Consider the following 69,960-nt stretch of genomic DNA (forward strand, 5'->3'; position numbering starts at 1 on the left):
CAGTGACTTGACTCTGTATTATTCGTGGAAAGCAGCAGAAATGAGCACATGCTTCTTTTTTTTCCAGCTTACCACTGGACACACTCATCTGATACTTACTGTCACATCTAAACAAGTCTCAGTTCTGTAGTTGCTGTTGGCTCTGCCACACCTGAAAGAAGAAAACTGAAACTTTTTAAACTCATACCCCTGATGTCTCTGTTCTAGATAATCAACAACAAACCTATTCGTCAATTTAAATGCATTTTAGTGGAGATGCTTGTAAGGATGCTTTGATTTTCTTTTCAAAACTAATGTGAAAGATGGGCTGTTCGTATTTCTAATCCTGGTGGTTCCCATGCTGAAACATAGAGTGATCTTTACAGTATGTCATGGTATGCTGTTCTGTATGTTGGGCTCAAATCCACAAATGATTGCTGAAACCTTTCAGTGTAGAGTTTAACTGATCTCTTACCTCCACCTTGTGATGATGAAATAAAGGTAATACTGAAAAATGTATTAATACAAATCTATTTTCACTGATATATTGATTAAGGGTGACATTTTTTGTGGAAAAACTTGAGTGTTGAAAATAAGCAAATCTGAATCTGGCCAAAGGAGTGTGTTTAAAGGAAGGAGCCACACACACACACACACACAGGTACAAGTATACACACCTGTTGTAGTTGATCGAGCTTGAATTCCTCCAAAGGAACTTGCAGTATTTGTTGATGTCTCTGCTGAGCAGCATCGGTCCCAGAACTCTGTTGACTATTAAAGGTCATCATTTCATTATGTTTGTCTGTCTTTGTTGTGAGTATGAATGAGTTTGTGTGAGTTTTCGGTTTTTCACCTGACAGTAAAGAAGACACCATCTTGACAGCTTCTTCTACTGCTGCCTCCAGCCTTTCTTTCTCAGCCTCTGATAGGCTGTCACTCACTCTTGAAACCCAAGTCTGGATCCTGATTGGCTGTGGAGGGCCTGATTCCACCAGGACGCTCCTCTGTTTCACTGATCGTCCTGGATGACTTGTTTGACGCCCAGGGGTTATCGGGTGCCCCATCGGTGCTCTGAGTCTGGGCTCGTTGGGTGGGCTGTCTGGGTGAACGGGTGCAGCTCTGACCACTCTGACCTGAGCCTGAACCTCATCAAAGATGCACTTCGGCAGGGCCCCAGGAAGCTCCACCACCACCAGCATTACCGCCAGCAGCATCCCCACCCAGACTCTCTGGGATGGAGGTGAAGCCATAATTATGGCTAGAACCCATTTCAGGGTCACAGTGGAGGAGGAGGAAGAGCAGGAGGAGGCTGTTAGACATCTAGTTTGGGGAGGATGTGAAGTTTCTCATGGTTTTTGCAGATCCCATCTAACAAACCTTTATGAAACTGATGTCCAACAGGCTACAAAGGAGGGATTATTAAATAAATGAGAGGTCTCTGCAGACACACACATAACACTCAGTTATATCCACAACACACTGAAATGCAACAATTTCAAGTCAAATTTGTTGTTTGTCCTCCTTAATAGATTTATTGAATTTTGTAATGTAGCCTTTTTGGATAGACAGCAGCAAACGTTGAGGACACTGACGTCATGTCCTTGGTGCTATTTCTGTTTGTTAAACTTGGTACAGTACAGTACTGTACATAAAAAAGACACAGCTGGCTCAGTATTCTTACAAATTTGTCTACTTTCAGACCAAAAGGTAAATGATCCTCTGTTTACCACCAAAACTTATCCCTTCCTGCATTTGTGCCACAGAACAGTTAACTGAATGATCTAATGGCCTATCCTGTGAGCATTATGGGGTTTTTGACTCTGCCTGCAGCTGTGATTACAGTTTATCATGTAACTAATGCAATGTGTTCAACTACTGAACGCAAAGACACACAACATAACAGAAAATATGAAACGAAATGCAGATAATGTACTTTTGTTGCTCTGCATAAATTACAACTTTACATAAAAGCCCTCCTGCATCAGTCTGTTTAGCTTGTTTGAATTAGAGCTGGACATTTTAGTGAAATCGTGATTCAAAACAATGCAATTAGCAAAAGCTGCAACTCAGGATACACATTATGTAGAACATATTATGTTATTTAACTCAATTGCAGAATGATAGTAAGAGGGTGCTCCTTAGTAATGAATGATCAATTTGCTTCAGTGTCAGCGATTGTTTACCAAACGTATGTGGTGGTATGGTATGTTTGAATCACATCATGCTCATATACTGTATTTTCTTAGATTACATTACACAAACCATGTCAGATTAAAGTTGTTTGGGTTTTTTTTTTTTTGCAAAGAGTGAGTAATTAGGTGTTGCACTTTTGTCATCGAAGGTGGATGTAACATCCTGGACTACAACAACTTCAACCATTATTAAAATATGATATACTGGAAACTGCACTGACTCAAAGGTTATCTTAGTCAAAGTTTTGATTCCACACAATGGCATCATGGCTCCTTTAGGATGTAAGTATCTGGAACTCCTAACTAGTCAGTCAGAACTGATGAAGCCTCTTGGCTGAGAGGCGAAAAGGAACTCAAGCAAGTCCAGTTGCTACGATTAATCTACGAGTACTGATTCCACACACGTTTTAATTGGTAAAGGAGACAGATCAGGTGCCTAACTTCAGGTCTGACAATCACTCTTCTGCAGCTTTAACTTACCAGTTATAAATTACCTTGTAGGCGATCCTCAGTCCAGCCATGTCGCCTCAGCGGTGAAGCAAATATCTTCATTTTCTTCTGTCATTTGTCTTTTATTCTACACACCAGAGCAATGATTTCAGCTTCTGCCTTCCTTCCAGATCAACCAAGAAGAGCTCCCTCGTGAGTCTGCATGAATTCCTGCAGGACTTTTGAATACAAAGCACAAAGCGACAACTCTTTCATCTCCTTACTGAGGTGTCAGAAGCGTCACCCCCACAAAACACAACACACAGCCCCTAAAAGTGCAAATCGTTTAATCTCAGCCACATTTTTACTTATATACAGTGAAGTTGACCCTAATAAAATCATAAAATCACTTTCTCTCTTATTTATCTCATAACTTTGCAAATTTTGAACTCCTGGCTACTCCACATCGACCCTAATACATTCAACAAAGCAAAAAAAAAGGAACAACTGAAGAGAAAACAAACAAACAAAAAAAAGATATGCAACTTGCTGAAATAAAAACACAATAAAATGTACAATAATAATAATAATACAAATGGCACACCACAAGTCTGTTGTGTCAAAATGTGACAGAATGCGATTGAGTCCTGTCAGGAGTTGAGGTTATTTTGTGAATTTGGGGCCCCCCTTTTCATCACCAGGGCGCCTCATCTTTCTGTGCACACTACACACACTACCACACACTCACACACATCAGAAAATCAGGCACCAGAGAGATTGTCTTTTGACACGTTTGCTTTTGTAGATTACATTCATTCAGTTGGGAAGGGTACACGCGTGCATACCTAAACACGCAGTTGTGTTGCGATCGATGTGCACTAAAACAGGGGCCCCAAAACGTTATTGCCAGCTTGCAGTGTAGACATGCAATTCTTTATGGTACAATAAAGCCACTGATGTGTTGATGCGTGCTATGATGTGACAAAAATATGAGCCTCTGTGTGTTTCTGTGTGCAGTGTGTATCCAGGAATTATCTCAATCTCCTTGAGCCGTCTAGAGGAAACTCCTTAAAAAGGCACTTAAATAGGGGAAACGTTGGGGGGTTTTTTTCAGTAATTTTTCTGATGCAAGATGAGACTGGATGCAAGTGGCAGAAGTATGTGGAGACAATCCACATCTACAATCATACTCCACTGTCTATGTAAGACTAAAATGCAATTGCATTCACACAGTTGCAGTCATACAAACACAATAATTTCCATCATAAGAACTCTGAGCATTCAATCAGACAGTAGCCTGCCTCAGTATCTGGATAGGGAAGATTCTTCTGTGCAAAAGTTTACCTTCTATGTGCAGCCCAGCATTAATTAAGTGCACATCCAATACTTACCTACACTTCGTCTCCAACATACATCAGCCATGCCTTTCGTCTACATTTTCTTTAGGAGGTCTTTTTTTTAAAAAATGGTCAAAATACTTGATTCCATATGTCAACAAATCCAACTCAAAGCAATTTCAAAAGGCACCAGACTTGCACAGAGAGGATAAGTCTCACCGTGGGCCACTCCTGTGCTTTAGTTCAAACAAATGTGGAAAGACTGGGTTTCAGTTGTCGTCAGTGACTAAAGGAGAGAAAAGTAGTGGGGAAGGGAAACTGGGTGGGTGAGGAGGAAGTCATTCAGGTGAGCATGGGCACGTCGTCCTCTGAAGTGGTGTCTTCAGACAGGGGGATAAGCAGCACCTCGTCATCTGAGGAGGACGAGGAGGAGGAGAAGGAAGGAGAGGCAGAGAGGGGCATGGAGTTGGTGGAGGAAGAAGAGGGTGAGGCTCTAAAGAGGGAGATACTCAGGCCTAGCGTGTGGAAGATGGAGGCCAGAGAGGGGCTACTCGGTACAGCAACGGGAGGAGTGTGGGGAGCGGCCAGGGGTGGAGCTGGGGGAGCATACGGAGGGGGAGGTGGGGAGGCGACAAGTGATGGGGGTAGTGAAAGAGCCGATGCTTCCTCCTGCTGCTGTTGCTGTTGCTGCTGCTGCTGTTGCTGCTGCTGCTGCTCTGACTGAGCCAACAAACCGAGTTTCTGAGGCACCGGCTGGTTGACCGCCTCCACAGCCAACGAGGAGCTCGTGGGCGTGGAGTGAGCTGGTTCCTGACCAGGTGGAGCAGCGTCCGACTGTTGCTGGCTGGAGCTTGATGCCTGAGTTGGCCTGGAGGGGGGTCTGGGGATTAGACCCCACCTCCTCATGCGACGAACAGCCCGGCGAACGAATCGGGGCCTGCGTCTGCGGTGTGGGGAGTTGACAGCATCCTGACGGAGGAGCTGGAGAATTCCCCTCAGAGAAAGAGACGAGGTCTGACAAAAATTAAAATGAGACATGGAGAGGACACATTGATTAAAATAGTGTTGATAGCTCGATATCCAATAATGGTTATAAAAATGATAGAACCTGCTAAGTTTCGTGTTCACAAGACACTGATGAAAGCTTGAGAAACAAGCACGTAGCTTGACCAGATCACAGCAGATGGAGCAGGCTTTATTTTATACACTTAATCCCTTTGCCTCCAATACCTCAGCTGTCCTGATCTTATTACACTAAAACACCTTTGAGTGAACCTACATGGCAACACCACATGAGCTTTAATGTGAACACTCCTCCCCACTACAGTCCACAGGATTAATAAGGCTGTTCAAGTGGAGCACATGACTTAAAGACAGATGGTACTTCTATAGACTACAGTGTGAATGTAAACAAACAGGCCCAATACTCAGTTTATAGTGCCTGAGGGTTGTCATGCTTTTCTCCTCTAAGTTTCCAAGCGTTTAATTAATTTATTAAGGCCCTTTGAGGCTCAAGAGGAGGTGGAAGGAATTTGCACAACTTACAGAAGGGCTTACATTTCCAGAGTAGCATGCTTTATGTTGTACTTAAAAATAAAGTAAGAAAGCTTTTGTCAGCGTTGAAGCTTGCAAGATGCATGAGCACACTGACAATCAGCTTACATGTAGGTAGCACTATATGCCATGACATCAACATGAGGCAATAATTGGTTAGAAAGGTGAATATAAAGCCAAGCGTTTAGCTAAATGATGCCCAACATGCTGCATACTGTAGTGCTTGGCAGGTTTCACATCATTGTCATTTAAAATCATTATTGACCAAATGCTAGTAATAATTTCTGTGTCATGCACCCTTGCAGGCAGATAAAGTCTTTGTGTAGCTGCTCTCTCACCTCATTGGGGTTTTCTGTGGGGAAGTCCTCCACTGGGGGGATGATGCCGCGGGCAATCAGCTGACCGTAAGAAGGAGGAGCCTGCTGCTGGATCAGCTCTGCTTCCTGGCGGCTGATTGGAGCAAACATGCTGCCAGAAAGACAAGACACTTTTAGACACACAATCTGCAAAGTTACAAATGACTGCCAGAACCTTTAGTTTATTTGTTGTGAAGCCCTTGACAGTATACACAAATATCGAACTTCTAGAGCTGCTTTGTACATTACAACAGCTAATCTGTTACAGGGAATGTAGAAGGTCGATCAGAACCAGAACTGGTTAATAACTATTTAATCTTCATGTCATCAGCACCCGATCTGTTAACTACAACAAGAGATCCAAGACCTCAAGGGGAAGCACACTGCCAAGAGAACAACAGTAGGAGGAGATGAAGGTTAAAAAGAAAACTGATTTGAATGAGCACTAAGGAAGAGATACAATCCACCGAAAACCAAGAAAGTGTATGATGGTTATGCTGTAAATCCAAAATTATATATACAAGTAAGGATAAGATTTACAGAATACACGGTTCATTATGTATATACATTTAATCTAATGTACCTCTACTGGTAAGATGGGGAAGTGAAAGTACCACAGAAGCAGATGGCTGGGACAAATGCCAAGAATCAACAGAATGTCTGATTAACTAATTAGCAAGTTCATGCTCATCATGACCTGAACACTGGGTGCAACACCTAAGAAAGGACCAGGGTTGAGGGTCTTTTTGCCCCGACAGGTCAAAAACCAGGTCACAAGCACAGCATGGGCTCCATCGTGCCATCTGCAGGTCCACCCAGTCCAAAAAGTCACAGCAAATGATCGTTTGTAGGTTGTCTATATAGGGAGAGTAAGTAGAAGCCGAGGAGTATCGAGTACCTGGAAACACTGCGTCCCTTTTTGCTAAAGAACAAAAGGACAAGAAAAAGAAGACAGCACGGCCCAGAAAGCCCAATGCAGAAGCAGTGAGAGTCACAGAGAAGGCATTAAGGGCCCAGAAAGCAGACTGCTAGAGTAGTGCCTCACAGAGGGGAAACCAGGGACGTGGACAGAAAACGGCAAGTGTTGTGTGCCACAGAGAAGAAGCCAGGGGGCCTGACTGCACACTACAGGAACAGGGCATCACAGAGAAGAAGCCAGGGGTCCAGAGAGCACACTGTGAGAGTAGTACGTCACAAAGTAGACAACAGGGGCCGAGAAAAAACACAGTAAGTCTCCAGAGATCCTGCTGCAGGAGCAGTGTGTGTCACAGAGGAGACAGCAGGGCTTCACAGCTGCTGTGAAGGGGTTGTTGTCATGTCTGCCTCTTTTCCAGAGGGATGGCGCTAGTGCCACAACTCAGCGATTGGAATGAAATACAGCCAGAACTGCAAAAAAAACCCCCAAAAAACCTAACAATCCAGTTTCTAAATACCCAAAAGATCAAATAGTTTCTGATTCATCTAACCACCCAACAACAACACAAGAGGATCCAACATGCCACACGTCCCTATGAGAACAGAACATCAAAAGAAAAAGGTGAACCCTTCAGATTCACGTCCTGAATCAGAGGGAGACGACTGATACGCTGAGTCCAACTTCATTCTAACAGCACCAGAATATTAGACGAAGGAAAAACAGAGAAGCCTGATCAACAGCACAATGATGCAAACGACAAGCTCTCCTGCAACTCACTGTAGCTTCAGTCTTTATTTTACATGAGCAGAGTTGTTTTGCTACTCAGTCAGGGACACTAATCTTTCCCACTTAAATGTGAGAGCTGAGGGGGCCACTTATACTGAAGTGCCTTGGAAAGACAGCTGAAGAGTTTAGCTTTCATGAGAGTACACACAACATGATCCATTGGATAAAACACATTTCACATGTGAAGCTAAGAGTTTACAACCTGGTAGTTTCTGTTTTTAGAAGAGTGGACAGTGGAGTGTATCGGCAGCGTTGTGGGAGATGCATGAATATGAGAGCAGACCCTCTGAGAAGTCTGCCAGCAACTGAAGCTAGTAGTACGGAAAACAGTGTGCATCTCCTGACATCAGCATAAAACGGGGCTGACGCATCATTCTTCTTTTAAAAAGCCACCCGAAAGCCCCATTACGCTCAAAACAAATAACCAAAAATAATCACAAAAAAGCATTTCTGCCCTGTCTGGAAATAACAGTCACCTGTACTCCCTGGTCCTGAGAGAGTAGAGTTTACATGTGCAGCCCATGGCAATGACCAGTAGCAGTCCACAGACCAGGCTTCCCACCGTTGCCGCGGTGATGACCTTGCGGGGCAGGATGACGGTGCAGTTGAGCTCGTCTGTACCGTCTTTGCAGTCCACCTGACCGTCACAGCGCCAGCTCTCAAAGACACACCTGCAGAGGGAACAAAGGGCCATTTGTTACTAGAAAGTGCAGCAACAATGTGAGTGAGAGATTAAATGTCCCAACGAAAAAGCATGGGGAGCCTTCTGTGATACCACCAACAATAAAAACCACAAGATTCTGAACCATGACGAGATATTATAGCAGCGTAACTGATCGAGATAAAAGGCATTATGGATGAATAATGCAGCAGTAGCATGTCTGAGCACAAAATACATGCAAATCGTATTTACATTGGTAAACTTACACTGTCAAGCTTGCCATAGACCATAATTACATTGTTTAAGTGGTGGATAGATGGAGAATCTAAGTTTGAAAACTTTCTCACACTCTACTTGTTGTCTGTTGCAGTATCAATGATCACCCCATATGCTGACATCTGACTAAAATGCAACATGACCGTGAACCCACAAAAACACATGCTGATCACTAATTACTGCAAAAAAAATGCATTTAATCTCTTATACTGGCCACATTCCTGCACACACCCTCTTACTCACACTCTTGCATTATAAATAAGACACACCACTCCCTGGTATGTCACTAATCTGATTGTAATTATGAAAGAAACCATCTGACAAAACAATCTGTATAAAAACAGAAGCATAGTAACAACTACTAAATCAACCTTGAAGAGACTTCCTGTTTCCATGATTAAAAATAAACTCTGAGCACCAGCTTTAAGTCCAAGATGTGCTCAGATGAATCACTTTTATCACCAACAGGTCCATGGCAATGTGTTGTGATTAAAAACTCATTTTCAGCTCAAATCAAATTCAAGTGTACTGAAAACCTTCCTGGCTCAGTCCTCTCTTTCAGCCAGAAAGCCTTTCGTTAAACATGCACACTGACCTGTCACTGTCACAATGAAAGGTCCCCGGCTGACACACAGTGCAGTCCCTCTCGTCGCTGCCATCAGCACAGTTCAGCTGGTAGTTGCATCTCTCCGTCACTGGGTAACACACCGGTCTGCGGATGCTGGGTCCCATTCCTCTCTGTCCGCAGGGAAACTGGTTCGGACTGCAGCCGCCGCAACCCTCCTCGTCCCTTCCAGTTTCAGGACAGTCCCATTTCCCATCGCAGCGTTGCTCCTGGGTGAAGCAACCTCCAGCTGCTCCCCCACACCGACCTTCCCACGGAGGGCAGTAGCTCCCAACATGGAATGTGGCGTTAAAACCAATCCCCGTTGAGTCAGAAATTTTCTCATACCTCAACGACAGCAGGCCAGTATGAGATTCAACTTGGACTAATTTGTAATTCGAGGTGCTGGTGATCTGTCAAATTGCAAAAAAGAGAACATTGTGTTATGTTTTAATGACCTTTTTTGTTAATGAGTGAAAGCTTTGTGGGCTGCATTAATTGCTTTGATTCTCAGTTGAGTAAACTCACAATTTTAATAATGTCTCCTTTGCCTTGCTCTCTGTTGTAGACAGTGAGTTTATCCCCAGACCCCAGAACCAGCTGCCGCAGGTCCAGTCTCAGCGGCCTGGAGTCCTGAGGATCTAGAGTCCAGACACAGGAAAGGGAACTCGGAGATGTTGGAGGGGAGAAGGTCCCATAAAAGGTCTGAAGAAGCCCTCCACAAGGCCACTCAATGGGAGTGGGTGTCACTACAAGCTCCTTATGAGTCTGAAACTGTTCTCGGTCCAGCTGGGTATGCTCCTTCTCCAGCGACCAGAGATCCGAGTACTGCTCAGGCGATTCAACCTGACGTCTTTCTGGGTCCCCATCACGGTTCCTCTCTGTATATGCCTCCGTTTTAGCATCCTTTTCCTGCATGTTGTCATACTTTGGGGGTTTGTCGTTGTCTAATTCTGCATCACAGTCCTGTTCATCAGTGCCCAGGTCATTGCCTTCGCCAAGACACTCCACCTGCCCATTACAGCGCCAGGACAGTGGGAGGCACCGACCCCCGAGGCATTCAAAAGATGTCTCTGGGCATTCACCCGAGTCTGGATGTGTAAAAACAGGAGGGGAAAAAAAAAAAGAGGACCATTTAGATGATCTTTTAACAGGAAGAACTACATGTTGCAACTAAAATTCACACAAAAAATTAGATGTCACACCTCTGGCGTAGCTCAACCGAAATGATGACACCGGGTACAGATGAGGGAGGAAGTGGTGCATCACTGTAATATTTCCCCCTGGAAATTCCAAGGGCTGTGGCAACTTGGACCCACACAGGACAACTGGCTCGCCTCCAGCTGATGATTTTATAGACACCCATTCCTTCCTACACCGTGCCGAAAACTGAGAGAAGCTGAGAAGGGAATTGTGAGAAGAAAACAGGCATGTCAGTGAAAAGACAACTTCACTTCGAAAAAACAGAGACATTCGGTCACATCTTCAACCATAAACGTAATAAAGTTTGCATCTAGTATTTAATTTGCTGGATAAGCTGTAAACTGATAATGTATTCACAAACAGTTGTTGCTGGTGAAGTCTGCAAATTACCTTTTATTTTAAATCAGAAATTAGAATATAAGTAACATCAGGCACAACTATTTACAGGAATGCAAACTGTCTACCTTTGGAGGATATTCTAATCATAATCTAATTTAACATTATTAAGACTGACCAGAACTAAATTTCAAAACCATTCATCAAATGTTCATCAGCATTTACAGGATCTGTACAAACTCTAAACACACAACATAAATAATGAAAAAAACACTATTCAGGGCTCCAGATCAACTCTTTCACTGGTAGCACCAGAACGACCCACTTTCTCATTTTGTTGCACCTCCCACCTGATCAAAGGCAAAACATATGACTTGCTGAACATGTTCTTATCGACAGACACGACGATTTATTGATGCTCCCTGAACGCCCCACATAGCAGGCTGTGGTAGCTGCTGTTGGTGGATGTGGTGTGCTCTGACAGGTGTGTGACCAAAAATGACTTTAAAAATAATAAACTAGGACATTCTGATGTAAAATATGTCTGAGGTTAAACCGAGTTCCATCACGACAGTTGCTGTCATCTAGTAGCAGAGGAGGGGAAAGGCCGTGTGACGGCATCAGAAAGCACAGTCATAAGAACGTCGAAGGACAATTTTGATGTCCAACCACAGCAAACAAAAGCAAATAAAGACTAAATTAATTGGCTTACAGCAAAAGTGGATGGGTCCGGGACGCACCGAGCTGCGCCCCGTGAGAAAATCTGAAGCTGCCAATCAGAGCCCGAGCCAAGGTCACGTGATCACGAAAAATTTCTCGAGCTACATACACACTCCTGTGGCTGGCGTCCCGCATCCAGGACGTGTAGAATTAGTAAACACGCAGTGAAGACTAATATTAAATCTGTTAATAGTACAAATATTTTTAATTTGGCAAAAGAATATGAACATTATTATTATTAATTGTATTATTATTTTGTTATAATTAATTCAAATTTAATATTGTGTTTGAGAACTACTTTTTATCTGGTCATTAGTAGTGGGGCGGCGGTCCTGCGCCCCGTATTGACCAGCCGCCACTGCTCAGAACCCAAATATTACATTAAATACCATGACTGAAGATGCTATCAATATCGCCCACTTTTGGGCAATTTGTTCTACAAATTGTCTACAAATATTCACCCGGTATTCAGTTCAGTTGAATCTGTGATTATCCCCAGTTATCTGATTTGCAAATAGCTGGAGGTAAATTACTTAATTCCTTGAAAGAAATGTCTTGTTTATCTGGCATTTTCAATGTTGTCAGCACATGTACCTGAGGATGATGGGCTCCCCTTCCAAACCCTTGATGATCCAGCAGTCATTGGTTGGGCCAAAGTGGTAGGACCAGCTGTGGTAAGCTGAACTCCTGATCTCTCCCACTTTATTGTCTAAGACCTGAAGGGAATGCCCACAGCGGGCTGAGAAACAAAAAGACAAAGGAGAAACTATGAAAAAATAAAAATGCTTCCTATATTTGAAGCTTTCAAGTGTTAATAGTCAAATAGAAATAAAATGTTAGCAGCCAAACAAATGTAGTTTAAATCTAACTTTCACTACAGCACAGATTTGTGTTGCTCCGCCGCGTTTGAAAAAGAGCAGCGATGTGGCGTAAAAATGTGATTCATGAGAAAAACGTCATGCAACATTTATTGTCATTATCACTGATGATAGACTGCCAGTTTGAGAAATGTGTGCAACAAAAATATGATTACGTCCTGAAAAATCCTTCCACCACAGACATAACATGAGATAATGCTGACTAGTTTGTCTCCTTACCAGAGCAGAGGGCAGGAGCAAAACGGCTGCATGCTGCAGATGAAATAAGCAAAAACCAAACCAGTCAAACAGGTGTTTTATAATCGCCACTGACAGAGGCTGTAAATGTTGTATGACGTGAAAACTGCAAATATGACCTTTGGTTGATAAACAGGCACCTTAGATGGACACATAACAGCCAAGTGGTCTCATTCACTCACCTATTACGGAGACAACTAGGAGGGCACAGAGGCTGCAACTGACTGTCATTGTGGTAATGCTGCTCCAATAAAATATCTTAAATTATATATTAAAAAAAAAAAAAAAAAACTTAAGACTTAGAAGGGGAGGGGAAAAAAGTAAGAAATGTCAGAGCGCCATGTTCGGAGGTTGTGATCAGGAAGACTTTGCCTGCAGAATGAAAAAAGAGAAGGAAGATTGAGTGTTAGGTTTGGCTTTTGGTTCAACCCCAATCAGCCCTCATAACACCCAATAACATTCATATGAAAACTCGACTGACCAACACATTTTAAAAAAGCGCAACATGTGCATCAAAACATTTGTCTCACACTCACCACTTTTTTCTATTTAATTGTGCATATGACAGCTGAAAGTATTTTATTTGTGCTCTTCTAATTGATGATTATATTTATGTTTTTATGGATTGATTTTATCTGCCTCTTTGCTTTCAATGTAATTAATTAACGATTGTGTTTATGATTTGTGGGTTGACTTTATCTGTCTTATAGTTTTGAGTGAAGCACTTTGAATTGCCTCGGGTACGAACTGTGATATACAAATAAACCTGCCTTCCATAATGTTTTTTATACATAAATCACATTATGATAGTTGTTTCTAAGGCTGGCGACCTGTCCAGGGTGTCCCCTGCCTTCACCCTGAGTCAGCTGGGATAGACTCCAGCCCCCCATGACCCAAGTGAGGATTAAGCAGTTTATAGATGATGGATGGATGGATGATTATTTCTACAAACAAAATCCCAGTGACTATGCCTCTACTAGATCTGACATAGTTAGCTGTGTGACTGACTAGTCAACTTACAGGCAATTACATTTCTAATTACGTGTTTATTTTTGTATTTTTTAAAGCAGAAATCAAAAAGCAATTCGCTGGTTGCACCTCCCTGAACGTCAGTATTTGCTAATGATGCTAAATTCTAAATATTTTGGGTTTTTTTACCAGTCAGTTGGAAAAAATGCAATTTCAAAAGCTCAGCGCCAACTGTATAAACCTGTGCTGGGCATCTTTCACTTTAATTCTGTTTCATTTAATGAGAAAATGATTGGAAAATAATCTGCTAAATAATCAACAACTAAAAAACTATTAGTTTAACGTTGCTAATCTCAATTAAAATAGCTGTCTTGGAAGCATGATGCCATTTTTCAGCCATCTGGAGCTGCAACAGTTAATTAATCAATTAGTTGTCAGCTATTAAATTGATCGTCAGCTAAGTTGATAATGGATCGATCAGCTTGAGTAGTTTTATAAGAAATAAAGTCAAAGTTTTAGGTTGTAGATCAGACAAAATATTCAAGGACATCATCTTGAGGTTTGGGAAACACTGATCAGCATTTATTCTTAATTTCTGACATTTTAGAGACCAAAGAACTAATCAATTAATCAATAAAATAATATTTCTATCAGTATTTATTGCCCTATTCTATCTTAATTCAAATAGATTACATCCTGAAGCCTCCTAGCCGATTTTGTAAACTCTCAATTTATAGTGCAGTTGGTTTTAATCAGTTTGTAGAATGTAAAGGTGATTTTAGAAATGTTTTAAGACATAGAGAACAACCAGGAACAAGTTTTCAGCATCCCATAAAGTAAAGCAGATCATCTGTATTTTCGCTCATTATTGTGATCTGTTAGGGAAGGAAAACAATACCTAGGAGTACTTAGCCAGGCTCTTTGAATGTAGAGGTTATTTTGATCGTTGTTTACACATATCCACGGAGATTTCCTTCCTGTAATCTTCTCAACAATGACGACAGGAACGCGACCATTTCCGAGAACAAATCCTCGCCAAACAGTTCCGAAGTCTTTCTCTTATTTCCAGTGAAGTGAAACCATCAGGATTACGACTTTTGATCGATTAATACCGTACGTGTTGCCCCATATGATTATATAACGTCCTGCGACAAGGAAATAGTCTGTTTCGGTTTGAAGCAGCAGGAGGGAGCAGCTGCTCGCCTTCTTTAGTCACAAGAGCTTTAACAGATAGCTCTGAGGCGAGCTAACTGCTAACCGCTAACATCCTGACTTCTCTCGTCGCCTTTTGTAGGCCGCGACACGGCGAGAAAAGGCTTCCGAGTACGACACGGACGTTTTAAATAGCCAGAGAAATTACAACATGTTGGACAAAAGCGGCAACAACACTATAAAATCAGAAAAAGGACAGGACACGAGTACGTTACCATGTCAGTCGGCCTTTCTTGTTGACAAGTTCTGAGCTACTTCCGTGTGTTCCAGCTCATGACAGGAGGGGGCGGGGCTTGTGGTGCGCACCCTCAAACTGCTTTTATTCCATTCATAAAGATCTACTCATCGTTTTCTGAATAAGAGCTTTATATTAAAACCCCAACTTAATAAAAAAAAATACTGTACATTCACCAATTTATAGAAGCAACAGCAGCTGGTTTGACGGAGTCTAAAATGTGAAATGTTCGTTTTTTAACACAAGGTGTCAGTGCCGGTTGGCTCAAACATCCAGCAGCAGATTTGATTCATAAAAAATGGAAACGACTACAAAACAAAAGGAACTAAGTGCATTTGTTCAAGTGTTGTACTTATGTATTTTAGGTATGTTTACTGAAATTGTATTCCACTTTATGCTTCTGTATCTGGATTCCAGTAGTGGAGAAAAAAACATTCTGATCCTTCATTCATCAATTCTAGATATAATTGAAGACATATGACATTATTCTGCTTCAGTAGGGGGAAGTAATTAAGTACGTTCTGCACTCAAATAAAATTTTGAGGAAGTTGTTGTGTACCTGTCTCCCTTTAACAACACATCAGCTCCTCTGCATTTCAGAATAAAACACTTTTTATTCCATACAGTTTCAGACTTTTGCATCTCCCGCTTTCCTAACAGTCTATGTTTCTCAATTTAGAAGGTTAGTTCCTGAGCCCAAGATGCTTTCTTCTTCACTGTTAAATCTGTGTCTGGAAGGTGGAGGAGTTCACACTCGTCTCCATCTCTTCCTGGCATATGACTGGACTCCAGATTATTTGTGATGTCACAACTCATACTTATATGTGCATGTATTAAAGTAAATAAAGAAACGTCCTCATTCAGCAGATAAATGAGTCAAACTTGTGAAGATCAAACTTCCAAGTGAAATAACAATGACCAAGAACAGTGGCATACAGACTTCAGGTAAAAGTAGCAACGCTACAGTTTAAAAATGCCACAAAGGTCATGCATTTATTTTTTTTATTTAGGTAGAAGTACAGAATCAACCAAAAATACTCATTATGCAGCACAATGGCTCTTGTCAGTCACACTATTATACTGCATGTTACTGTTTCAGATCTACTGATGCATAGAGCTGCAACAATTAGTTGATTAACTGATTGCTTGTCAACTATTAAATTGTTGATTTGAGTAATCAGTTCAAGAAAAACAGTCAAAATTCTTTGATTCCAGCTTCTTACATTTGATTTCTGGTTACTTCTGGTTAGTCTATGAAAGTAAACTAAATCTGTTTGCGTTGTGGCCAACACAAGAGGATGCTATCTTAGGTTTTGGGAACAGTTTTCACTATTTTCTGACATTTTACAGACCAAACAGCTAATAGATAAATTGACAAAATAGCCAACCAATGAAGTTAGTTGCACCCCAGCTGATGCAGTAACGCGTAGCCAGAACTTAAATGTTATAATTCATCAAGGTAATCTACTTTTGCATAGCTGTGCAGTTTAATCTCCAGCAATTATTCATATCTTATTTATTGATTACATGTTTCAGATATAATTCCTGATGCAACAAGTACCTCTTGTTGTTACAAACATCTTATTAAGTACAAATGGCAAACGTTTCTAAAACTTTTAAGTCAAGTATTCTAAACGCAGTGCTTTTAACTTTTTATTCTGTGTTGTGCCAATGCACTGCTGTTCTAACTTACAGTAAAAGAACACGTGTCTCAAAATGCATGAATGGTCTGTTTTTGTACCAAATCCCATCACAGGTCATGTATTTGTTATACTTGTATTCTGGTGCACTTTCAAATTCACTCTATCTTTGAGTTGCAGCACTTCTCAGATTTAGATTTTGCAAATAAAGCATATGATTAGTTTATGAAATATGATGCAGTGATGAAGTAAAACCATAAGATGATAAACTGCTGAAATCAGCACCACTGGTCCAACAACAAAATGCATTTTAGGAGTTCATGCGTCACTGATAATATTGTAATATGTGAATAATATGAATGTAACTGTGAACTGGGCCTTTTTCAGGAGAACTTTGTCCTATGATAGTTTAAGTAAATTATACTTTGGCATTTCACGAGTAAGAATCCGTGCTGGTTATTGATAAACCAGTCAGATGTCATCACGCTACCATGAAAAAAGTGACGTCTGCACATCTGGAGGAGGACCTTCAGGAAAATCCATCTCTCCCCCCTTTCTCTCTCCCTCTCTCTCTCTCCCTCTCTCTCTACACGTCCACACGCTACAGACAATCCTACCAAAGCAAAGGAAGCCAAACTATGAAGCTTTAGTCTCCAACAGCTGAGCATTTGTCGCAGTTACCTTATGTTTTCAGTTTTTTGCGCGTCCAGCTCTGACTCCAGTGGAGTCGCCTTTGCGCACCAGAAGCTGTTTGCTGCGCTCTGAAAGTGTCCATGTGGAGACTTCTGCCACGTTTGAAACACACGACGGAGTAGCATCGGTCGATTTTGTGGGTGTTTCTTTTTTTCTTCCCTGCTGTTTGTTTGCTGTCGGGACGGATTCGTGTAGAGAGTTAGAGTTCAGAACTTTTTTGGGGGAGTAGTTTGCAGATCGCAGAATGCTGCTCCAGCTCCTCACTCTGGCCTGCTGCTTTGGGTTTACCTCCGTCTCTGCAGATGTCCTAAAAGCCGAGGTAAGTGACATGGAAAACAGAGGTACATTTACTTTAAGCAATGCATGTTCATATACACTGGAATCTGTGCAGAGTTTATGTGTGCTATAGGAGCTGAAGTGTGTAAACAAAGTGAATCCCCCCTTTTTCTGAGCGTGGTTTCCCAGATACAAAGAATAACTGCATTGATCTTTAGTTTCACTGATTTGTGGCAATCTCTGAAGTTTAGGAGTTATTGTTTGCTGTGAAAGCTTCAAGAGAGCTCCCTTTGTCTTTAGAGCCTCTCCTCAGACTGTCATTTCACTCTGGGAAGTTTTTGACCTTGATTTTTTCATCCAGATGAACTTTTAGTGGCTTCAGAAGAAAGAGAGGCAGATCTAGCCATGCAGGATCAGCACACAGTTTAGAAGCCTCAGCTGAGCTGCTTTGTTCTGAGAAAAAGGGGGGTGTAGTGGTGGTGCTAAAGGGGGAGGGGGGCTAATGGTTTTCATCTGCCTGTGCAGACTGCGTAGACATTAGGCCAGGAAGCTGGTCTGCCTTCACAACAAGCTGGACATGAGGCGCTGCGTGTGGGAGACTTTAGGCCTCAGGATGTAAAATGCAGCCCAGGAGACACTTAAGGCATTATAGCTGTCGTCTAAACAACTTATTCTGTCATCAGGTCTGGTGCAGCTTTGTAAATGACTGGGTACAAGCATCCTGGGCGCCTCCGGTCTTGGCCCCGTTTTAGATTTCCTCTAAAGATGGTGACCCATCCTCCCTAAAGCACAATAACATCAATAACAACAAGTGGTCACCAGTACACGGAGGCTCAAAGAAGTAAAGTCACATTCAGACAAACTGCTTCTCTGTAAAAGACAGGATGCACCACTAATACTGAGATGTCACAGGAATTTGATTCACCGACCAAAAAGTCCATTTAGCTCCAGGTGTTGAGCAAAAAAGCCACGTTAATTTCAGTTTACAAGAGTCTGGGTGGACACAGGATGCACGAAAGAGCGAAGGAGGACCTTAGTCACTGACCACAAGTCGCTGGCGTGTGAGTCAAGCCAGACAAGGTGGATAACTCACGGAGTCAGACAGTTTATAAGAGGCCGCAGGCGGCTGCCCTCCTGTGGCGAACACACCAACACCGTGATGAATGTCTGTAAACACAGTGAGAAAACAGGAGTGTGTACGACAGTGTCATCCGTACCAGCTGTAGGATAATATCTAACATTACCGCAGCAACATATCAGTTCAGTGCCACGGTGATGATAACCCTCGGTGCAGGATTTGATCTCAGACACATCAGATAAAAAGTGACTGTCGTCTTCTGATGCAGGTACACAGTTTGATCCTCCTGTGATGCCATCAGACGCGACATTCTGATGCAAAAGGAGGATAAGCTTTAATTATGGGTTCAGGATTACATCACTTAGGAGCTCTATATGAAACCTGTGATCAAAAGATAGACTTGTCTGTGTACGGAGAAAGTAGACTAAACGGGAACTGGAAAGATAGATAGTAGGAGCAAAGACAAAATAACAACTGAGTGACATAAATGTGTAATTGAAGTGGTTGAAGCTGCTTCTAGGAGGTTGGGAGGGTCAAGAAAGCATAGCTCAAGTTAGAGGAATCTTGTGGTTTATCAGTGTTGCTCAACTTGACTTCACTCAAACTAAACCCACTTAATCTCTGCTGAGTGAAAAGAGAAGCCACACCAAGAGAGAAATAGGATTTCCACGATTCCCAGAGAATGAAACCACTTCTGCTGAAGTCGAGCACCTTTGCGCCCTCCGGCATCTGTTTTCATTCACCTTTTTTTGCCTTGTCTAACCTTTCTTGACTGGAATAAAATGCTTAGTTGGGTCCTGTGAGCAAAGGAAGTGGGCAGCAATGAAAACAACAGGTTCTAAAACAGGATCTGTCCATATCTGGCGAAGAAAAAAAAAAAATTCCGGAGATTTCCCGTTGCCATCTGGAGACACATGTCTCATGATCCCAGCCGGCGGGTTACAGATCTGGTCAAAACACATCTGGGTTCAATTCCTTTTATCTCGACTACAGTCGCTGTTGATGTAGCATCAAAGAAAAGCCTTGCTCCAGATCTGGTGCACGCTGCTCTGACAGGCAGCGGCTGTCACTTAAGAAATGTCAAAATAATCAGCTGGATCAGCCTTAATGAGAAACTGATGGACTTCAAGAGAGGCCTGTCTTTGCTCGAAGAAAATGGTCCACCTTGGTATAATGGAGGACATCAAAGAGAAGAAGCTTCTACTGTGATGTTTCTGAGTGTAGAATGGCACGTTTGGACCTAAAAGAGGGGCCGTTTACCACAGTTTGGATCAAAATGAGTTTCTATCTCAGGTCCTGAGCTGGTGGAATTTGGAAGTCGAAGGCCAGATGTGCTGAACCTAAATCCAGCTTACAGATTTGGAACGCCTCCTAAAAACTAGACAAGAACCATACTTAAGCACAGTTTTTTCAATAATCCAGTATCAGTTTTAATCCATAAAAATAAAGAATAAACCTCAACTATTTGAAATATATACTGAAACTGTACATACAAAAGAAACTATTGCTGTAGCTTATAAAATGCATCAATTTTCTTTTTTGATCCGAAGAATATGGATCAGAAATTAGTGTCAAATAGTTTAGTTGGAAAGAAGAAGATTTGCTAAAGTGTAAATATGCTCCTTTGCAGGTAAAGTCCTGCATTTAAACACTTAAGTAAGCAACGGGACATAAGTTTTATAAGCGAATTGCATTTAAGAGTCAAAAGCAAAAGCGCTCATTCTGTGAAACGGGTCTTTAATAAAGCAGCCAAACCGTATTTTTACATCTTGGCAACATAAAAATTGCTCCAACAGTAATAAGTGTTAGTAAAGCTTAAATATACCTTGTTAAAAAAGGGGCACACCATCTTTTTAATGCCAATTTGTAAACACTGTAGGGGCGTTTATGCTATAATAACGCACCTCCCAGTGATGCTCCCCAACGTGTAGCTGTCAAAGGCATGAGAGTTAAAAGTGCAAAATATTCCCTCTGAAACGTGGTTGAGGAGAATTATAAAATAGCATTAAATGGTAAAACTCAAGTAGAAACTCTGCTTAAAAGCTGTACTTGAGTAAATGTACTTGGTAGCATGACACCAGTAGTTACCTGTGTGGAATTGTACAGCTGTTTATCGTGAGTCAGGCATCAGCATAACGATGTTTCACTGTGGGCACAATAAAACCATCCAGCGGTCTCATTATTTGACCTGCTTGACCCAGAAGAAATGGAAAAGCAGACAAAAAAAAATGTTGCATGAAGCTGGTGGGAGCGCTAACTGGGTCAGAGACGCCAAGAAATGAAGGCAACGTGAGATTCAGCCACTCATGAGCAGAAATTTTCTGTTTTTTTCCGTTGGCACAGAGCGAGAGGAACAACTGAGTCAGTCCCTCAAATTTAAATTCAGCCATACTCCGAACCCCTCTCTCTCTCTCTCTCCCTCTCTCTCTCTGTGTGTGCCCGCTCGTCCTTCTAATGTTTTTACCTTCTCCCTCTCTAATGTAGCTCTGCGCTTTAGATCATCTTCTGCAGTCCTTGAAGCTCTTGTCTGAGCTTTTTCTTCCCTCATTCCTGGTGAGAAGACAGGAAACTATAGCGTTCAACTCGCTTCATAACAAAAAATCTGTGCAGGCTTCCAAGAGGCAGCTTTTTAGTGTTTCGACAGTATTCCTAGACACAAAAAGATGGACTTTGGCATTGTTACACAGACAGTTTAGCACTACTGTGTGCATAAGTGGTTAAATAACCCAAACTCAGCTCTGTGCACGTGTTCTTGTCCTTCTTCCTCGTTTCTTTTCGTGTGTATTGCCTAAATAGATACAAACAGCTGCATGACGAGTTTTCTAACGCAATGACAGTTTCTCTTCCCATTAAAATGCCTTCATCCTTTTGTTTTGGACCGCAAGAACTATAAATGTACATGGAATTTTTTTTTTCATTCTCTGTAAAACCCTATGTAGGAACTTGTGGTTGGATGTTTTTTGTTTTTTTTTTGATTGTGCATCCGGAGAACAGCTCAGTCTCATGACAATATGAGTAAGACCTATAGCTCACACGTACGCGGGTATTTGTTAAAATGTGGTTTTACCTCCTTTGTTCTCCAAAAAAAGTCGCTGTCCACATGAAAACGCAATTGAAGCGCTGTCAAGAGCATGCCAAGCCAATAGGCGGTTATTATAACCATAACCCTAAAGCCACATTGACCAATCAGAAGCCTAGAAAAAAAAAGCAGTTACGGGTTTTGGTCAGTTCCCAACAATGGAGCGTCGATGAAAGAGGCAATCATAACTGTGAACTGATAGTGAGATGGAGTTATTCCTCAGTATATGTTATGCGTGAACATGAGAAAAGCCCTGTTAGCTGTTTAGCTCCAGCTCTGTGTTGGTCACATCCTTCATTGCACAACATTGACACAAACAAGTGACATATTCTGACAGAAGCTTCCCCTGTTTACACATCAACTCTGCAGTTTCTCAATGTCTTCACCGTGGGAGGAGTTCAATTTTCAGTGACCTAAAACTGCTTTTGCACGTGGATGATGGAAAAAGCTACACATATTTGGACATTTCCTTTGAATGTGTGACAGTAGGTGGCACCCACATGTCCTGTGATGGGTGCTGGTACGTTGCTGCATAACACAGACGCTGCACATCATCGTGGTCACGGAAGAGTCCTGAAGGCTCAAGGTTGTAGCTGGTTTAAGTAAAAAGCAAACAACAGACAAAAAGTAAGAACATTTCATGCAGTTTGCTCAGAATAAGGGCACATTATCAACTAACATGACAAGGGCTGGAGTGAAGAAAAGAGTCTGCTGTATTACCTGAGCTCAAGGCTCTGTCTTGAGGAATGTACCTGAGCTTAAATGTCAGTTTTGTCCCTGCATGTTACAAATTAATCTAAAAGGTCAGGTACTATTATATCACAAAAAACAGCACGCATTGCACATAAAGTGGGAAAGATCTGTGTTTAAAGCTGCTTTCGTACCCATATTTGGCCTCATGTGGGTTAATGCAGGCACGCTGAAGTAGGTTTTAAAGAGTGTCCTAAGATTTTGTCAAGCTTTAGTCTTTATTTCAGGCGATCATATGCAGTACAGCTTTGGAATATATCTAGTTAAATATGAACACACAGTACACAAAAGTGCAATAAATAATGTTATTGTTAAAGACAAATCCACTCATTATTACTTGATCATTTGGTTTATAAAAAGCCAGAAACTAAACACTAAGTACACCTCTAATGTGCAATGTATCGGCCTAACAACAACTTTATAGCACAACCTTTATGAAGTATAGAGATGCAGCTTCATTTTAGTGTTAACCTGTAGATTTATTTCTTGATTTTTCAATTTTTTGACTTACAAAATATCAAAAACAGTAAAAAATGGAAGTCACAGTTTGTGAAATATGAAAATGTGTTATATATTATATCATTTAAGCACCTTAAACAGCTCATTGTTTACCTGTTCCCTTAAAAAAGGCACCAGTTATCAAATGATTATCAAAAATTCATGCATTTAACTGTTTCGGCTCTACATCGTACAGCAAGGTCACAGCAGGGTCACAGAATCCATGTATACATCACGCAGCTTCACCGAAGCGACCTCCTCCTCCGACTTTACATTACAGCGGTTGTGTTTCCGTGTCTGTGCATTATACATTTAGACCACACGTCACTGCACAGAGCCAGAGGTGTGTTTACCCAACCAGCAGCCAGCCTTTTGACCACACATGGCTGTGTAGCAAGCTAACTGGCTCCCCCCAGGCCTACAACACCAGCCATGTACAAGTCTCAATAAATAGAAGCTTTGATGGTGGCTGCTGGGAGTTCCAGGGAGGAGGGGTGCATGCTGGGATACCTGGCGTCCCAACCGGAGGTGGTGGTGGTGGTGTGTGGAGTAGTTTGGGATTAGAGGGAGAGAAGTGGAGGTCTTGACGGTGGAAGGGAGACTTTTCATGCAGTGGAGCGCGGGAGTGTTTTTATAGAAGCAGACGCGTCACCACAGCGGAGCCACAGGACACAGTGGCAGCAGTCAGCGGAGAGGCCGAGAAAGTAAATTTGGTCGGTGTCAGGGGCAGATTGGCGCAGAGAGAGTCAGCAGATCAATTAAATTTACTAGAATCTTAAATAATCTAGAGAAATCTTGAAGAACTTGTCAGAGTAAATTTGCAGAGATGGAAAAAAAAGGGGGATAAGTTGCCTCACTGCAGGTCGTCATAAGTGAACCTTGTTCTCTGGCCTCGCTGCCCACCACATGACTAACAGTGGCCGTGTGTGCACAGGCCCTGTGTGCCCTGTTGCTATATTTCCATCCCTCCCCATGCTTTGGCCTTCGCTTGTTGGAGGCCAGCTTGAAGAGAAAACCAGCACATATGGTGGAACAAGAGAGATATCTGAGGTTTAGATGACGCTAATAAAGGAATTCAGGGTAATTCCATCGACTTCATTTGTGGTGGAGATGAAAATGTGTCTTAACTCTTGTGTGTGCCGAGACGTAATTGGAAACACACACACTTGAAGAGGCATTTAATCTTCTTCGACTCCAAAAAAGGGATCAGAAGATGCGAAGATAGATACTGCTCCAATGTTTGTCTGTTCTGAACCCTAAAACCCATCATGTTTTTGAAAGGCATGTTATCTTTCTGAACAGTCACCACAGTCACATCCTCTATCAGAGCCACAAAGTGTAAAAACAGAATGAATCATTAGACTTTCAACTTTCCGACAGTCCTTGAACTACTCGTTTGTGACCTTTTGTTGGAAAACTTGCTCAAATCTAAATTTCATCCAAATCACTTTATTCGACATGACTCATAAAAAAACTCAAAATGTCCAAAAATAAACAGTTTGCATGGACCAGTTTCTGTAAAAACACTACAATTGTGCACTCCTGAGTGCAACCGTGAAGCCACGGCAGTCTCGTGACAAAAATTTGAGGACTTTTCGGTTTAACTGCAGGCTTAAAAAGAGCAGATAAGGGACAAGTATGGAGAAATTAACGAATCACAGTATTCATCTTTTTTATGATTTATGGCTTAGCAACTGTGTCATCCTGCACAAAACACACCTTTGACGTCTCTCTACTTCCATACATTGTTGTGCTGTTTCCATCGAGGTGCATCATGGCTAGGTAGCTTAGCATAGCATAGATGCTAAATAATGAACATTATTAACATTAATGAATCATTAAGACTCTTTTGTCAACAAAGCCAGGCCAACTGTTTCCCTTTGTTTCCAGTCTTTATGCTAAGCTCCTGGCAGAAGTGAAAGTGGTGCCAATCTTCTCACCTCCCTCTGAACAATAAAAGCAGATCGGCCTGTTCCTCAAAACATTTCCTTTAATAGTCTGTCCAGTATGAGACCACCACCAGCAGCAGCAGCAGCAGTGGAAAGAAGAGGCTGGCCTTTCATGTGTAAAGATAAATAGAGGTGGTTTTGGTTGACATTAGGACAGACAGACAGCGAGGAGGAGGACAGACATAGACAGTGGCAGGGAGATCTTAAACTCAAGCTTTGAGGAACCCAAATGTGGCTGAAAATGTTCCTTTTTCCAGCCTCATGACTGCCAGTTGTCTTTGGCTGCGATTGTCTAGACAGAGTTCTGGGTCATCGTGACTAAAATGACATCAGTGTTTTCAGATTGTGTGTTTTATTTGGCTTTCGGTTCCTCTCTCAAGCTTCCTTATGACCCCACAACAAAGTTCCCCATAACGGGTTCGGCATAAATCACGGGGACGTTTGAGGATTTGGTGTTAGTTTATATGAGTTTATAAACGGGATAATGTCACAGTCACATGAAGAAAAGACAGTAAATTTAGCTCGCTGAGTTAGCTCAGTATGTGTTGGCTGCTGTAGAAGGAGGGTATACGTGGGGGTAACAAGTCAGCTCGGCACACGAAAACACACACATATGCACAACACACATGCACCTTTTGTTTCCCCGGTTTGCTGTGCAATCAGTGCTGTAGGTCGGAGCTCAGAGAAGCACGTCGAGACAAGCTCTGAAAGTTTGACTGGAAGCTGACAAACAGCCACAGGTTCATACAAGCGGCCGATCCCTTCTTTTCTGTTGACTAAGATGTTTGTGATGCGTTCGGGGGGTTTTTGTGTTGCTTCTGGCGTGACCGACTGAAAGGGACTAAAAACCTCACAAAGCAAAACATGCAAATAGTCATGAAGTGTTGCCACCACTCTTATAGGACACCACAGCAAAAACAAGAGCTTCATTTTGGATAAATAGTAATGTACTTTAGCAGATAAATTAAATTTCACTCAAAAATGTGAGCTGTTTTATATATTATATATGCTATGTATACATGTAGCCTCATACCAACACAGTGTGCTCACCTCTTTTATTGTAAAAATAATAATCTGCCTGTCCTATCTGTTTTATTGTCTGCATGTTCCTTATTTTTCAGGTTTTGTTGCATCTATAAAATGTAAAAAAAAATGTTTTTTTAAATTCTGTGACTCAACAATCAAAACATTGAACCATTTTAAGTAGTTTGTTAACAAATGAGCAAAACATCCAGCGTTCCTTTTAAGCAGACAAATCATATTTCAGTTGAGGCAAAAATCTGTAAAAGTATGTGTTCGTTTCATAGACAATGAATATTTTCTGAAAAAGAGTCATTATACGTACAATAGGATCCTATATATTTATTTTTTGTGCACAAGTTTCAGCTTGTGTGCCTCAGTTTAGGGACCTGTTCAAACAAACCTGCTTTTCTTTTGAGATTGTATGTCGCTATAAGAGAAACAATATGTATTTTTATGTGTAGTGCACATCGATTTTGAAAATATACTTCAAATAAATGCATAAATGTTTGTTTTAATGATCTGTATAATGAAATTTGTTATTTGAAAAGTGTGAGCTCAGTAGAAATCTTTTGCATTTGCTTTTGCTTCATGTGCATGCAGCCAGTTGTCTGGAAGGATTTGGGGATAAACAGCTCATTAACTGTGCAAAACTCCAACTAACATCAATCGATTTAATTTAGCACTAATTTACAAGGTGTTCCCTCTGTTGAATGACACAGGAAGCTGCATCAAGCTGTGCGTAAAGTGGTCGTTGTCTTGTCGTGTCGCCTTCAGTGGAGCTACCTGTTAGCTTAGGCCAACAAAAAAGCGAAAGTCTTCATCAACATCTAAACAAATTGACATAATTATCCTTTTCTCTCCCTCTCCTCAGGCTTGGTTGCAGCAGTATGGCTACCTGCCTCCAGGAGATGTCAGAGCCCAGGCCATCCGCTCCCCCAAGTCCATCGAAACAGCGATATCAGCCATGCAGAGGTTTTATGGATTGACTGTCACCGGCTCCATAGACACCAACACGTTAGAGTGAGTCCTGATCGAACACTTATTCACATGTAGCTGCTTGGTTTCAAGCTGTTCCTGGTCAATACTGAAGCTCTGATACATTTATGAATTCAAGGGTTGTATGTGGAGCTAAGACAATCTAAGAAAGCAAGGTTACTGCTTAGAACAAAAATGCGTCCTTGAGAGCAGTCTGAGTGTTTTGCATAGTTGTAAACGTAGAATATTGTTTTGCTGTCGTCAGGGCCATGAGACGACCGCGGTGCGGCGTTGCTGACAAGTTCGGCCCGGAGCTGAAAACCAACCTGAGGAGGAAGAGATACGCTGTGCAAGGACTGAAGTGGGACAAGTCTGAGGTGACCTTCAGGTCAGAATACACACTCAGTACACGACCCGGTTCAACAGTTTGGTGGAATTTGATTTATTTGGACACACTTTAATGGAATTTGAGGATCTTCAAGGATTTTGTTGAAGCAGTAATCTTTACTTGCTTAACCTCCCTTTGTTTTGTGTCCACCCTCCTCTACATCCCTGTCTCTTCGTTCCCACCACAGCATAGAGAACTACACCCCCAAAGTAGGCGAACGAGCCACGTTTGACGCCATCAGAAGGGCCTTCAAAGTGTGGGAGAGCGTCATCCCACTCACCTTCAGAGAGATTCCCTTCAGCCACATCAGAGGGAAGGTCGACAAGTACGCCGACATCATGCTGTCCTTCTCAGAAGGATTCCACGGCGACAGCACGCCGTTCGACGGCGAGGGCGGCTTCCTGGCTCACGCTTACTTCCCCGGTAACGGCATCGGAGGAGACACGCACTTCGACCTCGCAGAACCCTGGACCACCGGGAACGTGGATCAGGGAGGTAAGAGGAAGAAGGTTTGAACAGAGGATGAGTGGAGAGAAGACAATCATCGTGTATTGCAGCTGTTTTAAAATCCTATAATTGTTACCTCCAGGATGTGTCTAGACTTTGGTTTGCAGGCTTAATTTCACTCCTCATTTGTATCCTTTCTTTTTTTTTTTCTCTCTGAAGGTAATGATGTTTTCCTGGTAGCTGTCCATGAGTTGGGTCACGCTCTGGGTCTGGAACACTCCAATGACCCCTCCGCCATCATGGCTCCCTTCTACCAGTGGTTCGACACCGAGAACTTCCAGCTCCCCGATGACGACCGCAGAGGCATCCAGGCAATCTATGGTGGGTCGTTTTACTAGAAGAAATGGAGTGTAATGGAGAGACTGTTGTTAAAATGATTGAAACACGACACACAACAGTGCAAACAGATAAAAAGCAATGTGGCAGTCCAACGTCTCGAAAAATCTAATGTCCAAACAATCTAAAATAGTCAACTTTCAATTTACATGGAGGAGGACAGCGTTACAGACCACATGTGTGACCATAGTTTCAACTTTCGTTTGATTTTAAGAATGAGTTAAGCCTTTATTTGTAATTTCAGCTGTAAAAAAAAAAGCAGCTGTAACATTCATTCTTCAGGACACGGGTATTAAAATCAGACAAATGGCCTGTAAATGGCTCAACGCATAAACATAAAGCGTCTGAAGTGTATGGGCGCTTCTAAACCAGAGTGCAATAAAAGATCTGAGTGCGTTCAAATGAACAGCAGAGTAAAAAGACGAGCAAGTGGAATTTTAAGCATGTTCTGTGGTCTTCCTGCCAACTCACCATTTTTCCCTTCTCTCTCTCTCTCTCTCTCTCTCTTCAACCACAGGAACAAAGTCTGGGGCTCCCCCTCCTCCCCCCCGTCCCACGAAGGCATCCAACCCCAGCAAGCCGGACCACGGGCCCGACATCTGCGAGGGACACTTTGACACCATCGCTATCCTCAGAGGGGAGAAGTTTGTGTTTAAGGTACAGAAGAGCTTTCATCTGAAACATCCGATTGTTCAGCAGCTGACATTTATTCATTTAAATCTAAAACATATAACACAAGGAAGCAAATTTTCATCTTTGATCGGCTGAAATCTGGGAATATTTGGCTTTTTTCTTAGATTAGCAAGGTTTCTGGAAATGTGTTGTGTGACAGGCAGTTAATCAATCAAAAATCTCGTTGTTTAAGCACCAATGTGCATTATTTCAGACAAATCAAGTTTAAAAATGCTTTCTTTGAATACAGTGTTGTGTACTTACTACTGTCTATGTCCATGTGTGATTGCAGGACAAGTGGTTCTGGCGTGTGCGTAACAACAAGGTGCTGCCTGGCTACCCGATGCCCATTGGTCACTTCTGGAGAGGCCTGCCTTCAAACATCAACGCCGCCTACGAGAGGGATGATGGGAAATTTGTCTTCTTCAAGGGTAGGTCCCATCTGGTGTTAGACAGAAAGCAGATTTGAAATAATTGCATCAGTGCAGCTGCTGTGGGATGAATTTCACATCCTCCTCTGAGCTTTCTGTTTCCATCTGCGTCTCCAGGTGACAAGTACTGGGTTTTCAGTGAGTCCACCATGGACAAGGATTCTCCAAAGACCCTGAGAGAACTGGGAACCGGTCTGCCCAAAGACAAGATCGATGCTGCTCTCTTCTACACACCAACAGGACAGACGTTCTTCTTCAGAGGCTCTGAGTGAGTCCGTCCTCTCAACAAGATCTACAGCTCTTGTCTTAGAACAACCTGATCTGTTTGGGCAATTTTGCACTATTGACATCGTACAAAACAACTCTTTTGTTGTATTTCTGGAAGAGACGTAGATAGGTTAAGAAGAAAATTCCCTCTCATTTTCCCCTTTTGTGTTTTTTACATCCTTTGGAAAGAGTTTCTCTGTGAGGCATCAAAAAATTCCTGCTGCATTCATGCACAGATAAAATCGTTTTTTCCAAACACAGCATTCATACTTTTACCAAGCTTATCTCCAAACTTGATGAAAGTAGCGTTCCACATTTCTAATCTTTTACTCCCACTCTGTTCTGCTCAACTTACTTACAATCAGTTGCAAGTAGACCCAAGATTTGATTCTATTCCAAATAGCAGAATTGGCTTTCGTTTTCACTGTATTTTTTATTTTTTTATGCATTTACCAAGACTTTATAGAAGATTATAACAAAAACTGAGAGGAGTGAGATGAGGGATGATATGCAGCGAGGTGCAACAAACTGTGCATGTTGTGTTTGTTACAATCACAAACCCATAGACCAAACCCTCGACGTAGCATCACTTTACAAGTCAGGACACATCTGGAATCTGGGGGCCGTGTGACATGACGTTAATACCCACGTACTCCCTGTGTCCTTAGTTCTGCCTCTGTTGCTAGAATTAATCGGCCAAAGCTGTTTCTTTCAGGAAGTAACGTCCTTCACGTCTTTAATATTTCTGTTTGCAGTTACTACCGTTTCAACGAGCAGGCTCGCAGAGTGGACAGCGATTACCCGAAGCCCATCAGCAAGTGGAGCGGCGCACCAGACAACATTAAAGCTGCCATCATGAGTGAAGATGGATGTAAGTTTTTCTGTCCATTAAACTGAGAGTGTAAAGTCCAATTCTTGAGCAAAAAAACATTATTCAATTATTGAATAATCGATGGACATGAAATGAGTGAATGATCATAGCAAAAATGTGCTGCTTTTTGTCTGAAGTGATAGTAAACTGCAGTCTTACACACAAAAAAAGGGGAATTAGGAAGTTGTAGGGAACATTTTAACTATTTTGTGATATTCCTCAGATCAAAAGATGACCTGACTAATCAAAAAAAACAAGTTGGCATCTCTATTGTTGACATTTATAGCAGCTCTTGTCCTAAAAATAGCCGTCTAAGCTCCTAACTTCTGCTCCCTCCATCTTTCCTATCATAGCTTACACTTACTTCTACAAAGCCAACAAGTACTGGAAGTTCAACAACCAGTACATGAAGGTGGAGTCCGGCTATCCCAAGTCGGTGCTCAGCGACTGGATGGGCTGCGAAAGCGAGGAGCCCAAGAAGGGTCGGAAAGAGGTCTTCATCGAGCCTTCAGAGAGCGGGGCCGGGCCGCTGGCCGTGGTGATCCCTCTCCTCCTGCTGGTGCTGGTTGTGGTCACTCTGGGAGCAATTTTGTTCTTTAGGAAGTACGGCACGCCTCGACGCCTCCTCTACTGCCAGAGATCCCTGCTGGATAAGGTGTAGACAGAGCAACGGGTGACTGACAGACTGCTGCAGAGGGGGAGAGAGAGAGAGAATGAGGGAACGAGGGCCGGGTGAAGATGGAAACGAGAGGAGGAGGAAGATGCGGAGATGTGGAGGAAAGACAGCGGAAATGTGGGACGTTGTGTTAAGTTTTGGGTGGTTTGTAAGTGCCACAAAAGAAAAAAGAAAAAAACAACAACAAGAAAGGCCCTAGAAACTGAAATCAGGAAAATGTATATTTGTATGTTAACTATTTACATGTACTGTTCTGTGTTCAGAGATTAAGAACGTACCCGCAATCTCACATAGAGAATGGAAATATACAAAGACTCATCAACAGCTTCCCTCCCGCCTCTCTCCTCTCGCATCCCAGGTATTAAAAAAACATCCCATCCTTTCCTTTAACTGGACGACTCCAGCTGAACTGCTGTCTGATTCACTTCTGTGTTTCTGTTTGACTTTTACTCAGAAATTCATCATCTCTGTTCGAGGTTTTTGCTCTGAAATACATTTGCTGTCAAATCCATCAGGGTTTTTTTTTTTGTTTGTTTTTTTTTCAGGAGGGTGGGGGTTTACTCTGAAAATCATTGTTTCAACATGACATTTGCCCTTAAATCCAGTGTTTGATTGTTTTGTACCACTAAGAAGGCCTGGGATACAAAATCAGTACAAAATGTTTCCACAGCACTGAGTAGTTATTCTGTCATCAAGTCGTTCCAGATTGAAATCAGTTTGTCTGACTTCAGACAGTTTTATTGAGACTAATTACTTCAAGTGTTACTTCAGCGTGAGACGTCTCAAGAACTTTGTTTTTGTGGAATGAAAATGCTCAAAGTAAGGTTCTGAAATAAGTTTTTTTTGGGGGGGGGCCTGATAAAAGTTCACTGACTCTGTTCAGTTTTTTAGTTATCAGGGTTTTCTTCCGGCCAAGACTGAATCAGTCCACAGCAAATGAGTCTGTGTTGCCTTATTTGAAATAAACATATGCCTTTTTTTTTTTCTGATCATGTGATAAAAGAAAGGTCTATTATGTTTGAGTAAATGAAACCTCAATTAACAAAACATTTTTTTTTCTGTTATTCTCAATTCTTATCATTTTGGTGATTTTCCTTTTTGCAGGATGCCAAAAATTCCTCTGCACACAAAAGCACATCCCTTATGCACAGTGTTAATAGTGATTGATGCAGACTTTGGAACACATCAGACTTCACATGAGACAGCTGAGCCCCAGCTGAAAGATGATCCTTCTGGTACAAGAACAGGAATTTGTATCTGCACATATTTGATGTAATCACAGCCTCAGACACTCAAAATTTCAAGACAAACTCAGTGCAAGCAGTCAGATGGAAAAAAAAAATATTTTTAAATGTGATGTTTTATCTCACAAATGACACTTTTCAAAGACTCCAGTACAATAATGTTGAGTACGAGCACAGCTACTTGTCCAACTGGGTCAGTAAGCGGTACGCTTTCCAACAATATGGTGCAATTTTTAATTGTTATCGTTTTTATGGGAAATTGTTGTTATTATAAGTATGATTATTGTTATTATTGTTCTCTTGGAAAAGTTATAATAATTTTTTTTTTTTTGCTTTTGTACATTGTCATTTGGAGTCCTGCTGGACAGAGGCATAACATGGCAATGATGGAAATGAATCCCGGTTTACATGCAGCGTGTGGTGAATTAGATCAGATCAGAGGGACAAATGTGAGTTCAGGGAGTTTCTTTTTTGTAATGTGAAACACCCCGTTTTACTCAGCTGTTGGCACACAATAACAAGCAATGCTATTTATGAACTACGACACAGATGGTGCTCAATGATTTTCTTTTATCTTTTTTTTTACACCAATCAAAATTGAAGGTGAATTGATTTAGTTAATAACAATGATAATGGTAATGATATTTATAATGATGATCTTATCAATAAAATGGAATGAGATGTTTTCCTGCCTGTTTTCACTTTTGTATTTCATTAGATAAAGTGAAATTAAACTATTTTCTACAAATGGCTTTTTTCTATTCTTTCATATTTTCTTCTATAGCATTTTAAATATATACAGACTCACATTTTTTTATACTGATCCCTACTTTTCTCACTTTAAAATTAAAAATATCCAAAACTATCAACTATCCAGAACTATATATATTCTTATTTTCAACTATTCTGGATGAAAAATCCCCTTCTTTCACATCGACTGATGAAGAATTATGAACTGAGAGCAGCGCTACCCATGTTGTTGTGAATCTCTTACTAAATCTTACTCATAAAAAACAACATTGCAGTCATGTTAAAAATATATGTGTCCTTAATTCCTGAAAAGCTGACATTATGGCAACAGAAAGAAATCATTTTAGGACGGTCACATACCTGCATTCAAGCCAAACATCTGCAGAACTAGCCTGAGACGGTGTCCCAACACCATGCTGCACACTAAAACTATAAAACCCAGATTGTGATCTTCATAATTAACTATTTGGACAGTTAGTGTGCAAAAGTTCAAGTGGCACGCACAAAATATGTGCCAGCTGGCGTCGTATCGAATAGATTCGCTTGTGTTTCTTTGCTATTTCTTCTATTTTGTAACATTTCTTTGTTGGAGACTGAAGTATTCGGGAGGATTACATCATTCCAGTTTGCTTCCAGTTTCAAACCGAGCGGTCGCCAGATCAGCAGCTGCTTTTTTCAGCTGAAGGAGGTTTTCCTTTCTTTCCATTACAGGCTGCTCTGAGGGGTAGTAATCAGGATTTCTTTCTTACTGGGATTTTTTTTTGTGTGTTTTCGTTGACAGCATTTTATCACAAATGATCAAGTTATAATTAAAGATATTAAGCAGTTTAAATCTGGCCATTACCTGCACTGTGCACAACCATGTAAATATATCATATCCTGTGTTTCTCTACTGTTGGTATCAAAAATAAAATGCTAAAAAGGTAATCTAGATATTAAGCCTGAGGATCCATCCATCATCTATACACCGCTTAATCCTCACCAGGGTCATGGGGGGCTGGAGTCTATCCCAGCTGACTCAGGGTGAAGGCAGGAGACACCCTGGACAGGTCACCAGTCTATCACAGGGCTACACTTAGAGACAGACAACCAAGCACACTCACATTCACACCTACGGACAATTTAGAATCACCAATTAACCTCAACATGTTTTTGGACCTCGTGGGAGGAAGCCGGAGAACCCAGAGAGAACCCACGCTGCACGGGGAGAACATGCAAACTCCACACAGAAAGATCCCAGGTGTCCTCACCAGGACGCGAACCAGCGACCTTCTAGCTGCGAGGCAACGGTGCTAACCACCGAGCCTGACGATATATTATAAAATTTCTACCTGATAAAACATCCTGACATTCAGTCACTGCAAAACCGTATGACCAGAATAAACAACCCTGAGCTGCACGGATAAAAAGACACTTGGGATATTTTTAAAATACAATAAGTCTCCTTGTTCCAGCCACTAGGCCAGAATGAGATTAGAAAAACATGTCTCATAAAAGCTGTAAATTTGGGAGTAAGTAACAACCTCACAACAATAAATCAGTGACAATGATGCTGTTGTTCTGAAAGTTGGACTCATAGTCGAACAAGGCAGACAATAATTGGTTCCAGTGTGGAGACCTCCAGAGTGGAAAGGGTTAACAAGCAGAACCGTAAAAAAAAATAACAAAACAAGGAAAACAAGAGATATGTGGCAAAGGTCATGTGACACATCTGAGTCCCCAGCAGGCCTTCAGCAGGTCTGACTTTGCTGCAGCTCACAGATGCAGAGGAGCAGTGTGGATACAGTTACACCGCCGCTTGTTTTGGACGCGGAGCCAGAAAGTCATGTGTCGAGGAACGAGGTGGAAAAAATGATGGAACGGTCACATTTTTCAGAGAAATGCGTTCCAGCCGAGCATCTGGTATTCTTGAAACATCCTTGCCTCTCGGCCAGGCCCCGGCTGCAGCCTGCATGTGTGTATGTGTGTACGTTCGCTTGAATGCAAAGAAAAATTTACGGCTCGGCTCTTTACGCTTAAAATTTATTATAAAGTAAAAAAATTTGCAAAGAAAAATAGTGTGTAAAGAAAAAACAAGAAGCGAGAAAGGAGAGGTGAGATGAGGGAAGTGAGAAGGGCAGTTAAAGAGAAATTATTTTATAGGTTGGGGGATATTTTTCCCTTCACACATTTCTATCCTTCTGCAAGCCTCCTCCCTCCCTTCCTCCTTCCCTCCTTCTCCCTCCTCGTTCTTATTTCCTCACCCACTGCAAAATTGTTCTTTTTATGAGGCTTCAGTCTCAAACCACTCCTCCTCTCACCACAAGTATCTCTGGTCTGTTTTTGCTCTTTCCTCCCCCTTCCCCTCTTTCCTCTCTGCTTTAACTCTTCACATACTGTCGGTGTAAACAACAAACAACATGAAGAAACCGCAGCTTCAAGGAAACTGGTGCAAATCTTGCTGTGGTTTAGTGCCAAAGGCCGCATCCTGTCAATTAAATATTTCGTTATACATGATATGAATTAGGTTACTTTAAAAACATTACTGTTCCTGTCTTTGTGACTTTGCCTTTTGTTCTTATTGTTGATCACCTTTAAGCATCTACGATCCTGTTTGCACACTTTGTGTCACATTGCGGCATAAAAACTGCATTTTAGAAACATCTTTTTATTAAATCTCAGCCATTGAAGGATGCAATTAGGTAACTAACTCAACTAAAGTTAAATCCGGAGAAAAATTCCAGAACAATGAGATCATTTTGTAACTACAGCTGCAAATTCCAACCAAAGGACTGCCAATAGTGTCCCTAACAGAATTCTTTGTTATTAAATTATGACAAACATTGTGTTTGTGTAGCACTGCTGATGTTATCTTGAATTGCAAAAAGTTACTTCGTTCCTCCTTAAAGCTGCATTTCCTGAACTTGTTTTGCCACTTGGACGCAGCAGAAACAAGCTGCAAACACGTCATTGACATATTAGTGACATTAATATACAATTTAAAGTTAATATTGTGAACTCGTTAGCAAACAGTCACTTATTTAGGTGTTAAGTTTAAGCTAAACCTGGTTATTGTTCACATAAAAGAGGCGCTGTTGGCATCAGATGACCAATCACACAATTAAACGGTGGGGCCATTCTTCTGATTGGTCAGGAGGTGATTTTTTATTTTTTTTAATTGGAGTTGGTACCACAAACACATCCTGCTCCAGACACAACATGTGCATTACGGCGACAAAAACAGGACCAATGATGCAGGATGAGGACTACGTGAGGTGGCTGCCCTGCCAGATGTGGAGCCAGTTTGGTGAAATATTTTGTTGCAAGACTTATAAACCAGAATGCAATCTATCCCTGCCTTACACTAACTAAACTATCTTCTTTTTAATTAAACATTTACACAATTTGTCAACACAGTCAAGCAACTAAATAGTCGGTCAGCTAATTAATGTTTCCAGCTTCCTGTCACATAGTCAAATGTACCACAAAAGTTCACATTTGTCTACATACTTGAGGCAAAGTTCAGACGGGAGAAGAAAAAAAACAACAGAAGGAGGAGTTTTGCGAAGACATCGGAGATCACAGAGGTTCCTAGAAGAAGGAATGGACATCCAGTTGACTCACACAAACAAAGATATGTGGAAACAAGGGAGTAGAGAGAAGCTAGAAATCCAAAATAATCCGCAATTGCATCCAACAATGATATCACAGTGTACTGACCCACCTAGAAGTACACTTTTACATCACTGTGGCCACTTCAACACACATCTGGTCTCACTGCTTCACAGACAAATCCTTCATTTTCATCCTTATTGATCTAACTATCCACAATCAGATCAGGCTTTGGTTTTTGGTTCATGCAGCCACTGTTGATTTAAAAATCTGGTTTTCTCCACCGTGTCTCTGCCTCACTTGCAGAAATATACTGTATACACTAGCCTGACCGACTTCACATTTTCTCCCTTTTTTTTTTCGAGCCACATCTGTTCGACTTCTTTCCTCCTACACTGGCCAAACTCTTTCTCTCTCTCTCTCTCTCTGTCACCTGGTGTTTCCATTTCTCTCTCATGCACAGTAACCGTTTGGACTAGTCTATCTGTACAGATGAACCTCCGCCGCTCTGCTCGATCAGTGATGGATACTGCGTGGGAACGCTTCACGTTTCCAAATGCAACCTCCCAGCAGTCACAATATTAGATTACGGTCGGCCAAAAAATTAGCATGGAGTTTGATGCTTTTTAATGAAGCAGCCTTTGAAACGGGTCATAGGTTGCATGCTGCATGAACTGTTTTTGGACATCCATCCATCCATTATCTATACACCACTTAATCCTCACCAGGGTCATGGGGGGCTGGAGTCTATCCCAGCCAACTCAGGGCGAAGGCAGGAGACACCCTGGACAGGTCACCAGTCTATCACAGGGCTACACTTAGAGACAGACAACCAAGCACACTCACATTCACACCTACAGACAATTTAGAATCACCAATTAACCTCAACATGTTTTTGGACTGTGTGGGAGGAAGCCAGAGAACCCGGAGAGAACCCACGCTGCACGGGGAGAACATGCAAACTCCACGAAGAAAGATTCCGGTGCCCCGAACCGGCAACCTTCTTGCAGTGCAGTGCTACCAACTGCGCCACCCTGCAGCCCTGTTTTTCTTCACAAAAAAAAAGGAGTTATTTTACACTAGTGTCCTGCTAGCTATTTATTACAGAGGAAATTGAGGCAGTTATTAGAGTTCAGCTGGTTCTGTTGAGCAGTGACTCATATTTAGGGGATTTACCTGGAAGAAAACTGCTAAAATTGAATGCCTTTATGAACTTGTGATCCACTCAAATGCAAGGAACGTCACTGTCCATGTTGTTTCAATCACTTCCTTTCCTGTCTTAGGGAGCATGTGCAGCTGACCTGATTGAAATGACCTTAAAATGAAGTGATGTCTGCCTGGTTTTAGGCTATGAGCAAGTCAAACGGAAAGTCTGAGTAATTATCGGAGTATTTCTCTCAGACCTGAAGACAAAGAAGTCATATTAGCCTGAAATTAACAGCAACAAGAGGTAAAGGAAATCCATGCAGGAGATGTTTAATGACTGTGAAAGATGTCGATGATGGGGAAGAGGGAGCTGGGAAAGAAATAAAACTTGTGTCACATTTTTTAAACTTGATTCTGGCTATTTTGCGCAGCAATCTGGACATCTGGAGGGAGCTGCTATTCATCTGCCACCCATGTGCTCTGCTTCTCGTCTTGTAGGTCACACAGATGAATACAGATGAGACCTTTGGTAGTCATGTTGGCCTCCATTCCTCTTTCTCCCCCGTGCCTCTCTGTCTTCCTCTCTCTCCCCCCGTCAGCCATTTTAATGCTGAACTCATACAGTGTGGCTGGGCGGTGCAGGAACAACCACCAGGCTCAGCAGTCCTTCTCCATGCCAGGCAGGAAGTGGCCAGGACAGCTGCTTGCAATTCAACCTGGGACTTTGTTTGGGTGACCTACATTATGGCACCATTTGCTTTCTACAGTAATTTCAACTGTAGTTTTCCGTTTTTCTCCTCATTTTCTCAGTTTGACTGGAATTCGGAGGAGGAAAGCAACTCGATACGTTCACTCAAATATTTGTACAATTTTGAACTTGTGCTACTTTATGCTTGTACACATTTCAGATGGAATATCGTACTTCAAACTCCATGTAGTTATCTGACACACTGTAAACTGAGATACATTATTGGCACTATAAATTTGAAGTAGCATAGTTGAGAGTAAAATAAGTTATTTATACTACTAATATTCAAGTCAACATTTTAAAGCAACTACATCTTTTTTAGTTCCTAAGTTTGCGTTCTTTATCATTGATTTAAGCTTTGTTTATTTTAAAATAACTCCAAATAAGGCTAGTTAAGTACTCAACTTTTTTTTTAAATAGCATCCATGATAACTGCAACTTGGTGGCCATAAAAGGCATTTGGGAGACTTTTTTGGGGGGGAAAAACAAGTGCTTTTACTCTTGTAATAAGTATGTTCTGAAGATGCAGCTACTGTACTTTTGCTTTTGGAGTCTGAATACTCTTGTAATGGAGTATTTTCACATTAAAAAGCCCATGCATTTTTTATTTTTTTTGTGTATTTTATCCCTTCTTTAGTCTGTTAAATTACAAAGCCAAAAGTCAGCATTAAAGGGAGCTATTTTTGCCTAAAGAAAATACTGCTCCATATCTGCCTGAAACACTTCATTTTCAGTCGAGGCATTTTTTCCGTTACTTATCTATGTCATCATGTAGCACATTTACACAATGCCTGCCTAGAAGTTGGTCTGGTACACCATCAAACAAAGAATTTCCTCTCAAAAACTGTTTCTGTTAGAGCTACATCCCTATACTCATCGATATAAGGGTTACGGTACATAATCAGCATTACCTCGCTTTCATTGGGCCAGTTGACCAATCAGAGTAGACTTGGCTTTTGGGGCCTTTAAAAGAAAGGAGCTAAAGTGGAACATTTCCGACAGAAGATGAGAAAAGGTGCTGGAGCATGTACAATATAAGGAAAATGTTAAATATATTCTAGCAGACCTCCAAAATATAACTATGAATCTGTAACTGACTATAATATTGGCTCTTTAATGTATCGTCACTGTTACCCTACTGCTGACCTCAACCTACTTCCAGCCTCATCAATTATTTCCAACTGAGCATAAGCATCTTTACATAATTTGTTGTCTCCGTAGCATGAAAAGCAAAAAAAAAAAAGGATACCAAGGAGGTCACGTGGTTTACTGTCCAACTAGCAACAAACAAGGATAATTGCAGCCTGCAGTTCCAGTTCTCATACAGTCATGTGTAGTTCAAAATGTTCAGACCGTGTAATTTTGTCAAACATGCTACCAAAGCTGCCCCGTACCCCAGGAACACCCAGGTCAGGAAGCGGTCTTTGCTGAATCAGACTCTCCACAAACCCCCCGACTCGGCACCGGTGGCGCTGCCCATCCTCCTGCGCCCCCCGTCCCAGTCCGACCTGCCAGGAAACCCTCCCTGTTCCTGGTCTGTGGGTGAGACTACAGAGACGTCTCAGCTAATCCTCAAATGCAACCACATCTGTCTCATCCTTCAAGCTCCCTCCTTCCCTTTATCCTCCATCCTCGCACACCGACCTCACCTTACACCCCTTACCCCCCTGAAGCACCCACCGGCCCTCCCTCCCTCCCTCCCTCCCTCCATCGCTGACTTCTGCACAATAAGCAACATCTGGTTCTCATTTCCACAAAACCAAAACAACACGAGGAGGAGAGGAAGGGAGAGATGGGGGAGGATGGGAGGAGTCGGGGGAGAAAGACATTCACAGAAAAGCAGCATGTGAAAAGATGGTGGGTCGAGAGAAAGAATGGGGAGTTACATTTGTCAGTGCCGGTGCAGTCGGGAGGTCTTTGACGCTCCAGGTGTGAGGATGTGTGTGAACGAGGACTGTCGCCTTGCTGACACCTCTTACGACACCCTCTGTGGCCTGCTCAATGTCCTCCCACACTTCTGTAACACAACAAACAGTCAGCTCCTTTGGTCAACTGTATGAAAAAGTTAAGACAAGGAGGAGGGGGGGAGGTTGGGGAGAAAACTCCCATCTCCACAGAAAAGAATCTGCAACTCAGCGGCTAGCAGCCCTAATTACAGTGAGGCTTTGCTGAAGTCTGCAACAAGACCCGGGCAAAGAGCAAGAGAGTGAGAGAGAGAGAGAACGAAGCAGAAGAAAAACGTGATGAAGGGAGAAGAAAGCTAAAGTAAGGGCGAGCAGAGGGGGACAGAGAGGAGAGGCTGACCTCACTTTGTAAATAGTCCGTTTATAAGTCAAAGTCGCACTAAATTAATGCTGACTAAACAAAGGCACAGCTGCACAGCATCTCTGCAAAACGTCCCTGTTCACCCCAAGCGCATGAAACACAAGGTTAGGCTCAACTTATTGCCTAAAAAGTACAAAAGATTCAAGTCTGAGTACCGAAACGGAACAGGAGTTGGATTTTTAGCGTCTTTTTCACAGCTGATTTATGCTTTTAACATGAGGCGGCGCAAATTCATTAAAGCGTTATGCAGCTTAGAATGTGTGTTGATAGCAGAAAATATCGCTTTCCATTGGATTAAACTTTCTGCCAACTTGGCTGCAGTCGGTTAATCATCTTTCCAGACATCAGGCTACGGAAAGGCTCAATCAAAATTCCAGCTTTTCCCCTTTTCTTTGTAGAAAATGCCCAGTGAAAAACAATAAACACAAAGCCCAATCATGAGCCCCATTGTTGCTGCACCGTCAAATATTTTGACCTTAGATTTTGCACGAGTGTGTAAATTGTCAAGTATTCTGGCGTTGGCATCACATGCTGATATCTGCTTCACTGAGGCGGCCTGGACTGAAACACTTGTCGTGTATTTTGAGTACGAACAGCTACAGCACGCCAAGGTGTGAACCCCTCGCTCTCCCTCGAGCACACATGCACAGTAAAGTCCTGAATCAGTGCTGCTTTATGTTTGCCAGCTCCTCCCTTCCTCTGCCAGCCCAACAAAACTCCTCTGAGTCCAACACCAGACAAAATGGCGTCACGCTGCCTTACAGAGGAGAAATGCTGCATTCTAGTGGAAGCACAGAGACATTAACTCAGCATTAAAACTAGTAAAATGAACTGGTAATCAGCTGACCAACATGATCCCAAAATCTTTGTATTCAAAGTCTTGAACAAACATTTATTGCATGGATATTGAGAAAAACACAAATTACAAAGCAGAAGAAAACCCATAAGTCCTCATAAATACATCTATCAGGCTGAATATCAACATATTGTTCAGAATATCTGCGTCTAACTTTTAGATTTTTTCTTCATTAATAGCTTCCCTTTAGGTTTCAGTAAAAGAGACTTCTTGTGCTCCTCCGCTCTTTTAGCTTCTGCCACTTTATCCTTCCACATCTCTATTCCTTGGTCCACCTCCGAGCTCAGCGTCACAATGCGCTTCTGTGAAAAGAATTGTGAACAGATGAGTGTGAGATGTAATTGAACAAAGGAAGAGTGATAATAAGATGCTATTTTTGTAATACTCACAGCCAGAGCTTCTTTCTCTTCCCTTCTTCTCAGTTGGCCCTTCAGTGGAGGTGCAGGTCGTCCATCTGTCCAAAAAAAAAAAAGAAAGTGAACACACACATATAAACTAATGTGGCCATAAATTTCTAAATGTACTGCAAGTTGATTACATTTTTCTAAATGTGGTCGTAGCTTTTCCACAATATCTCAAGTTGAGTATAACAGCATGATGTGGAAAGAAACTTAAGGGACAAATCAGGTAAACAAATGGAAATGATAAGAAAATAAGACACCAATACACACTACGTTGTTGCTAATACAAAATATTCAAGCTAATCTTAAATCATTTAATCTTATATTAGTAATGAAAGAGTATCTTCGATAGTTATCTTCCCTTACTTCTGAAATGGAACCGGGCAAACCAAAGCACATTATCAAACTTCATACAACATAAATACACAAACTGCTATAAATGATGTTGCAGTATATCTCCCCTCATTAAATGTTGTGTCACGTTAGCTGTATTGCTTGAAAATACATCCCAAAATAAAAAAAATATATTAGAACGAGTGTCCTGGAGGTTCCCAAAGAGATTGATTCATCGCAGACAGCGTAAATCATTTGCAGTCTTAGAACATTCACAGTTTGTCAATCAACAGAAAAGGAAAAATAATGAGTTGAAATATTTGGGATTACAACCACAGCACAGCTATGCAACAAGTCAGCAAATAAATACATTTACATCTGTTGTTTCTCTACAAAAAGTGCAGCAAAAATACCTGCAAAAGACCAATCAGGCAGATCTGTCAGAGGTCCATATTCTGTGCCGCTTCTGGCAAGTCCATGTCTGCAAGCAAACACACACAGTTCAATAAAGTCCTTCCCAGACATGGTATACGTAACATTTCTGGCTGCATTAATCTGGTAAAGTGATGTCAGTCAGACATAGTTCCCTTTTATGTTAATGTCCCTCACAGTTTAATTCAGATAACCCACCAACGAGAGAGAGAAAGAATACAAAATATTCATTCTTCACACAGGATTGGACAGAACATCAAGTAACACATAATATTGTACTAATTAAAAAAAGAGTAAATCTGAACTAGTAGCGACCTCATCAAACTGGTCAAGTAACTAACAACCTTGTGCATTTCTGATTTCCTAAACACCTGAAATGACCACATGTGATGGTAATTTAACTCCTGCAGCTAATAAACTGTGACCCTGTGTGACAGCTCACCTGTCTGATGAGAAGAAAAGTGCACAGTGTGACCTGCTGCTAGATCCTGATCCATCCTGTCTCCATGAGGGGGATTATTTCTATTTAGGAGTTGTTGATGAAATGACCGCTGCTGCCGTTTCGTATGTAAATGCATGCAAATCTCTCTCTTTGGAAGCACTCACATGGATCCTGCTGCTCTCTGATGCTGCAGGCATTTCATAAACTAAGTGGAAAGATCTACAATCAGCTGGAAGGGACAAACTAAACCTCAGCTTCTGTCTACGACTTGTTGAAACTTTTGTGATTTTGAAAGCAAACTGCATTTTTTAGTCTTGTGATGTTTTTGGACCAATATTGCAACTGAAATGTGAAAAGGTCTTACCTAAATCACCTGAAGTACAACGCTTGTGAGCACATCTATTACTGTGACTACATGCAGCTCAGATTAGTGCTGTATTAAAATGGATATAAAAATGTTTCTAGGTCTATTCTAGTACAATTACCAATGTGACTTGTATGGTAAACATACCCAAATGTTCATTCAGACATGAAGCAAACACATTCAGATACCATCAAGGGTGCATGACAGAAAGGAGCTTGTTTCTTGATGCAATCTTTTCAGTTTATTCTATGGTTCCACATTTCATCCGACGCAACCTGAACCCAAATCTACTCTTTTTCCCCAGAAACAGAAAAGAAGGAAATTGGTCCAATGTACACTTTCCCCCCCAATTCTTGAGTATAGTAATGTTTGTGATGTTGTGTTTTTCAGTGCAACTGTTAATGACAACAGGCCGCAAGTGTCTGCTGTCAGAGAGTGTTTCTGGTGTTTAAAAAGAAAAGAAAAACTTTATTTTAGTCTCAGTCAACAGCAGTAAACTTACTCTGTCCTCCATTTCTGCCCAGCTTGTACTCCACATGTCGTGCTGAGCTGTCTGCTGGACAGTCTAAACACTGGAAAATACCAAAAGAGAAAGAAAATTACACCCACAGACGAACGGAAATCACAGAATTTACTTTAATTAGCACTTTGTTCTGTTAACAAACAGCTACACGGACTCCTGACAGACGCTCAGTTGACACAACTGTTAGCTTCAACGTTAGCATGGCTAGTCGACGCGACGGCATTTATGCAGGTTTATTGCAAAAGCAGCTGTGTCGAAGGTAGCAAGCAGTAAAAACGAACACTTACAGCAACGGAGCTCTACTTTAGCCTTTAAACAGGCCACACATACAAGATATTTTGTGGGTAACCTCCGTCTCACCTGAACAGCACAACGTCCTAACGGGGGCCGCCATCTTGTCTGCACTGCTCTGCGTTGACCGCCAGGTGGAGCTGAAGACCCACAGAGAGCCCGTCGGTCCCGTTATTCTCAGTGAAGAAGTCGGTGTTTAGTAAATACAAGGGGGATTTTTATCTGTAAAATGCATCAAACAAAGCTTGGCGAGTGAAAATAAGTCCTCAGTGTATGATTTCAGTCATTTTTAATTATTTTCATATAGCAGGAAGTAGGTTTTGTAAAACAAAATTTAACAACAAACTAATTTTCATGCACCAATTTGTGGTTTATCTGCATCAATGCAAAGAAACCACAAATTGGCCCAGTTGCACTGACTAGGATTGCAGTGCTTACAAACATAAATGATTAAAAGCAGTTGAAAGTTGTGTTCTTTGGGTTGTAAATATCTCTCACAGGTTGTATTTGAAACTAATGAAATGAAGGAAAAATACAAGTGACACATAACTAATAACATTATGATGACCACACTGTGTTCAACTGCCCCAATAAGTGATTAAAGTGTGACATGATACCAGCAAGCACAATGAAAGAAGGTCAACGGCAATACAGAAAACAAAATGTATAATTCTATTATTTACATAGAAAATAGGCTTTCTGTCAAACCAGTCTCATGAGATTAGAATATTATTGTTGCACCAGCCGTTTGAGGACCACAGCTCCCTATCAACAGGTCACATATGACTGTTGTTGCACTAATATCACCCCACTATGACATGCAAAATCACTGGTCCTTTAACTAAAATATTATCCGCTTTAGTTTATATGATACAGGGTGAATATTCCTGAACAAATGTGTTTAAACAAATTAGCACTTAACAGCCGACACAGAAAATAACAACGGCTGTTATTATGTACATGAGTGCTGCTTAGTTTGTGGACCTGTGAGCTATATAAGGATGAATCCACATACATTTTGATGGGTGCAGTGTATGATGGGAACTACTGTAGGCAGGAGTGGTGGTCAATAGGGGCCTAATGGTTCATTTTTTGCCCCCGGGGGCCTTGAAACAGGTAAATCCAGCTCTAAGTATTTAGTGTTCATCCCATATGTTGTGGAGGAAAGCAGGAAAGGTGCAGGTGCAACTAATAACTTTAGCTGAAGTATTTCCCGGTACAGTTATTGTGCAAGCTGGTGACTGAGACAGATTGCTGAGCGGTCACTGAAACTATTCACTGAGGCAATCAATCAGATTTTTAGAGGTAAGTTGTGCAAGTAGCACATTGTCATTTCTGGAGGACGATTGCTGCAGCTCTGATTAGCTCCTGATTGCTGCTGCAAATGTGCTTTCACTGATTTTTAGTTGCTTATATATCTTCCCATATCCTTGTCCATATTTGTGAAGTAATACAGTCGCATTAATCAGGTCCACTGGCACTTCTTTCCATGTGGAGCCATGATGCAGACATGCAGACAGACACAGCCCATAGCTCCAACACTGACAAAGTTCTGCTGGTCACATGTCATCTCACAACCACGCTCCTGCAGGTAGACTAATAGGAAATCACAGTTCAATTCAGTGTACTGAATTTAGTTACAATGATCACAGGTTCTCTGTTGCACTGAGTCTCAATTTTGAGGCCTGAAATTTCAAAAGGATCTTTGTTAAGTTTTCTTTTTTGGGGGGGATTTTTATTGTTGATTAGAGACAATACTTATCAACTTAGAAATAATGCAGTTATTGAGAGGTGATGCAAATCATTTGACATTCAAATCACATGCAGTCACTTCTGCTGCACACTATAGAAATGCTATAGTTTAGCAAAGTAAGAAACCAATATCATCAAATAGAAATTAAGTATTTTCTATCTCAGGAACAACTGGTTTGAGGAAGGATGCTGTGAAGTGCAGGGGTGTGTGGGCCTTGATGCACAGGCTCCAAATCAGCATGGCCTGCGCTGTGCTGTGTTTGCACATCTGCCCTTTGAAGAAACTCTGCAAATAATTTCAGGTGCCTATCTGTAAACATTATCGGCATGACTGATTTCTGCTGGAACAGTCATGCAGACAGAGAAGCCCAGGCGCTTCTCGCAGCTCTTCAAAGTATTGTTTTTGTATGAGCTGCTCCGACACTAAGCCCCGAAGAATTTCTCTGTTAGCTTTTCAGACAAGTTCCCACTCGCAGCCTGAGGTGAGCGCCAGAGTGTGCAGAGGCTGCTGTAGGGACTCCGGTGAACCGCAGGGGCCATGAAAGGCTCCATGTGGAGGGGAGCTCCGGGGCACACGGAAAGCCGACTAAACTTATCCAAACACGCCAGACGCGTTGTGTCGTACGTTATCGGGGCTTCTTGTGTTGTGGTGTGTCCGTTAACTGCCACTACACGGCCGGAGTCAGCACTGACTAACGCCGGCCGGACCTGAAATAGTAGCGGGATGTTTACTCTGTATCGTCCTTGGAGAACTCAGACACGCCGAAAAAATTCACCAGCCGCCTCACTCCGCCGTGTCCCTCCGCGCATTCCACAGGCTGTTGGTACAATAAAGTAGTGCCGTTGCCTAAACGACGCAGTTTGACTCACTGTGACTGAAATATAAAATAGCAGCTCTCACAAATGTTTACAACAGTGGTGGATGAAGCATTCTAGTAGTTAATACAAATAAAAGCAGTGCACTTACTCAATAAATATTAGCTCAGAAAGCATAAACTGACAGGAAGTTAAAATATTATTCTAAATTTTTGTATTATTATTAATGCATTAGCATGCAGGAGCAATTTAAATGTGCAAGATTGAGCTAAATATATATGCTGTTGGTAGATTGTGCCTTTACAATGTGTCATATTAGGGAAATTTAAGTTTGCAACATTGAAAAAGTAAATATAAGTGCTAGCTGATGTAATAGGAAGAAAAGTGCAATATTTTCCTCTTCCTTGAGTTGAGTTTAAGCACAAGAGGGTAAAAATACAAGTGGCCTCCCTCAGATTTACTCTCCATGACTGGTTTACGACATTATAGTCTGTATTACCATAACTGCACAAAAGAAAACACTATCGAGAAAGCTGAATGTTTGGTTTCAGCCACAGTTAAATGAGGAAAAACAACGTCAAAATAACCTTTTTTTTTTTTTCTAAATGAACACTGAAATGTTTATATTGGTGGTTTGCCTTGGTGGCCATTTTACACTTTAAGCTGGTGCCAAACCACAGCCACATGAATGCTTCTGTATCCAGAGCTCCATCACAATAAACACTAACCTAATGCTTAGTCACTGTTAGAATCACAGGGCCACTTCACCCTTTTGGGAAGCTGGGGGCAAAAATAAGTTGTGGGCTCCTCGTGACACCTCCTGTTTTGTCCACTGGTGGTGCAATGTGCATAGTTTTTGGTGATCTGTTTATAGAACACATGATCCGCAGATATACACTCATTTTAGAGAATACATGATGAAATAAGACAGCAAGGTGAAAGTGACAAACAGACATTAATTTATAGCGACTATGGGCAAGCAGGTTGGAATTTCCTTTTACAGTCACGTTTTGTATTTAATCATTCTTGGTTCATTAAAATGTTATGATGTTTTGCTGCTTAAAGTATCTCATTTAAATGCATTAAGTCAAAATAAAAGCTTTTTAAGTCCTTTGACATTTGTGTTTAGTGTCAGTATGTAACTCAAAACAAAGAAACTGAGGCTTTAAGCATTCACTTTATAGTAACTTATCCATTTATTGCAAACAATGTTGCAGATTTTGTTATATTAACTGTTTTATTTTCCTAATTTTCTGTATCTTATTGGATGTTGTGATGCCATAGATTCATGCCTTCCTGTAGCATGTGGAGAATGACTGCAAACAACACAGTCTCCTCTATCGACCCGGACCTTTTTACCTTTTAATAATACGATTTTGTTACTTTATTCACACAACTTAGGCTCAGTGTACAAATTATACAACATTCCATCTCAGCCTCATGTAGTCTATATCTCTACAAAAATAAAAATATGTGGTTTCAGGCAATGTTTTCTTTTCAAAGACCGTAATTAGAAATATTGTGGAAGCGGTTGAAACTGCTGCCCCACCCTTCCCACCATTGACTAAAATCAAAGGGTCTTTTGTCTTTCATTGTGACTCACTTTGTGATGCCTTTGTGAGCGTTATAATGTTGTAATGTAAAACAGTGGGATTGACTGCAGAACCCCAGTGATGGAATGTAACCGAATACATTAACTTGAGCATTCCCACTTTATGCTTCTCAACTTCATTTCAGAGGGGAATATTGTACTTTTTACTGTAATGCATCTCTTTGGCACATTTTGTTAGTAGTTACCTTGCAGATTTCATAATACAATTCCAAAAAAAAGAGATAAATTGTGCTATATTATAATAGTTAAAGCTACCTGGAAGTATAAAAAGTAGTTTATGAACTTTACCAGTCACATTAGTGACGTTTACACCTTAATGCATCTCTAGTTATAATTTTGAGATATAATATATAATATTTCAAAATGACCTGTTCTGCATAATGAGTATAGTTTGGTTGTATTTCGATGCTACAGCTTATGTAATGTTGCTTAAGTAAGAGTTTAAATGCAGAGTGAGTCTGTGGAATTGCTACTTTAACTTAAGTAATGTCTCAACTGGTGATTACTGACTTCCATGACTTTAGACATGACCTCAGTGGTGGCTTTAGGAAAGTTGAAGTCTGCATTTAAAATGAGGAAAACGTAGGTGGAACTTTTTATTTTTCTTTTTTTTTNGAAATCAAGAACCTGCAACAGTTTTTTGTTGTTGCTTTTTTTTCTTGCAAACTACAATTTTTTTATTAATTTATTTTATTTTATTTAAATATATGTATTTATTATGAGGCGCAGGTCTCCCTGGAGTGGGCTCATCATCCTCTGCGGGAGTTTTGCGTATGAATGACGAAACAGCCATGGCTGGTGGAAAGGTGTTCCGGCCTGCTGGGGAAACGAGTCGCCGCTCACTGATAAAGGAGCAGAGACGCGTCAAGCTGAACGCATCAGCAGAACGACAAGTAACGGCGGTTACGTGAATCTCCCTTCAAAATAAAATCAATTACGTTGCTGCTTTAAAAGAGGACTCGAATGAATACGCATTTTGTAGGTTTTCGACGACAAAACTTTGTCCAAACACAACCTGGAACGCATATATTTAAATAAAGCTCAAACAAAGCTACAAAATGTATCAGTCATGTTTTTGTTTAATTTAAATATAACAATGATCAGAAAGGGGTTTATTTTAAAAAGTAGTAACCGGAACTAGCTCACTCCGCTGCCGCTAGCTTGACGCCGTTGTAAAAAGAGGGGGAGGTAAGTAATTATTTAGGGGGAAGAAAGAAAGAAACAAAGTTGTCGACCGTGCAATGCACACGGGGAGGGATTTTATTTATCTCGAGCGACTCGTTTGGCCCAGCACCGGTCTGCTGGGATGGAAGTGTAACGGAGCGCCGGTTTCCCCCTCGTTTCCTTCTCTCTCTCCAAACTTCTCCGCTACTATTTGAGCGAGTCCCGGACAGGATTTCTGCTCTGAAAACTGGAATGATAGAAGCAGTCGAGCACAGGCGGATGGACGGACGGACGGAGGAGGCTAGCCAGCGCCGTGCGTGTGTGTTTTCTACTTAAAGGGTATTCCGTTTTTTGTTGTTGTTGTTGTTTGTTTGTTTTTTTCCCGAGCACCTTTCGTCCTGAGATGAATGGCAGAAGTTGGGTGAGTCGACTATCTGTGCGCAAGCGGATTTATTTTCTCGTGTACACTGGACCCACATGAAGCGGTGATAGCCTGCATCCTGCTGAAGCTCTGTCCGCTTTGTGCTGTTTAAAAGAAAATTCAAACTGAGAGACAAAACCCCATCAGCACTGGATAACCACGACATCACAGCAGCTTTACTGAAGTATCTTTCAGACAGTTTAGTAGCGGAGAAGATGCAGATGTGGAGCCACATGAGGGTCCACAAAGGAGGCCCTCCACGACCATAGGTCACGGAAAAGTGTCCTGGATGTACGTTTCTTCCACTTCCTGGCTGGATTGACTTGAACTGTTAGTAACTGTCTAATAATCCCATGGATTCTGCCCAACCACAGCCTACCTGTGCCTGTGGATTTTCCACATGAGGGCAAACCAGATGACTCAGAGGACTTAAGTCATGTAACCACCCTGAAATGTCTTAAAAGTCTTATTTATCTGCTCTGTATTTATTGTCTGTGTATATAAAGGGTAATTTTTTTGTAGCTTTGAGCTAGATTCAAGGCTAACTTTTTTATTATTTTTTCAATAACATTTCATTTGTTGTAGAGAAAACTGTAGATTTACTTGAACATCTTTGTTCTGCTGTACATCTACTCACACTGTATTCCAGCACATTAGTCTGAAGCGTAAAGGGAGCTGCTGTTCGACTTCACTCTGCCCAGGCAGGTAAAAGCACAAGAAGGCTTCATCATGGACAGGCCGATAAGCAAGTTATTGGAGAAGTTAAAGCTAACAGACTCGGGCAGTGCGAAATTCAACAGTTCAAAGAAGAAACACGACTCTGCCAACAACTCCAACAACAGCAACGCCAACGCTGGCATCTCTGCAGGCAGCGGAGGGGGCAGCGGTCTGCCACCGGCTCCCAGCTCTGCAGCTGCCTCGCCCTCAAGACCCGGCCAGTTCTCGCTTGCCTCTGCGACCACAAGCGATCCATGTGTTCCAGTGAGTGGGAGAGGAGGAGGAGGTGCAGGAGGAGGAGGAGGGATGGGAATGCCGTCCTCTCAGCTCCTCACCACACCACCTACTTCCGCCACGGTGGGCACGATACCTCCAGATGGCGAGCAGCCACTTCACCCCTCCACCTTGGCACCGCTGAGGCGTCCCTCCCCCCAGCAGCGAGCTTCCTGTTACCTGGGTGAAGGTGTGGAGTCCCACCTCAGGCGTGAGTCCGGCCTGGGTCCCGAGTGCGACCCTCAGGGAGCATTCGGCTCCAAGGCATCCCTCAACCAACGGCGCTACTCCCTGGAGCTCCAGCAGCTGGTCAGACGGCAGCAGCTCCTCTCCCAGCCGCCTCCTCTCTCTGTCCCCCCGCCATACCCTGCCGCCACAGGATATGGGTCAGCTCCCAGAGGCAGTGGAGGCGGCCTGGCAGAGCCTGGCTACCTCTCTGAGCCCGAGAGGCACAAACGCCTCTCCCTCCAGGAGGCTCTGTTTTACAAGCGCCTGAGCACAGGAAGTGAACTGTGGGAGAGCACCAGGCCTGCATCCCTCTCTCATCCACCGCATCGCCCATCTGATATGACTGGAGGAGGCGTAGGAGGAGGCTTCTTTTACCCCCCAGGACCAACCCTGAGCCCATGTTCATCATTCAGCCTGCAGGAGTCCGTGCTGGTCAGCCCCAGGTCCAGCTTCGCCTCCAGCACGGCCAGCGGAGGAGGAGGAGGGAGCCCCATGGGGAGCCGCTGCAGCAGCAACCGGACCAGCGGCATCAGCTTAGGCTATGACTCTCGCTACTCTGCCTCTGGAGGCCTCCCTCCTCAGCAGCAGTCCCCCTCAGTGCAGACTGGAGGCTCTGCGGTTGGTTATGGAGGTCCGGGCAGGGCGGGGGTAACCCCTGTAGAGGCCTGGACTCAGTACCTGGATGTAGGGATGCGTCCAGGTGCGCACGATAGCCGTCACTCCTACCCCCCTGCAGTGGGAAGTCCAGCAGCAACGTGCTACCAGGCAGGTCCAGAGTGGTGGGACGAGCAGCAGGCCGGAGTCAGAAGCAAAGAGGCAGGTGTGATGGGAGAGAGGGCCCGATACTCTGACCTGCCTGGCACCCGCTACCAGGAAGAGCTGACCAGACTGCTACTGAGAGATGTGGCGTTTGAAGGTGAGGGGCTGCTGGAAGGCCTGATGCTGAAGGAGCAGTCTCTCGCCCGGACCGCTCTCTCCAAATCAAGCACAGCGACGATGGGGCCCTCCACAGCTGGAGGTCCGGTCAAACCTCTGGAGGACCAAGGAGCTGGAAGAGAGACTGTGGAAAACCGGCAGGAGTTCTTTGGTGAGATACTTTTTTTTTTTTTCTGGCTATATGGTGGAAACAGGAAAGAAGGGAATGTCAAAGGTAGACAGGATAGACGTTAAACCGATTTAACACAAATTGTAAAATCACATCCCTAATTTGAGCCGGTGCTGTCACTGTTCACACACGACATCCCATGCATTCATAATGGTGAGCTGGGTCACCCAACATCCGGCCTCACTGTGTTATTATTGTCATCCTCGCTGCCTGGTGTCAGATCACAGGTTTCTCTCTAAATGAAAGGGTTGTATGGATGGATGGACAGATTAATAGTTGAAAGAGTGTATGGATAGCTGGATGGTGCCACAGAACCTGCAGAGACATGCAGGGTCCTAACACACAAAGCATAAAGGGGAGAAAAAAGCGCTCAGGCTTCAGAAACTGATCCAGACAAGCAGACTTGTTTGGCGGAAGAGAAGAAAGAAACGGAGCGCTAAAAGGCACATATTGTTCACGAAAAAAGACATGAAAGCGGCAAAGCGGCGACAGCAGAGGTATGCGAACAGTCATCCGGGCTCACACCTGTAACCAAAAGCATCAAGTCAGCTGATGTTTCGGGCAGATGTTGCCAATTTGCCACAGTGTGGTGCACACAGAGGGCTAATGCAGCGGATCTACATGGCCATTAAACTGCAAAATTCTGCTGTAACACTCAGACACAAATTACATGGTTCCATATAAACACAGCTCCGGCCATTATTGTGAGTCACAGAAGATTAGGGCTCAGGATCTGTGTGTGTGTGTGTGTGTGTGTGTGTGTGTGTGTGTAGCGGGGTAGGAGTGTGTTACAGTGGCTGCATGAATGTGTGCTTGTGCGCATATTGTCTCTCTGTGGCAGGGTGTGTTTCCCCTGAGTGACTTCAGGCCACAGTAACGCAGTGTGTGTGAGTCATGTGTGTGTGTGTGTGTGTGTGTGTGTGTAATGGTGCCTTGGCGTGTGCAGGGGCGGTGTGCTGTAGCCTGTTTTTCAGCTCAGGTATGTGTGCCCCGAGGGGACATACAATACTGTATTCCTCTCAGCCATTAGGAAGAAATCAGAAGCTGTGAGCCGTGAAGACAGACGCTCCGAGCTGAGCCGGCACGCACGCACACCTGCGCTGAGCCGTAATGCTGAGCAAAGGGGAAAAAGAAAGTTTCGTAATTAAAAAGAAAGTAAAAATGAAAAACAGTGTTCAAAGCTAATCCAAGGTGCACACACTGTAACTTGTAATATGTCCTCTGATGGGCCTTTAATTAGCTCTAGCGCGGCAGATGCACTGTAAATACTTTTTCTTTGGTTGTTGGTGTTAATTTTTTTGTGCCTCAGTGAGTTTTCTCCTCCTGTTTGTCCCTTGTTGTTTTTTTTATTTATTTATTTATATAACAGATTCCATCCCATTTGCTCCAAACCAATTCTCCTCCAGCTTATTATATATGCTGCAATTTCAGAGATTATATTTAAAGTCTGGCCCCTTTTTTTGGTTTCTGGCTTTGGCACACACTGTTCCTAAATGTCGAAGGGACTGTCCAAGCTCGTAGCAGCAGAGTGTAGGAATTCTTGATTTGTGTGGCACTCCCTCAGCCACATTAGAAAGGAAACTCAGGCCAATCCTTAAATAGATCACAGAAAGAGTGAAGCTCGGACCACCGCCGCCGCCGCCGCCGCTTTTCCACTTTACATTTAGTGCGCTGACTATGGAACATACTTTGGCACAAATAGAGTGACTTTTTAAAGACGGTGTGCTGTTTCCTAGAAGCAGCAGCGTAGGTGTGTTTTTACAGCTAAATGGCAAAACTCAAACTTATGGTAATTTTGACCTAGAAAGGTTGATTATTTACCTTCCTAGTCCTGACAACAGAATGTCAGTGGAAACCTCAGAATAGCTGAAAAAGTGGGTTTGGTTCTTTTCAATATTTGACCAATAAAGTAGCAGCTCAGTCTTTTGTTTTGTTGACCTAAAAATAGCAGTAATTGGATAATGATTTAAGGAAGCAGCAGAAGTGATCATTTTTGTAATTTACTAATTGTGTTCTTCGGAGGTCGTTGTGGCTCCCAGTGTGAGTGGAGGAAAAAAAAAAGAAGCCATCACGTTAAATCTCCAAATTGCTCTAAATGTGGGGTTTAAAGTCAAATTTAAAGGCAGGTTCTTGGCTCCAAACTCCAGAAGAAAGAGTCATGTATTTTCTGGAAGGAGAAAAAAAACAAAAAAAAGTCAGATCCGGTGGAGTTTCCCTTTAATAACAGAGCTTCAACAGAGACACTGGAGTGGATGAGCAAACAGGCTGGCATGGGTAACTGGGTTTTAACTGTGTGAAAATCCCCTAGGTGGTGCGAACGAGAGGATTTACAAGTGTTGACACTTTGTGTGGAGTTGGATTTCAGACACATTCTCTTGGAATGCGTCGTAAACAAAGCGCTAAGAGCCGCCGAGCGATTGCCCTCGACTAAATGCGTGTTTGTGTCCGTTGTGTTGTCCCCCCCCCCCGTGTCGGCAGGAACCTGTGTGAAGTGTGGGAAAGGCGTGTACGGGGCGGATAACGCCTGCCAGGCTCTGGACAACCTCTACCACACTCGCTGCTTCACCTGTGTGTCCTGTGGTGAGTCCCCCCCACCCTCCAAACACAACAATGACTTGAAGCATTTGCTAAATATCTCATTTTCTAAATACTTTATTTTAAAAATCCCTTCCTCTCATGCTGATCCTGCCCCCTCTGCCCCTCTGCAGGACGCACCCTGAGAAACAAGGACTTCTACAATGTCAATGGCTCTGTGTACTGTAAAGAGGATTACATGGTAAGAGTTGAGGTCAAGGCGTGTTTTGTCATCCGTCTCTTGCACACACTCAGACATGTTCAGAGTCGGAGGATTGTGCCGTCGGTAATCTCTTTGTTTTAATTACAGTTTTCAGGATTCCAGGCTGCTGCTGAGAAGTGTAGTGTGTGTGGCCACCTTATTCTGGAACAGGTGAGGGCCGACGTGTGTGAGAATGCGCCACATGTTCAACGAATACTCCCAGATTGAAACGAGCAGCTCTCGTCCTCCACTTGTGTAATTCTTAGTTATTTACATCCTATGTTTCCCACAATTCCTTTGAAGAGCCCCTCAGAGGATAGAAACATTCAGTGACGTCTGTTTGTTGGCTCTTTTTTCGGTTTCCCACGGCAGATTTTCGCTGGAATGTTTGCCTTGGGTTTTTGATAAATAAAGAAAAAAGGCTCTGTAGTGATTATCTTTAAACTTCTTACCATATTTGAACCGCATAATACCCATAATATAAATAGAAGGCTGTCAGCGAGGCTCTGATCCACAGGCATTATTTTCTGCATGAGTGGCTCGACTCCAAGTTTTTGGGCCACAGATGTTTATCGCTCAGGAAAAAAAAAAAAAAGGCATTCCTATCAGACTTGGTAGCTTCGTTGGGAATATCACTGCTTGAAGTAATTAAATTTAATAAAGAATCTGCTCATTTAAAGCTGAGAATGTAAATATAAAAGCAGCACTCTGGAACTGTTTGACATAACTTTCCCACATTGGGTCAAAAGGTGACAATAAATAAACATTGTGTTTACAAATTGTATTTACGGACCTCATATGGTCAAAAAAATTAGGTATTGCAGCTTTAAAATGACCAGGTTTATACCTCGTGATCATCAACAGGGGTTTTAGGACTTATCTGCCCATTTACTTCAGGATTCAGTTGTTCTAAAGTTTATTTATTTGATATAAATCGAGTTAATGCCGGGATAGTATGGAAGGCAGATAGAAAGATCTGAAGATGTGCTGGGTGGAAAGTAAAATGCATTTGTGTAGCTTCTAATAATATATGCACATCACAAAGTTCTTTTAAAAAGGGAAATAAAACAAATAAACAGTAAAAATGTAGCTGCTGGAGTTTGCAAGAAAAAAAAAAAAGAGGAAAAATCCCAATCAATATTGCAACATTTGAACATTAAAACTTAAAACCGGTCCATACATTTAAGGACGTACATACACATGCATACCTAACACCACATGCGTATCATCAGGGCTTTTCAATCTCTTTAAATAATTACCCTCTGTCCTCCTCAGATCCTGCAGGCTCTCGGGAACTCGTACCACCCCGGCTGTTTCCGCTGTGTGATGTGCTCCAAGGCTCTGGACGGGGTGCCGTTCACCGTGGACCAACACAGCAACATCTACTGTGTTGCAGACTACAACAAGTGAGGCTTGCTATTTGTTTGAAATGCTTGTGCCGCCTGCAACATAAAGCAGTAAAATGTACCGTTAACCTTTGCCTTCTCTCCCGTTGGTCTCTCCCGAAATAAGTAATTAGTGAGTCATAGAAACTGTAGTTAAATTTATCCACATTTAAACATGTAAAGCAATACATTTAACTCCGCTTGAGATCCAGATGAAAGCCTTTATGCGGGTGTTTTATTCTCCTGGAATTTGGTTTTTGCATGTCAAACATTTTAGGAATATGTTACTACAGCAAATACATGTTCTCTTGTCCTATTGCAGGACTTTTGCTCCGAAGTGTGCTGCTTGTTTACAACCCATCTTACCTACTGAGGTGAGTAACTGCTCAGTTCTCCATTCTGACATTATTCTTCAGAGTTTTACAAAGCAAACCTTAACAACCAACATCTATGCCCAGATTTTGAGGGGAAATATGTGTCTGTTCCCCAACAAATCAAACCATATAAGAAGCAGAGGACTTTTACTTTGAAAAACTGCTGTAACATGAGTCAAAGAAACAAACTGGTGCATTAAAAATTCATCAGAAAGCGTGCAAAGAAGTGTTTAACCCACTTCTCAAATGAAACCTCACAAACTACTCTCATCAGACGAGCATTTCAAAGGCAGTTTTTCTAAAGTTTTCACGTTCTTTATGGATCCAAATAGAATCAGAGCAGACGATTATTGTTCAGTCAGACTCTGCTGACATCTCCGCCATCTTCCTGTTTTGTCTCAGGGCAGTGAAGAGATCCTCAGGGTCGTGTCTATGAACAAGGACTATCACTTTGAGTGCTACCACTGCGAGGTGAGTAATCATCAGCTCATAACCTCTCATTTAAATTCCTATCCAAATAGTTCTTATCTCACTTTGGTTATGAAGTGGTTTGATAGCTGACCTCACTTCCTCTGCGCACATTCCGCTCCTTATCTGAGTCATTTTTGACATTTCTTTTATTTCCTTTTTTCCTCAGGAGTGTTGCAAGCAGCTCTCCGATAAGCCCGGCTCGCAGTGCTTCCCCCTGGACTCTCATCTCCTCTGCCACTCCTGTCACATGAGCAGAGTGTGCACCACACATAACATTCCCCCTCACAACTCACACTGATCAGTCTCTATGCAGCTGTGGATTTTTTGAGAAAAACAAAAAAAAAGGAAGAAAAAAAAAAAAGCTGGTCTTAATATGCTGTCGTTGTCTCGTGTGCTTTTGCTCAGTCGTAGGTCTTTTTCTTCAAGATGAAACTGCTGATTCTCACAATTCCTTTTGTCTTTGACTTGGATCAGTCTCTTCTGCCACACGTGCTGCCTGCTGTACTTCTTGTACTATTACTGTACATTAGTTAAAAGGGAACATAAAAGAAACTACTGCTTTTTTTTTTTTACCCCAATGTGGCTACTGTTTGCTGTAGAAGAACAAGGGATTTTGCTAAACTGTTGTGTAAATACGTTATTGCTAGCAAACATTTTGCACTTAAATTTGATTTTACTGTAAGATTTGTTACGTGAATCTGTACAAGTTGGGGAAAAACATTACTGTAATTTCTGTATGTTGTAATAAATATTTTCATTTGTGCGCACAATTGTCTATTAGCAAGTATTCGCTCACGAGTTGAAATCTTCCTTGAAACCAAACTTTTTTTCTTTTTTTTTTCATTATTGAACAGACGAAGGTCAAAAACGCTCCGCGGCTCAGTCGGGTCATGAGCAAACAAACATGTCTGAGCAAACAATGTGATAACCAATTTAAATTTATTCACTTTTTAAATTCTCAGGTACATTCAGCACTTGCAGGAGAAGGAGGGGAGAAAAAAAAATCTAAATTAAAACATTTCAACCTACAAACAAAATTAAAAATATTAAAATTTTAACCATTACTCTATTAGAAGATAAACTTTTCATTTTTATTCTCCTCTTAAATATATGATTGAAGAGTCAGAGGAGGTGTTTGCAAATAGAGAATTCAGTTCAGGGAAACTCAGCTTCCCGTAATTATTGGAGCATTTTATTTGCTCTCCTCATCCCCATAAACATCCCCTAAATACAAATTGAGGCATTGTACCACGTCCCTTCCCATCACACTTTTCTAGTTACAGTGTTGAGACCAGTTGCATCGTTGTGGGAAATGAAGGTTAACACTAACTTCACCTGCTGTGACACACAACAACTCTCCAAGGCTGAAAAAAAACAAACATGATTCAGAAAACTTCAACAAAACAAAACACCGTTCCTTACTTTCACAAGGACTGCCTGTGAGTTTCAAAAAAAAAAAAAAAGAACAACAAAACCTTAGTGCTGAAGAGTGGAACATTAAAACTTATCCTAGAAAATATGTGAAGGTCAGGGATCTATTTTTAACTGGTTTTATTACAGGGCTCTGAGGAGGAAGGAAATGTGTACCCGCAGAACTAAAATAAAGAGGCGGGCTCCCAAACCTCAGTGGGACAAAATGAAGAGGCGAGCCAGAAAACAACCGCCCTCTGCTTCTTTTTCTTCAATGAAGGAGAAGTCTAACAGCACTACACAGAGACGAGGAGGGACGCTGCTCTCTACAGGAGAAAGGACTGAGTTTTGCTTCTGGAAGACAAAGAGAACAGAAGAGCGTGGGACTGGAGAGAGATGAGCCGACATTTTCCTACAAACGAAATGTAATCAGGATTTTCCTGTGAGAACATTAAGAAGGCGAGGGGAGGGAGGGGGGAGGAGGGAAATGGCAGAAGTGTGTGGAAGACAACGCTGGCGTCGAAGTGGACGAGTTAAAGCACAGTGGGGCAGGTAGTGAGGAGCAGACACAAGTCCTGAACATGAGGCAAGAGTCTGGCCACGTGGAAACACTCCCTCCCAAGACTTCCTGTCTGCTGCGTCCTCTGCTACACTGCTTCCCCCCTCTTTCTCTTCAGCTTTCCCTGCAGCCTCCGGGCCTTCAGCGGCGTCTGTCCCTGGGGTTGCTACGACTATGAGACCGCCGTCCACTACCAGCGCCTGGGGAGGGTCGCCTGGGCCGGTGGCTGCTGTCCCTCCTCTTGTCCCCCTCTCTGTCTCGACTACGGTCCCCCTCTCTATCTCGGCTACGATTCCCCTCTCTATCTCGGCTGCGATTGCCTTCTCTATCTCGGCTGCGATTGCCCTCTCTATCTCGGCTACGATTGCCCTCCCTGTCTCGGCTGCGATTGCCCTCCCTGTCTCGGCTGCGATTGCCCTCCCTGTCTCGGCTGCGATTGGCCTCCCTGTCTCGGCTGCGATTGGCCTCCCTGTCTCGGCCGCGGTCCCGTTCTCGGTCTCCATCGGCTCCTCGCCCAGCTGCCCCACTGCCTGCCGCCACACCGCCGTCCTTCTCCCGGGCCTTCAGCCTCTCTTTCTTCTCCTCTTCTCGTTTCCTATCCTCCTCCTCTTGCTGTTCTTTGCGCCTTCGCTCGCGCTCCTTTTGCCGCTCCGTGCGGTCTAAAAGCCTCTGCGCCGCCTAGTGGACACAAAGCACAGGTTCAGGAGCACGGTACAAGTGAAATCTGAAAGCACGGAATGCAACAGACATGAAACTACCAGTGTGTGTGTGTGTGTGTGTGTGTGTGTGTGTGTGTGTGTGTGTGTGTGTGTGTGTGTGTGTGTGTGTGTGTGTAGGACCAACCTGCTCCTCGGTGAGGGGAAGCCAGTATATACATGGAGCTGCTTTGGTTTTGAGGAACAAGTCGTCTAGCAATTTGGCTGGAGGTTCATCTCCCTTCTCTGTTGGTGAGAAAACAGAACGGGTGAATTTTCTGAAGCTACACTTTGAAATCTGTTATCACTGCAAACACAGAAGTGATGCCTGTGAGGCTGCATGACAGCATTCATCTGTTGTATGTACTGAACATGTCCGCCTGTGTCTTTTTAAATAAGTAGAAGTTGTTCTATGCCTTTTATAATTCCTACTACACTTCTGAGTCTATTCTGGCTTTCTCTTCTGTATAAATTTCCTTTCTTCAAATTTGTTTTTGGCTTTGTGCTTTGATCCCATCCCAGCGAGGGGCCTTACCCTTCTTATCAGTCTTCCTCTCCTTGCTCTTGGCTCTCTCTCTCCTCCTCTTCTCTCTGTCTCTGGATCGAGATCGCCGTTCTTCCTCTCCAGGTCTTGCGAACTCCCGAACCTTGTCGCGGTCCCACTCTCGCTCACCTCGTGCCCTTTCCCGACGCTGCATCTCCCTTTCTCGCTCAGCCCACAGATCCCGCACTCCTCTGTCCCGTTCGCGGTCTCGTTCGCGCTCCCTGTCCCTCTCACGGTCTCGCTCAGGCATCAGAGGGGGCAGCCGGTTCGGAGGAGCACCTGGCGGGGCAACGGGATCCTCCTCTCTTTCTTGCTTCAGGACACCTTTGTGAAAGTTCAGCTGTTGGGAAAAAAATGATAAAGACGAGGTACATATGAATGGAGAATATTATACTCCTGATGCAAGAGGAACAATTCAAACAATACATTTAGGCTGGGAACCGCAACAGACACAGTGGATGATTTGACACTGGTTACAGCTTTAAAAAATCCCTGAAGGCAGGTAGTACAGTACGTGGATGCTCATCTGAAATGACTCCAAAAATAAACTTGTTAATATTTAATTCCTTATGCCTTTTACTTTGCATAGCACTAGCAGCACACAAGTTGGCCTTGTGCATACTTGGGTGTGCAGGGATGATTATTCTGTCTGTTTTTTTTATGTATAACCCAGACTTTCACGAACTAAAGTATCAGAAAATGATTTAATTCTTCAGTTGTAGAATATCCTCTCCATTATCTACTGTATTTGTGTGTGTTGACAGCCATGCAGTTTGTTTATTCTGTCCTTCATTACCTCATGCTGCTCACAGAAGTCCACGCTAAGCACCTTGGGATTGCTGGGAGGCCATTTGACCCCATGGAGTGCGGTTCTGGTGGCGACTGCTTCCTCTGATGTAGCGTACTGTGAGAACAGATGAAAGAAAAGACATAGAAAATAGTCCTTCCTAACTGTAATAACATTGAAACCAACACACTGCAAAAATAGACCAGAAACAGATGGAGCCAGACGGAGGAGGACACAGAGGTGACGGTTTTTCGGTAGTGGCAATTATTAAGCAAATGCTTCTATTAATGCCTCAGCTCAAACACGCCTTCATGGACAAAAAAAAACACCCCATGCTAATTCAGGTTTTCTCATGTGTCTCCAAAAACATACAAGTGAACAGTTCTAAACTGCTTCTGGTTCTGTATGTTGGTAGCTGAGCTTGTTCTGAAATACAGCACCAAATTTAGGCGAGTTCATCAGCAAGATTGATGCCCAACAGTAGCTGCTTAACATCATGAATCTGCTCTACATAAAATTAAAATTAAAAACCGTTATTGTGGTGCTACTTACTGTGACGTAGCAGTGCGACTTGATCTTGTCGATCCAGAAGCCCTCTTCCACCACGCTGCCTGTCCGGTTTAGCAACTCTTTGAGCTGGCCAAGAGTGAAGGGTCGTACCTATGGAGAAAATAGGACAACGGTCATCAAATGGAATTAGATCGGATGACACTCTGAGTGAAAAGCAAATCAAAAGAGCAAAGAAAACATTAAAATGCATCACACTATCAGGTTTGGTGTCCGTGAGTTGTAGTTGTTTTCAATGTGTGGAAGGATAGTTTGTAACTTTGGTAACATCAGGTGGGAACAAGCTTCTGGCTCAATGGATGACGTCAGTCGGTACAACATAATGGTTTGAATCTTTGTGTTACTCAGAGGAAGAGACCTAGTGGTTTTGTTTATCTGGCGGCATCGACAGGTTAAATTTTCCACTTGTTCAACACTTCATTACAGTGACAGAATTTCAACCAGTTTCTACATTAATGCAACAGTATAGAATCAAAATCAAGTCCTTCAAACTTGGATAAAAACAAGTACGTTCTTCAGTGAAACTCTCAGGACAAATGTACGATTTTTGTCCCAACAGTGTTCAAGATCAAAAAAAGTTGCTTCTACATTTTAACTATTTAATCCATCAGCTTTGGTTTCTGATAAACACAATGGTAATGAGCACTATAGCCTTCGCTTTAGTGTTTCCACTGTTGTCTGGATTCTGTATTAACAGTATTAACGGTGTAACCTGGAGTTTTGCTTCTATGACGCAAGTAAAAAAAATTCTGCAAATGCTAGTCATTAAATGTGTAATGTCTCGTCTTGTCGTTGTCTGTTTAGTCATGCGCTGGGCCCCCAACTTAAGATGATGCCCGACTACAGTCATAACACCTGGCCAAGTGTTCTTGACTCTAATTATGGGTATGGTGATGATTGTGGTTACCACTGGCATCAGCACAATACACCTCATTCATGGAAATCTGATTTATTCTGTACAACCAGAGAGGAAGGTTAACGGCTCAAACTCATAAAAGATACAAGAAAATAGGAAGATCAGTTTTGTGAATTTTAACTCGGAAGAATATTGCACTGAATTACAAACCTACCAAGTTTGTCACATGGATGATGTTGGAAATCTTTCCACGAGGCGGTGATGGCTGCTTGTTAGAGCGGACGGGGTCGTCGATCGTGACAGACACGCCAGACTTCTGCTGACTTATCGAGCGACGCACCAGACTGTCGCTCGGGGTAACTGAAGGAAAGATGAAGGAGAGGTGAGAAGAGTGAGTGTGAAAAGCAGGAATGTTAGTAATTAAGGACAGAGCAAAGGGTGAAGTACTGCCAGAGGGATGATGGAAGACAGAAGGCAGCAAAAAGATTTGTATCTAGTCATTTATAGCAATTAAAATCCCACAAACTTTTCAATGAGGCACTTTACCTTTCTTTGCCTCTCCGTCAAGGTTGACAGATGTCTGTGTTTCCGAGGCTTCCTCAGAAAGGCTGGTCTTCCTTTTGTCTCTGGAAGTCCTCCGTTGCTTTTCTCTCTCGGGTTTCTCCACCTCTTCTTCTTCCTCCTCTTCCTCTTCATTTGTCTGTCCATTTTCCTGGCTGTCGCCTGGGACAACCTGGGGAGAAGGAAAAACAGAAACCCTGGTTTGTATTCCTGTTGGCATTAAGATGAAAGAAATTGTTCAAGTTTTCTCCATTTGAATTTAACAGCACTGCTACGCTTCAGCTTACCTGTGTGACAGTGCGTCGGATCTTGAGGCCTTTATCTGGGTCGCTCTGGTTGGTGTCCAGGTTTTCCTCATCCCCAGACAACTGCAGCTCCTCTGGGTGAAGCTCCACCACCGCCTCCTGGTTTACTTTGATGTCGGGTATTAAACACTAAAGCAGAGAGACAGGAGGACATGAAGAAAAAGATACAACAGGGAAAGAAGTATATAAATAATTGAACTTCATCTGTTAGCTCTTACACAGAGAGAAGGCATCAGTTTTGTTTCTCCTCTGTAATATTTCAGGGGTTCAAACTTTTTTTCACTACCTATAGAGTGACTGACTTTTTAAATAAAATCTCCAACTCTTGCTCACTAATTCACGTTTTAGACAGTAACACATGTCTTGGTTGTGTTTTCAATGTGAAATATAAACTCTTTATTTGAGCCTTCAACCAAATCAGAACAATGCTCTACTGAAATACTGAAAAATACTTCTTTCCTCTAGCTGCACAGTTTCTTGTATTTTAGACAAGTCTTCTCAGATCTGTCGGACACCAGGTGCGTGTCCCAGTGCTGTGTCAGTACCTTCAGGGAGTCTGTGGTAATTGTGATGGATGGTTTCTTAGCCGTGACTGCCGTGCTGGAGCCCCATCGCCTCTTCCTCCCTGCTGCAGTCCCTGCATCAGGCTCCCCTGCTCCTCCGTCTGTAGTGGCTGGAGACGTCTTGCTGCCTGCAGGAGTCAAAAAAAATGTGATTTATCACTCAGAAGATGGGTTATTTCCTCTCTGTTGAACAGAACTCAACTGACAAGTTACTGCAAGCTGATAGCCCAAAAGCAGAAATAATTGCTTAAATACTTTAACCTAGATAGTTCTGCCAAGGCTATGCTTTAACCCGTTTAAGTTTGCAAAATTCTGAAGTGGAATTGAGAGATTTAATAATTCCCTTAACTCTTTTCTAATACTTTATTTAAAACAATATTTAGTTTGGTTGTTACATGCTTGCTGTGGTTGGTTTAAGCAGCTATTCAGAGTGTAACGTTCTGCACACGTCTTCTACCACACAGCGATTATGAAAAGTACTTTATACAGTGAAGGAAAAATAGGAAGTAGTTAAATACAGTGTGCACTTGTGAGGCCACAAGCACAGACAAGCTCCCTGCTGCAGCATGTTAAACCTGCAGGAAATAATGCAACCTAATGATTTTCGAGGTGTTGTGAGCCAAACCAGCACATTAAGTGTTTTGTTTCAATATCAATTATGAATCACTTTGTTTCTACCAAAACACTCGAGTGTTTTGGTAGAAACACATTTTCTTTTATTTCTATCAACATTTCCATCCACAAAGGGAGGAATTAATTTATGTATAAGCCACAGTCGGAGGAGCCGAGTGTCTAATCTACTGCTGTTTGCTCTGAGAAGTCATAAGCTTCAATTAATTATTTAAAAAATCCATTAAAGCTGGTAGACAGTACACCACTGACAAAAGTGTGTGAACTTTGTGCTTTAGATCCTGTCAAAGACATGGACATTAGATTTATCCTCCGGTTCTAAATCTAACACAAGACTACTTTGGTTTGGTCCTCTTACAAGTGAACAGCTAGCAAACAAAAAATAAAAAAATATATTGGAAAATGAAATAACTACTTTCATTCAAAATTTAAAAATGAAATACTTCTGGGGGTCATGCAGAATTCATTACACGGTGACACTAAAGTTCTGCATTTTCTGCATGACAGCGGTACAACTCTCATGTTCACAAACCAACGTGTTCCTGTATTCCGGACAGGTCTGTCTTTTGAATATTAAGAGCAGAGTACTTTCCTTTTCTTTCCTATCTCTGGTCCAGGAGAAGGAAAAGCGTGTAACTGGCATACTTACTGGTTAAGGATATCTTGCGAGCAGCAAAAGCCTTAGGAGTGGTGCTCTGGAAACAGAGAGAGACAAAAAGAGAACATACAGAAACCCCAGGGGTGCGGGGCAAGATGAGAACCAAGAGTCCAGACCCAAACAGGCAACAACAGAGAAGAGGTGAAACAGGAAAAGTGGAGGAGGGGTGGGGAACGAAGGGTTAAAGTAACAGAGGCCTGAAGACTCCAATTGTACCACATTAACGACAGGGTTCTTTGGTCGATACAGAGACTCCACACACATTTCCGCCATCCACCTCTGCTCAAAGACGCTGAGATAAATCTTTACGCTTCTCTGCTTTTGTCTGTGTGTGAGATTGACTCACGCACAGACACAAGTAGAAGTAAGTACGTGATGTACATTAGGACACGAGTAGGCCTATGTGAAACTCAAACTGGGTCATATCTTAATGTGGTATGTTATTACAAGATTGTGTCCATTAAAGTGCTCTGAGAACAACAAGGATAAAAGACTACACAAGTGTCTGTCTGTGTGATTGAGTGGATCTTGTCTCTGTATAGGACATACAGACTTTCTGATAGCAGAATGGTGCTCATTAAGCATCAAAGCCATTGCATGTCGTTGAATCATGTGCTGCAACTGAGTGATGAAATTAAACATTATTAGAGCCGATGAGCAGACGTGGAGAACAGAGTGTTGAAGACTCAGTGATCTGTCAGCAGAGTGACCATTACTGCAGTTAAAATTCACCTTAAAGATTCATCATATTTAGCAACAGACCACCGTAGTATGTGATAAAATATTTTTTAAGAACTGCAGTACATGTGACAATCAAAAATTTGGACTAAGTTACGAGGAAAGTAATTCACTCCTCTCATTTACAAAAAAAGATTAGAAGGAAAGAGAAAGACTCTTTTATATAGCTATTCCTTTAAAATTGTATACATTTTAAACAGTGGAATAATGACAAGTCATTTCCTGGTACCATTTGACACCTGATTCCTTACTGGCTCGACTATGGCCCAACCGCACGACAGTGTGAACTGTATCTAGGCAACAAGGATCCAATCAGAGAAGCCAGAGGAGTGAGAGCAGGGTTCGATTTGAGTGTGCAGATTAGCCACCAGGCAGGAACTGATCACTGGACTGAACTTTTTTTCTTGATCAGGGCTGGGGAGGACTTTTCTTGACTGACTGCTGGTCACAGAGTCCCATTTCAGTCTTTTTGGAAGGTTTTCTTCTGATGGATTCTGATGGGTTTATCGGGATGAGGTTTACTTTGTTAGAGTCCATGATCTGTGATGCACATCTGAAGAGTTAAAAAAAACTGTAAAGTTGGAGGCTATTGTCCTTGATTATCACAGTTGCCAGTTTCTCCAACATACAGTCCTGAAAGCCTTTGTGACACTTCAGGGCATCTGAAATGTCAGCAGGTTATCCGTAAGGTGTTTGTCATCCAAGGCATTTGGATTCCATGGCCAGAAAATTAAAAATATTCTTTAGTTTGCTTTGCAAGTTCACAGCACAGGACGAAGACCAGTCAGAAGTCTCTTAATGGGCATAACGGTGGAAAAAAAATAGTCCAGTCTTTGTTAAATTACAATCCAGGGAAGAAGTCAAAATGGGCAAATGGAAATCCTGGCATAAGTGCCTCTCCACCCACATAAAATCATACAAAATGCAATGGCCAGGCTGTGGGTGTAGTGACGAGATGGATATATAAATAAATAAGCATCAACCGCAGTCGTCCATCTGCCAGGTCCACAGCAGAGGCAGGACACCAAAACCTCTTGTTGAAACATCCACTGAGTCACACTTGAGTCCACTGACAGTGCTGCTGCAGGGAAAGAAGAGGCAGCGATTTGTTGAATATATCCACTTTTCCTGGCCAAGCGTGGACGATCAATGTCACCGTGCACCCATAAATGGTCACAGTGCGTAATCTGTGTCACATTACTTGTCCTTGGCGATGTGTGTCCTTTGAAAGTCTTTATTGCAACTGGAACTGGTGCAGAAAACAGTCTCAATGGCAACTTTCATAATGGTGACACAATTTACGTACACAGTCAGTGCAGAATTTTACTTGCAGTCTCTGTTGAAAGGCGGGCCAGCTTGTCAAAGCAGAGGATGACTGTTAACCTTGCAAGAGAAGTATCCCAGATGCTTGAAAATGTGAGTAAAGGCCTGTATGATCTCATCACGTCCAAAGAAACAGGCATTATCCACAGCATTGTCCAGTAAAAACAGTCCCATAATCATCGCTGGAGTGTCTTTCAAAGTACAAAACCCCAAACAGTGACCGTATTAATGATCTAGCCCTCATCACTGAATGGGTTACTGTAGCAGGTCTCAGTCCAATGTCATAACTCCACCCCACAGGCAGAGGGCAGCGTGAGATTAGAGGGAGAATGAAAAACAAAACTGCAGAGCTGAGGAGTTTTGTCTTCTCTTGAGTTACATCTGGCTTTTGAAGGATGACACTTGCAGACTGTGTGTATCCTCAAAATGGCAGATGGGAAAGGCGGGGAGAGGGGAAGGCGATTTGGCGAGTTAAGCACCCTCCCCTTCCCGTAACCCTTCATTCATCACCACCACACAGTGCGGTACAGTCCAGTCCGGTTCAGATCAGCGTGCAGGCTTCCAACCCCTGTGGCTGGGTTACCATGACAACTGTGTGCTGCTGCAGTTACCATGGCTGCCACTGCTGTCGGTGGTGGTCTGATGCAAGCTCCAGTTCTTGCTGGCTCAGCGTGTCACTGGAGGTCTACACAGGAGGCCTTGCAGGCTCAGGCTTTACTCAGTGCCATGGGGTTGCAGACTCTGGGCCTAATTCAGGTACCAGCGACGCACTTGGGCATAGCGGGACAGGAGTTGTAGGAGGAGTAGGAGGAGGAGTGGAGGAGGTGTTGGTGGTGGTGGTGGTAGTAGTAGTACGCAGCAGGTACCAATAGGGGCAATGGAAGAGGCATGGGCACCTTCATAACAAAGCAATCAATGGGGTTTTAAACAGCAATCACACCATAAATATATATAGTGAGAGAGAAGCGTTCATGATGGGATACAAAGGCAAAAGATGGAAAGTAAGGGGACAAAGAGGGGAAGAGAGACAGTGTGAGAGAGAGAGAGAGAGGGTGAATAAGAGTGAGAGAGCAGCAGTGTGAAAGGAGCAAGGCAGAGAGCAGAGGGTGAAAACCGTGTGAAAGAAACTGCAGAAACAAGCCCTGATGTATCTCTACACACAATGTCACAGTCCATTACTCATGCAAACCCAAGGAGGAAACAATCCACACACACACACATACACACACAGACACACACACACACCATTAAGAAAGACACATGCTGATAATAACATTAATAGCATGGAAGCTCACAAGTAAATCTAATTTGGGAAGATAAAAGCATGCAAAAAATTGCAATTTATGATTTTCTCTTCGGATGCTGCTCTTCAGTTTGCTTCTACAGCAGCAACTTGTGATGGGTGAAAACTGTATCTATCAAACAGTAACTCCATAATGAACTAGAGTAACACATCTGTCTGTATATATAATTAAGCTGTAAATGTGACATTAAATGTAAAAACATGTTACTTTTTTTCAATTTAAACAGCTTGTGACAGCATAAAATACAAAACTCTACTCTGATGAAGACCCTGACACACCAAACGCAGGAATTTGTGCTGGCGAAAGCAGACTGATGCAATATTGCAAAGACAACAGCTGATCGTTGGAGCCTGATGCAAATTATTAGAGAAAAAAAATGGTGAGTAGTCAAGGTTTTTATTACAAACATAGGATGAAAAAACTCTATAAAGTCTCATTATATCTCAGATAAAAAGAAAAATAGCTGATATAAAGTTGCAGCAGGCACTGTAAGGTTTTTCATTGCCTCTAAATGGTGTTATCAAAAGAACAAATGGTAGAGGTGAGAAATTTCACCTAAACTTAACCTAAAGCAGTAAAATCACAAAGCAGAAAAAACAGGCAAAGAGCTGCCTCGTACAGACTACCTCTAGCATCAATCCAGCATTCTCAATCATTTTAACTGCTGTCAATAAAAGCCAAGTAGTGTCCCCACTGCTGGACACACCACAAAAACTATGGCGTTTTAACAAAAAAAAAAGTCACTAAGCAATGGTTGATTGTCAGGCTGGTGTGTCAGGGCCTTTAAGTTTTAACTTGTTTCTTTTTCCCCAAACATACACACAACAGTGATATAAGAAGCATGCTCTCTCTCTGCAGCATTAATGTTGAAATTAACTCAGTGTTACATCACTACTTTCAGTCCAACAGCATCAGCACTTAACATACCTCT

At 42.4% G+C, this 69,960-nt stretch overlaps 5 protein-coding genes across 8 annotated transcripts in view; 2 read left to right on the plus strand and 3 right to left on the minus strand.

Annotated features, from left to right (window-relative positions):
- Positions 1–2,930: 2,930 nt before the first annotated feature.
- Positions 2,931–14,928, minus strand: lrp10 (low density lipoprotein receptor-related protein 10). 3 transcript variants are annotated; one of them, XM_008283358.1, is made up of 10 exons: positions 14,861–14,928; positions 12,647–12,836; positions 12,447–12,479; positions 11,944–12,088; positions 10,296–10,489; positions 9,619–10,181; positions 9,082–9,503; positions 8,026–8,220; positions 5,830–5,959; positions 2,931–4,951 (listed from the first exon to the last, which is right to left on the minus strand). In XM_008283358.1, the coding sequence occupies exons 2-10, from the start codon at positions 12,693–12,695 to the stop codon at positions 4,280–4,282; spliced, it is 2,403 nt and encodes an 800-aa protein (XP_008281580.1). In that variant the 5' UTR covers positions 12,696–12,836; positions 14,861–14,928; the 3' UTR covers positions 2,931–4,279. The 3 variants fall into 3 exon arrangements, with proteins under 3 accessions (XP_008281580.1, XP_008281581.1, XP_008281582.1); XM_008283359.1 differs by lacking the exon at positions 14,861–14,928 and adding an exon at positions 14,332–14,351; XM_008283360.1 differs by lacking the exon at positions 12,447–12,479.
- Positions 14,929–17,082: 2,154 nt separating this feature from the next.
- mmp14a (matrix metallopeptidase 14a (membrane-inserted)) lies at positions 17,083–32,981 on the plus strand. The gene is made up of 10 exons (XM_008283366.1): positions 17,083–17,532; positions 26,738–26,886; positions 27,107–27,229; positions 27,417–27,724; positions 27,896–28,057; positions 28,590–28,729; positions 29,037–29,175; positions 29,293–29,443; positions 30,198–30,313; positions 30,667–32,981. The coding sequence occupies exons 1-10, from the start codon at positions 17,458–17,460 to the stop codon at positions 30,972–30,974; spliced, it is 1,671 nt and encodes a 556-aa protein (XP_008281588.1). The 5' UTR covers positions 17,083–17,457; the 3' UTR covers positions 30,975–32,981.
- An 8,675-nt stretch (positions 32,982–41,656) lies between these two features.
- Positions 41,657–44,569, minus strand: mrpl52 (mitochondrial ribosomal protein L52). The gene is made up of 5 exons (XM_008283367.1): positions 44,505–44,569; positions 44,124–44,193; positions 42,797–42,864; positions 42,039–42,103; positions 41,657–41,951 (listed from the first exon to the last, which is right to left on the minus strand). Exons 1-5 carry the CDS (start codon positions 44,536–44,538, stop codon positions 41,799–41,801), a joined length of 390 nt encoding a protein of 129 aa, XP_008281589.1. The 5' UTR covers positions 44,539–44,569; the 3' UTR covers positions 41,657–41,798.
- A 5,242-nt stretch (positions 44,570–49,811) lies between these two features.
- On the plus strand, positions 49,812–58,299 carry ajuba (ajuba LIM protein). Its single transcript, XM_008283368.1, has 8 exons — positions 49,812–52,505; positions 55,002–55,103; positions 55,232–55,299; positions 55,408–55,470; positions 56,575–56,705; positions 57,007–57,058; positions 57,461–57,529; positions 57,696–58,299. The coding sequence occupies exons 1-8, from the start codon at positions 50,930–50,932 to the stop codon at positions 57,825–57,827; spliced, it is 2,193 nt and encodes a 730-aa protein (XP_008281590.1). The 5' UTR covers positions 49,812–50,929; the 3' UTR covers positions 57,828–58,299.
- Positions 58,300–58,661: 362 nt separating this feature from the next.
- Positions 58,662–69,960, minus strand: part of acin1b (apoptotic chromatin condensation inducer 1b) — a 23,160-nt gene continuing 11,861 nt past the window's right edge. For both annotated transcript variants that reach the window (XM_008283370.1, XM_008283369.1), the window contains exons 8-17: positions 65,656–65,701; positions 64,359–64,504; positions 63,796–63,942; positions 63,494–63,680; positions 63,162–63,307; positions 62,077–62,184; positions 61,534–61,641; positions 60,729–61,077; positions 60,342–60,439; positions 58,662–60,176 (exon numbers count right to left, since the gene is read on the minus strand). In XM_008283370.1, the coding sequence (XP_008281592.1) occupies positions 59,640–60,176; positions 60,342–60,439; positions 60,729–61,077; positions 61,534–61,641; positions 62,077–62,184; positions 63,162–63,307; positions 63,494–63,680; positions 63,796–63,942; positions 64,359–64,504; positions 65,656–65,701 (1,872 nt within the window). In that variant the 3' untranslated portion in view covers positions 58,662–59,639. The remainder of the gene's footprint in view (positions 60,177–60,341; positions 60,440–60,728; positions 61,078–61,533; positions 61,642–62,076; positions 62,185–63,161; positions 63,308–63,493; positions 63,681–63,795; positions 63,943–64,358; positions 64,505–65,655; positions 65,702–69,960) is intronic.

This window comes from Stegastes partitus, unplaced genomic scaffold (assembly GCF_000690725.1).
Source record: "Stegastes partitus isolate 25-593 unplaced genomic scaffold, Stegastes_partitus-1.0.2 Scaffold308, whole genome shotgun sequence".
Lineage (NCBI taxonomy): Eukaryota > Metazoa > Chordata > Actinopteri > Pomacentridae > Stegastes > Stegastes partitus.

Bases quoted from the DNA above. Each gene is read 5' to 3' on its own strand.
- mrpl52 (XM_008283367.1), bottom strand. From the start codon at position 44,538: ATGGCGGCCCCCGTTAGGACGTTGTGCTGTTCAG. The intron at 44,194-44,504 runs GTGAGACGGAGG...GGTATTTTCCAG, and splicing joins TAGGACGTTGTGCTGTTCAG to TGTTTAGACTGTCCAGCAGA. The intron at 42,104-42,796 runs GTATTTTTGCTG...TTTTTTGGACAG, and splicing joins GCCTGATTGGTCTTTTGCAG to ATGGACGACCTGCACCTCCA.
- lrp10 (XM_008283358.1), bottom strand. From the start codon at position 12,695: ATGACAGTCAGTTGCAGCCTCTGTGCCCTCCTAGTTGTCTCCGTAATA. The intron at 12,480-12,646 runs GTGAGTGAATGA...TTTCATCTGCAG, and splicing joins CCTAGTTGTCTCCGTAATAG to CATGCAGCCGTTTTGCTCCT. The intron at 12,089-12,446 runs GTAAGGAGACAA...TTTGTTTCTCAG, and splicing joins TGCTCCTGCCCTCTGCTCTG to CCCGCTGTGGGCATTCCCTT.
- ajuba (XM_008283368.1), top strand. From the start codon at position 50,930: ATGGACAGGCCGATAAGCAAGTTATTGGAGAAGTTAAAGCTAACAGAC. The intron at 55,471-56,574 runs GTGAGGGCCGAC...TGTCCTCCTCAG, and splicing joins GCCACCTTATTCTGGAACAG to ATCCTGCAGGCTCTCGGGAA. The intron at 57,059-57,460 runs GTGAGTAACTGC...GTTTTGTCTCAG, and splicing joins AACCCATCTTACCTACTGAG to GGCAGTGAAGAGATCCTCAG.
- mmp14a (XM_008283366.1), top strand. From the start codon at position 17,458: ATGCTGCTCCAGCTCCTCACTCTGGCCTGCTGCTTTGGGTTTACCTCC. The intron at 17,533-26,737 runs GTAAGTGACATG...CCCTCTCCTCAG, and splicing joins CAGATGTCCTAAAAGCCGAG to GCTTGGTTGCAGCAGTATGG. The intron at 27,725-27,895 runs GTAAGAGGAAGA...TTCTCTCTGAAG, and splicing joins CGGGAACGTGGATCAGGGAG to GTAATGATGTTTTCCTGGTA.